The sequence below is a fragment of the Cynocephalus volans genome, chromosome 9, assembly GCF_027409185.1.
Source record: "Cynocephalus volans isolate mCynVol1 chromosome 9, mCynVol1.pri, whole genome shotgun sequence".
Taxonomy (NCBI): Eukaryota; Metazoa; Chordata; class Mammalia; order Dermoptera; family Cynocephalidae; genus Cynocephalus; species Cynocephalus volans.
The window spans coordinates 146,652,586-146,723,518 of NC_084468.1; the positions used below are offsets into that span (position 1 = coordinate 146,652,586).

Genomic DNA, 70,933 nt, shown 5'->3' on the forward strand with positions numbered 1-70,933 from the left:
ATGAGGTTTATTTTAGCTGTCACTTTGGGTGTCTCCTTTGCCGCCTGATCAGCCCAACACATATGCCACCATTAGCTTGTTTCTGCTTGTCCGCCCAAGTGGAGTGCATCCTCTGCAACGCCTCCCACATAGGGTACGTGGGTGGGGGGCTACTGAGGTCCAAACCGGGCTGGGTGGTGGCGGCCTTGAATGCCCCCACATTGAATTGGGACTTTGTCACGTAAGCGCTGGGGATCCAGGGAAATATCCTGAGCAGGGAAAAGGACAGGGCCAGAGATTTCTCCATGAGGATCAGTCGGCTTGTCCCTGCCTGTCCTGTCACCCCTCTGAGAACGCGCGGAAGGTGCACGGCTTCCAGGGAGAAGCTTGCTCGTCGCTCTGGCAACAGAGTCCGGAAATGCCACAGAAACGCGACCCCAAAGTGCAGAACGGTGGCCCCGGGCCAGCGAAGCACGCAACGCTAGAGAGCCTCACGGGACTGACGTCACGTGGGCGACGGCGCGGAGGCGGGACTTCGGGGGGCGCGGTATTTTTTTCGGGTTCGTTCCTCGCGGTCCCCCGCTGCCGGGCCAGCTGTCACCATGAAGAAATTCTTCCAGATCGTCAAGGCTGACATGGAGTTCAAGAGAGCGGGGCCCAGTCAGAAGCTCACAGACTCCGTGGGGTGCGTGACGAGCGCAGAGGCCCGAAGCCCTGGGGAGCGGGGACGGGGGGAGGGGCGGCCGAGATTCACGGGTTAGGGGAGAGACCTCGGGGTGCGAGGCAAGAAGGGGCGGAGGGTGGGAGTCGGGGGAGGGGGAGGCCTGGTGGGCGGGGCAGGAAGAGGGTTGGAGGGAGCTGGTAGGGGACGAGGGGGGCTGGGGCTGCAGGGAGTGGGGTTCAGCGGGGAGACCTTAGGGGAAATAAGGGGGTGGTGAGTCCTGAGGGAGGTGGTGAAAGAGAGGCCTGGGAGCGAAGAGAGCGTTTGGGGGAATCTGGGTGACCAGAGATGGGGGCTGAACCTAGAGGAGCAAGTACACATGGACCCTGGCGTGTCCTTGTGAATAGGGGTTCTAAGCCACGTGGGAGGGCGGGATGAGAGACTAGGAGAGTCCGGAAGGCCAGGGAGCCTGAGGCGGTTGTTGGGAGCGTTGTCAGTGAGTTGGGGTGCTGGGATGGGCTGAAGGTCTGGGAGAAAGTGGAGGACAGGAAGATGGAGAACGGATCCCTTGTGGGTGTCGAGCAAGTCAGACTGGAGAGCGGGGAGGGTAGCAGCTTCCACCCTGCCCTTGGGGCTGCAGGCACCTGAAAAAGTCTGCCTTGAATGGCAGAGGCAGCTGAAGTTGAGCCTGGCAGTGTCTGTGCTGGGACCTTCTGGACCCAGCACTTAAGGATGCCCAGCTCGGACACTGAGGGTTGGACTTGACTCACATTTGCTCCTTGGTTCCTCCTGTAACCCCTTAGGATGGGTGCTGTTGTGGTTCCCACCTTTCAGAAGAGAAAGCAGGTTCAGAGCAGCAAAGCCAGTTGTCCCCTAGCTTACACCTCACAACCAGCCAGGGTAGGACTGGAAGCACAGCCTGTGTGACTCCAAAGCCCACACCAAAGCCCTCTACTGGCTGCCTCGGGTGTTGGAGGGCTCCATGGAGACTGGTGTAGTCAAGGAGGACTTGCTGTAGGAGACAGGCCTCAAAGGAGAGCTCTGCCAGAAGGGTGTTCCAAGCACCTCGACCCACGAGGACTCACTGAGTTTTAGCATGGAAGAGACCCTAGAGATTGCCTAAAAATCGAGGCCCAGAGAGATACTGGGACTTGTCCAGGGCACCGTGCCTCCTGACCCCAGCAGAAAGCTCCTTCCTCACCAGGTAGGGAGGACAAATCTAGTAGGAGCCCAGGCTGCCATTACTGTGTATCAGAAGCTGCCATGTGCTTTCCATTCCTGCTGTCGTTTAATTCTGAGGTGGCCCCACAGGGACATTTTACAGACCAGAAAACCGGCTCGGGGCAGGGTTCGGTTACTTGACCAGGGTGTCTCCCATGGCTGACAAGCAGAGGGGACAGTATTGGAGCAGGGCTGTCTGGCTCTAAGGGCCATGCTCTCAGTATTGGCACTTGGTGGCTCGGAGGTAGCCTCTCTCCACAGTCCAGGCTGAGACACTGTCGCCCTCCCCTCCCCCTACAGGTAACTGAGGCCAAAGAGGAAGGCTTAACCCACCTGGCTGTACCTACTCTGAGGAAGGACCAATGGGATGCCTGCATCAGAGAGGCCATTCTCTTGGTGAGTGGTGGCCCTTTGTGTCCCCTCCCCACAACCAAAAGCTTCCAGTGCCGAGTCACCTACAGGAATCCCAAGTGGCACAGATGCCTCATGAAGTCTTGCAGCTGCTTTGATTGTATGTTTTTATTCGCTATAAAGGAGTAAATACTTACATGGGGGACAGAATTCAAAAGGTACAAAAGAGTTGATGATGAAAGGTTTGCCTCCCACTGTCTCCAGGCCACAGCTCCTCCTCTGAGGCCACTGTAAGCAGTTTAGATCCCTTTTCTGGGATCTCCCACCTGTGTACAAACTATTGTTATTGTCTCGCCTCACTTGTTGTGTTTATGTTTTACATAAAAGTTCATGTGCTGCTCACTCTGAACATGGAAACTTCAGGGCAACGTATCAGTACACAAAGAAGTTCTATAGCATTGTTTCTCCTTGTAACTCTTTGGAAATAACTTCCAACTTAAAAAAAATTGCAAGAATGACACGAAGAATACCTAAATACCCTGTACCTGGGGTATGAATTTCTGATGGCTTTTATGACAAATTATTATAAACTTGGTGGAATAAGACAGTCCACATTTATATGCTTACAGTTCTGGAGATGAGAAGTCCAACATGGCCTCACTGAGCTAAAGTCAAAGTGTGGACAGGGCTGGTCCCTCCTGGAACCTCCAGGGGAGTACCCATGTCCTCCTTTCACAGCTTCTAGAGGTGCCCACAGCCCTCAGCTCATGGCTTCTTCCTCCGACTTCAAAGTCAGCAATGCCAGGCCAAATCTTTCTCAAGTTGCTGTCTCTCTGGTTCACTCCCTTCCCTTTTTGAGGACCCTTGTGATCACAGTGGGCCCACCTGGATAATCCAAGGTAATCTCTCTATTTTAAGGTCATCTGATTAGCAGCCTTAATTCCATCTGCCACCTTAATTCCCCCTTGCCATGTTACTTAACATATTCACAGGTTTCAGGGATTAGGACATGAGTATCTTTGGAAGAGGGGCATTAGTCTGCCCGCCATACCTAAATTTACCATGTTAACATTTTTTACCGATTGGCTTTATCAGCTCTCTCTTTTTTTCTGAACCATTTGAAGGTTCTGCAGTCTCTTGAACTGCATAATGCTGTAACTTATTTGAGCAGCCCCCGTTGACGAGCATGTAAGATGTTTCCAACTTTTGCTAGTAAGAGTGGTTATGCAACAACTAAAACATGCCTGCACGTCACTTCATGCTGTAGGCTCAGTTCCAGAAGTGGAGTTGTTGGGACAAAGGACACTGTGTAGTGGTGGTTTGGTTGGTTGTAACCAAATGACCTCCATGGGGTCATCCCAATTCACACTTCCCCCAGCAGGGTGTGGGAAAGCACACTTTCCCCATCCCCTCACTGTCACTGTGGGTGCAGTTGGGATACCTGGGCCAGTGGGTGCAGTTAGGTGGGGGCTGGGCTTGTGCATACAGATGGGGTGGGTCTGGGTTCGTGGGTACACTTTCTGAGGGCCTAGACCCATGGTTCCACTTTTGGAGGTATGGGTCGGTGGGTACAGGTTGGTGGAAGCTGGGCCTGTGGGTGGAGTTGGGTGGGGGCTCAGCTTGTCTGTGCAGTTAGGTGGGGGCTGAGCTTATGGGTACAGATGGGGTGGGGCTGGGTTCGTGGGTACACATTGGGGGGCCTGGACCCATGGGTCCACTTTCGGAGGTATGTGTCCGTGGGTACAGTTTGGTGGGCACTGGGCCTGTGGGTGCGGTTGAGTGGGGGCTGGACCCATGGGTCCACTTTTTGGAGTGCTGGGCCTGTGGGTACAGTTGGCGTGGGCTGGGCTCCTGGCTGCACTTCTGGGGGGGCTTGGCCCGTGGGTGCAGCTGGGTGGAGGGCGGGGACCATGCGTGCACTTGGGTGGGGGTTGGGCATGTGCATATGCTTTGGGAGGCACTGCCTCCTTGGATGCTGGTGGGTGGGGCAGGACCCATGGGTGAATTTGGGTACAGTCTGGGCCTGTGTGTATACTTTTGGGGGCCTGGGCTCCTGGGTGTACTTTTGGGGGGCTGGGCCTGTGAAGGTATCTTGGGCAGGACTCGGCCCATGTGGGTCCTTGGGTGGGTTTTAGGCACAATGGTGCTTTGGGAGAAGGCTGTGCCAGAGGGTTCTGTGCCCGTGGGTGTAGTTGGGAATGGCTGGCCTGTTGGTGCAGTTGAGTGGGAAATGGGCCCGTGGGTGCACTTTGGTAGGGGTGGGACCATGGGTGCAATTGGGGGGTTGGGCTCAGGAGTGCAGCTGTGGGGGGCCTGGGCCCGTGTGTGCACTTGGGGTGGCACACAGCATGAGGATGTGGCCCCATGGGTGCCATTGGGTGGTTGCTGGGCCCAGTGGTGCAGTTGGGTGGGGACAGAGCCCATGGGTGTACTCTGGGGAGATTGTGTTCTTGGAAGTACTTTCAGGGAGGCTTGGCCTGCGGCAGTACCTTGGTGGAGACTGGGCCCATGGGTGAAGTTGGAGGTAGGCTGGGCCTGAAGATGCAGTTGGGTAGAGGCTGGTCCTATGGGTGAACTTTGGAGCGGGACTGTTCCCATGGGGGTACTTTGTTGGGGACAGGCTCCATGGGTGCAGTTTGGTGGGGTCTGGGCCCATGTATGCACTTTGGTGGGGCGCTGGGTTAAGACTAGAGATATAAGTTTGGGGGTCGTTGGCATATAGGAGGTATTTAAAGCTATGAGACTAAATGACACCAATGTTGGAGGTAGGATCCAAGCAGGGAACCCGATAGTCATCCTCAACCCACCCAGTCCTCTTGTCAGGTTTTTGACTCCACCACAGTAAAGAATTCAAGGGCAGAGTCATGGAAGAAAGTGAGAACTAGTTTAATAGAACAGAGAAGAAATACAGGTTCCATAGAGAGAGTGCGGCCTAGCTCCAGAGGCTGAGCAGGGCCCACACCAAAAGTCTAACACAAAAGTAAGTTCAGTATAGACATCAAGTCTAACTCAAAAGTGAGAAATCCATAAGTTCAGTAGAGAGCGGAGGCTGGCTCGAGAGAGTGAGCAGCCACCTGCTGAAAGTAACTTCCATACCAAGTAAAGCAGACACCCCTCAGCCAGGGAAGTGCAGGCTGCCTCCAGGAGAGTAAGTAACAACCCTGCCATCAGCCGGGATACGGCTTCTATAGTTTGTTTACCTAATGAATATTCAGTTAAGGGGTGGCTCCCAGTTATGTAACATTAGTCTTACACATGCTGACTCTTTCTCTTCCTGGAGTGTGTTTGTTGGTCAGAGCCTGTCGCTTGCACCAGGCACATTCAATAATGTCCTGTGCTCTCTACTGAGCATACCCAGCCACTGGATTTGCATAAGCCTGCACCTTGTGGTCTCATTTTCCCCATGGTGGTGCTAAAAATAAGTCTAACTGGCAACAGTAACTTTCCTCCAGGGAAGAACCCAGAGGAGGGGGCCTGAGACCTCCAGGAGTGGCTGGAGAGCCAGAGGCATGTCCTGAAACCCAAACCCAGGGAAACGGAGCACCTCCTGTGTGTCATCATCGAATGGGGACTGTCAATGTAAAAGAGAAGTCCCAGGACAGAAGCCAGGTGAAAGAAGGTAAGTAGGGATGCCTACAGTGGGATGACACCTGAGTTGAATCTTCAAGATAGGGTAGAATTTGATCAGTCAGTGATGAAAGACGATGTGTTAGAAAAAAAAAAAAAAAGAACAAAGGTGTGAGTGCAGTTAGGTGGGGTCTGGGCCTGTGGGTGCAGTTGGGTGGGGGCTGGGCACTTGTGTGCATTTGTATTAGGGCTGGGCCCATTGGTGCACTTTTCTTGGGGCAGGGCCCATTTGTACACTTGGTGGGACCTGGGCCCGGGGGTGCAGTTGGGGTGGGGCTGGGCCCATGCATACACTATGGTGGGGGCTGGACCCATGGCTACAGTTGGTGGGGGCTGGATCTGTGCATGAAGTTGGGTGGGGGCTGGTCCCATGGGTGCAGTTGGGTGGTGCTAGACACTCCGGTGCAGTTGGTGGCCCTGGGCCAGTGGGTACAGTTTGGTGGGGCTAGGCCTGTGGGTACAGTTGGGTGGGGGCTGGGCACTTGTATGCATTTGTATTGGGGCTGGGCATGTTGGTGCACCTTTCTGGGGGCAGAGCCCTTGGGTACAGTTGGTGGGCCAGTGGTTACAGTTAGGTGGGGGCTGGGCCTGTGGGTGCAGTTGGGTGGGAGCTGGGCTGGTGATAGTGCTTTGATTGGGGCTGGGCCCATGGTAGAGCTTTGGGTGGGCGGGGCCCGTGTGTGTGCTTTGAGGGAGGCTGAACTTGTGGTACAGTTAGGCGGGAGCTGGATCCATGGGTGCCGTTGGATGGGGGCTGGGCCCTTGGGTGTAATTGGTGGGGCTTGGGCCCATGAGGGCAGTTAGATGTGGGATGGGCCTAAGGGTGTACTATGGTGGAGGTCGGCTGGTGGGTACAGTTGGTGGGCGCTGGGCCTGTGGGTGCAGTTGGGTGGTGGCTGTGCTGGTGGATGCATTTATATTGGGCCTGGGTCAGTTGATGCACCTTTCTGGGGGGAGGGCCCTTGGGTGTAGTTCAGGGGATTTTGCCCCTTTACACACTTGGTGAGGCCTGGGCTGGTGGGTGCACTTTGGTGGTTCTGGGCCCATGGTTTATCTTAGGTGTGGCCTAGGCCCATGGGTACAGTCAGGAGCAAGCAGGGCACTCTTTGGGGTGCTGGGCCAGTGGGTGCAGTTGGCGGGGGCTAGGCCCGTGGCTGCACTTCTGTGGGGGCTTGGCCTGTGGGTGCAGTTGGGTGGGCGCTGGCCCATGGTTGCAGTTGGTGGGGGGCTGGGCCCTTGGGTGTACTTTGGGGGGGTGTAGTGGATTGAATTCTGTCCCCCTAAAATTCACTGAAGCTTAATTGTGTCCCCCAGGCTTTGTCTATTAAAAACTCATCCCCCACTGTGACTGTTTAGAGTGGGAAATCCTATTATGGTAATTGAAAGGTGGAGCTTTAAAGAAATGATTAAATTGCAGGACCATGCCATAGTGAATGGATTAAAAATAGTGGACAGAGGCTTGGTTCTGAGGACAATTAAAAGAAGAGAGTCTGTCTTCTCTCTCTGTTCTCTCTGCTTCCACTGTCTTGCAGTGTGATACCCCTGGGTCACTGTTGCCACCACCAGATGGACTTTGGACTTCCCAGCCTCAGAAACTAAGCAATAAATTTCATTTTCTTTGTGTATCACCCAGTTCGGTGTACTTTGGTATAAGCAACAAAAATGGACTGATTCCGGGAGGTTGCGTCCTTGGGGGTACTTTGAGGGAGGCTGGGCCCGTGTGGGCAGTTAGGTGTGGGATGGGCCCATGGATACACTTTGGTGGGGGTGGGCCTGTGGAGGGCTGTTGGGTCGGGACTGGGCTGATGTGTGCACTCGGGGGCGGGCTGGGCCCATGGGTGTGCTTTGGTGAGAACTGGACCTATTGGTGCATTTGGTGGGGGCTGGACTGGTATGTGCAGGTGGGTGGGGGATGGGCCCATGGGTGCTGTTGGGTGGTGCTGGACCCTTGGTGCAGTTGGTGGCCCTGGGTCCGTGGGTGCAGTTAGGTGGGGGCTGAGCTTCTGAGTGCAGTTAGGGTGGGGCTGGGTTGGTAGATGCACATTTGGGGGGCCTGGACCCATAGGTGCACTTTGGGAGGTATGGGTCCATGGGTGCAGCTTGGTGGGGGCTGGGCCCATGGGTACACTTTTCTGGGGGCTGGGCCCATGGGTGCTCTTGGGGGCAGCTGGGCCAGTGGTAGTGCTTTGGGGGGGCCAGGGCCCATGTGTGTGTTTTGAGGGAGACTGGGCCCACGGGTGCACCTTTGTGGGGGCTGGCCAGGTGGGTGCAGTTGAGTGGGGGCTGGGCCCTTGGGTTCACTTTTATGGGGGCTGGGCCTATTGGTACAGTTGGGGGCACTGGGCCCATGGGTGCAGCTGGGGGGTTGGGCTCAATGCTACAGGTAGGGGGGACAGGCCTGTGGGTGTAGCTGGGTGGCACCTGGGCTCATGGATGCACTTTCAGGGGACCTGGCCCTGTGGGTACAGTTGGGTGGGGGCTGGGCCTGTGCATGCACTTGGGTGAGAGTTGGGCACGTGGTTGTGCTTTGGAGGGGGCTGCGTTGGACTATTGTGAATAATGCTGCTATGACCATTTGTATTCAAGGTTTTTTGTGGATGCATAGTTTTATTTCTCCTGGTATATACCTAGAAGTGGAATTTCTGGATCATTTGATGACTCTGTACTGAATCATTTGAGGAACATTCAGGCTGCTTCCAAAGTGGCTGCACCATTGTAGTTTCCCCAGCCGTGTGTGAGGGTTTAAATTTCTCCGTATTCTTACAACACTGTTTTTATGCATCTTTGTGATTATGTCCATGCATCTGTGTATATAGTAAGTTGAACATGAGTTCACCCTGAGGCCTCTGACTCTAATCCAGTACCACGGGCTTTGGTTGAACACATTTTAAGTGATCCATAAACATTAAGTGAATCTGGTAGTAGCCCTCACTCAGAGATAAATGGGAGCATGAAAACACAAGAATCCCCACTTCTGAGGTATGGGCAGAGGATATAGGATTTTCCACAGGAAGGAATGAGGGTCCGAGCCTATCTTATTTCCATCTTTGGGGGCCACGTGACCCCTGCTGTCGTCTAGGTTACAGAGATGATGTTTGATTTCCCTGTATTTTCACTTTTCGCCTAGTTTTCTGCCATCATGATACCAATGGAGACAGACTCAAATGACACTTCCCCACAGAAAGGGGAAAAAAAGCCCCCTCGCTCCAGGGCCAGTTCTCGTAAGAGTAGGAAGATAATTTTGCCCTGGCGATTAAACCTTTGTCTTCTGGGGCATCCCACTCTCTGGTCTCTGGGCCCACTTTCTACCCCTTACCACGCCCTCCCAACCCTCCAAGTACTGGCACCTTATGCCAAAAGGGGTGTCCTTGCTCGGAAACCTCTGGGTGCCCTGGCTGGCTCGTTAGAGCCACGGAGCTCCCCTTTCCTGAGCGGGGGGTGCCCACAGAGACTGCCTTGGCTGCAGGATCTTGAGAGGCCTGGTCTTTGCTCCTGCAGGGAAAGGCCATTCTGTTCCTCCCACTCACAGCCCAGCCCCCAGGAGATACTGTCTTCCTGGTCTCTGGTCTGAAGGTGGCCCGGACTTTTGTGTCACGGCCTGAGGACTGCCTTCTCCTTTGGGGCAGATGGCAGTGACCAGCCAACAGCCACCATGGCCTGTTCTAGGGGACTTTGTGGTGAGGATGGGAGTGGCTCCCCTCCAGCCTGCCCTCCTCTACACAGGGACAGAGGAGCTGACCGTCTGTGCTTCAGATCTCGCTCACTGTTCAAGTCGAGGACACAGAAGACACATCCGAGGCACACACAGGGCTCGTAGATTCTGGAACTGCTGGACTGAAGGGACAGGCCCCTCGGCTTGAGAGGTGCCCAGAGGATGAGTCACTAGGGCTCAGGGGCAGGCGGTGGTGCGGTGGAGAGAGGGTCATGGCTCTTCTTCCTGCTCAGACTTTCACCAGCGGGTGCTTCAGGCTGGCTTCATCCTGGTACCTGAGGCCGAGGCAGGTATGTCAAGGCAACAGGCTCTTATTGTGCACCCACTGTATACCTGGCACTCTGCTGGCCACTGGGGAAGACAGTAAGGAAAGGGGAGACACAGCTCCTGCCCCAAAGAGCTCCTGGTCTTAGGGGAAGGTAAGATGTGTGGGAAACCATGCCAGCAGCACCCTGCGTCTGATGTTACTGAGCCTTCGTGGTCACTCCCAGGTCTGTGTGACCCTGGGGAGTTCATTCTCCTCCTCCACTTCCTTGTCCATGAAATGAGAAAAGTATTTGCAAGAACACCATGAGGCGTAAGGTGGCTATGTCCTCACCATCCTCAGCTGGGTGTGTGATGCTGGTGGCCATTCGGCGATGGGCAGCAGCCATTGTTATTTGAGAGGAAGGCATGTCCCAGGCCCCCACCCTGTGGCACTCATCCCCACGCTCTTCCACGAGGGGTGTGTGCGTGCCCAGGGGTGTGGTGTTGCCCAGGTCAGACACAAGCACGACCCTGTACCCTTCTGCTCTGGCCCCAAATTCCAGCAGGCCAGGCGAGTTAGGTTACAGCAGTGTGGTAGACAGAAATACTGCCCCAAAATAAGTCCACGCCCTAATCCCCAGCACCTGTGACATGTTATCTTGTGTGGCAAAAGGGTTTTTGCAAAGTGACTAAGGTGAGGAGTTCTGTGGATGGGGGAGTGCGCTGGATCATGCAGGTGGCCCCATGCGAAGTCAGAGGGGCATTGGCGGGAGGGGCCCAGTGCCAAGGAGTGTGGCAGCCTCAGAGGACGTGGATTCTCCCATGACACCCATTTGGGACGGCTGGCCTTCTGAAGGGTTAGATGCTGCAAGTGCATGTTTGAGTTCATGGTGATCTGCTGCAGCAGCAGTGGGAGAGGAGTGCAAGTGTCTTATGGAAAATTACCCTGTCCTGGCCTGATTTCCCTCTTCTTGGCCTGGACTGGACTTTGTACAAGGCAATTGAGAGCCTGCTGGAAACGGATGTGTTTTCCTTTGGGGTCCGAGTTACAGACATGTGACCCTGCGGTGACAGATGCTGAGGCTGCTGTGCACCTCCCTCCTCTGCGCCTGTGGCAGCCTGTTCCGCAGCAGGAGGAGTGGGCATGAGGGTTTGGTATTTGAAAGGTCCTTCCTGCCCTAGATTATTAAATACCAAGCTAACCAGTGCAAAGCACTCTCTTATGGAGCTTTCACAGAAGTTTTGAAGGAATCTACCCCTGTGCCAGGATGTTTGTAGCACAGGCTGGTGCCGAATCCTCTCCAGGGGTGGGAGGCATGGAGAGCCCTCCCCTTGCGTGGTGTGAGGAGCACAGGGTGGCCCCAAGGGGTGCAGGAGGCTGTCCCTGGTTGTCTGTCCCTGGCCCTGGGGTGATCAGGGCAAAGGGTAGTGGGCAAGAGAGTGAGAGCCTGTAGAGGAAGTGGGGATGGGCTCTGACCTGATGGTTTGCTTGTGAAAGGCAAGACCCTGGGCATTTCTAGGAATTGGCCAGCCCTGGGAGGGGCCATCCCTCCAGGGTCATCAAGACCCCAGATGTGAAAGCATCAGAAATACAGAAGGTGAAAGACTTGGCTAATACAGAGGCCTTCCTGAGAGCACCACACATCTTTCCTTCTCTCTTCTCCAGTCTTGTCTGTTTCCTTCACTGGACACAAGCTCTGGGGAAGGGGCTGTGTCCGTCCTCACCAGTGCAAAGTAGATGCCCAATAAATAGTGAATTGATGAAATTCATGGGTGAAATTACGTTTGCTTTGGCAAACTCTTGTGATTTTACAGTCGCTTTTACCAAAGCCCTAGTTGTGTGTATGATTCTTTTTAAAGCTGATGTGCTGGTCCAGTTGCTGACAGTTCTGCAGTGGCCTGGTGGCCTGGTTTCTTTTCCCACTCTCATCCCGCCCTGCATGCTGTCCGACCTCCCACACATCCCAAACATCCTCACCTGCGACTCCAGCAGTACAGTGCTGCCTAGACAGAAAGCAGGCGAGGAGGTGGGCTGGTGCACCTGTAGCCCACACCCTCTTTCTTACCAACTCCTTCTTTTTATTGGCTTTGAAAGTGGAGCAGAGTGGGAAGGCTGCACTGCTACGGAAAGGCTGTATCAATGTGTCCTCTCCAGTCAAACTTTCTCTACAACAGGTCTCTGCTAGAAAATAACACGTGCTGATTCCTGTAGAGTTAACCGCTGACCACAGATTTCTGCAAATCATCCTCAGGTGCGGTTGGCATTTCCCCAAGCATGGATGGATACCTGTGGCTGTGGAGCACTTCCCGCACCAGAAGACAACACAGACTCGGGGTTGGTGGGCTGCCGCCCCCAGCTGCAGAGGAGGAAAAGAGACAAGTGAAAACGTGAAGTAAAGGGTGGGTGCCATGGGGGGCAGGACCTCCCCTGCCCCTCCCAGCACTGGATAGTACTTTCTTTCCCAACCATTAGAAATGTGGTGGGTGGAAAAATTTCCTTCGTGTTTCTTTCTTTGCAAGTGAAGTTGACTTTCTCTTTATGGGGTGTGTGTGGAGTACACTCATTGCCACATTTCTCTCGTGTGACCTGCCTGTTTGCATCCTTCGTCCATCTTTCTCATCGGCTGGCATGGACTCTTTGCACCCTGACTTCTGTGCTGGGCTACGCATCTTGCGTGCCCTTTCCATGCTGTGTCTTGCAAGGTGGTGTATCTCTGAAAGTTTTGTGGGTATTTGCACACTGTTGGGTGCAGGTGCATGTTTCTGTAGTTGGAGTCTATTCTTGAATTAACGCTGGCAAGAAAAGATCTTGTCACCCAGGGGTGACGAGTCTTTGTCTCCCTTGGCATCTTCACTGGATGGGCTGGGAGTACCTGGGCTTTACCATCTCTCCCTTGCGGGTGGGTGAGCAGAGAGGAGCATTGGGCAGTTGAAAGCCCTGGATGACAGGGACGTGGTGATGAGGGCTTAGACTGGCTTGTACTGAGATCTCGGCAAGTGGTGGAGGGTCTCTGGGCCTCCCCTAAAAAGCGAGGGGATAATGTCCAGGGGGTGACACTGGCAATATCCAGAAGGCACCTGGGGGGACAAGCAGGCTGGAGCAGAGGTGAAGGGACTTGTTGTCTTCCCGTGCTGTACTTCTCTGCCCACTTCAGCTTTTACCCTGCATGCATTTGTGGATTCCCCTTTATGTTATTATGAAAAATTTCAAGCACACAGAAATGCTGCATGGCTCGGACATGAGCATCCTACACACACTCCTGCAGTCGACCTCTAACTCCTGGCCACGCGCTACCTGTCCACCTGCCTCCCCTCCCCCCACCCCTGAAGTTGAGAGGTACTTCAAGTTGCAGGTGCTTTCATAAAATGTGTCTGTAACTAGTGTTTCCCTCTGTTCTTAAAGAGAAGTGTTTACCTGAAGTGAGCCTCAAGGTCATGCCGAACTTCAGAGATGACAAATGGACATGCTTTTAGAAAAAAAATATCAGGCCCCCACTGAGGAATGTATTTTCCTTAATTTCTTTGATATAAGCAATTATTTTTGTCAAATGAGAAAATAGAGGTAAGAAGAAATATGGTGAAAATCACTCAGAGATCCAATTTCACTGTGTTTAGGTCTAGATCTTTTTCCCAGTGCAAATAGATACAGGTAATTAAACAGTATCGTGCATCTGTAACTGTATCAAAGAGAGGTGATGATATTGTGACTATTTCCACATTACTAGAGACCTACCACTCTATACCGCAACCTGTTGAGGTGAGGGCTGTTAACGTCCCCACGTTGTACATGAGGAGACCAAGGCTGAGAAGGTTAAGAAGCTTCTCCAATGTCACACAGCAAGGATGTGGCAGCTCTGGGACTTGAATTCGTGTCTGGCTTAATACAGAGCATGTACACTTAACTATTACATTTATTTCCAACAAAAAAGAAATCAGCATTCCTATGCTTGCATTAAGAAATAGATAAATGGTTCTGGATTATGAAAATAGCTTTCAGCCATAAAATTAGTATTTGGAGGTGTTTGGCCACATGAAGAGATGGAGGTAGGTTAGAGATTTGGTTGCTGGTTCAGAGAGCAGCCCAGCCAGTGCAAGGAAAGCCAGGAGGACATCGTCATGGGACGCAGAGACGCAGTGGCCTCGGGAGGGACCAGCCAAGGGCCTGGCCACCTCCCCGTGCATGCTGCCCTTCTCTTGGGACACCTGCTTTGCTCCTCCCTCAGGCAGATGGTTTTCACTGTCTCTCTGGCCCACCTTGGAAAACTGATACCCTTCTGCTCCAGATTTACACTTTCAGGCCCAGCCGTAGGTAAAGGTTCAGTTTGCACTCTGTTCTAATGGGTAATTCTAGGACTGAGAAAATCTGGCTGGAGTCAGTTTCTGTCCCTGGTCCAGTAAGCAATGTCTGGGAATGGGACCACTAGTATTAACATGGTCAATGAGACTTTACTCTCATAGATAGGAGGGCAAGAGGAAAGAAACTGTCCAAAGAAGAGGGTCACTGGCTTATGGGTGCGCAGGCACCCTAACAGATAACCCTCAGAAGAATCGGTGGGACAGAAAGACCAGCTCTCCCAAAGCCAAAGACTCCACATCCCACCCAACCCACCCCCTGCTGAAGACCTCCCACCCGCAGTAGGATGGTGGGATCCATGAAGTCTCTCGCAGAGGCACAGACACTAAAACAAGATGGGCTTCCGAATGCTCAGGAAACACCAGTGTATGTCATGAGATGAGAGCTTTAAAGTGCTGGAGTTGGGGCCTGTATTGGTTTGCTGGGGCTGTTGTAACAAAGCACCACAGCCTGGGGGCTTAGACTACAGAAGCTTCCTATCTCAGAGCTCTGGAGGCTGGACGTCTGAGATCCAGGCATGGCAGGGCTGGTTCTTCCTGAAGCCTCCTTGGCTTGCAGACGGTGTCTCTGTGTTTCCCTTGGTGATCTCCCTGTGTGCATGTCTGCCTCCAAGTTTCCCCTTTTTATGAGGATACAGGATATATTGGAAGAGGACCCCCATGCAACCTCATTTTAACTCAGTTACCTCTTCAAAGGCCCTGTCTCCAAATATGGTACCATTCTGAGGTCCTGGGTGTTGGGGCTCCGGCAGGTGAGCTTTGAGGGGATGCAGTTCAGCCCAAGGCAGTACCCTCCAAGTCTCCCTCTTAACTAAGTGGCAGCATGAGGGCCAGCCAGCATGACAGGAGAGTAGCGTGCCCCTTAGCATCACCTGAGCGAGCCGAGGATCTGTTCTTTCATGTGCGTGTCAAGGACCCAAGGCCCACATGGTCTCTGTTCTGGAAGGCACGGAATAGATGTTCCGCAACTATTTGTTCAATCAATGAATAAAAATGGCAGGGGCATCTCAGAGGCTCCAGGTGATCAGGACAGGAGCCAGGTCAGAGTCAGGGCTTCTCGAAAGAACAGGCCCCAGCCCCACTTGGAAGGTCCCTGTCTCCTCTCGGAAGAGTGAGAAGACAGGCTAAGTACATGCTCTCCCAAGGCTCTGTGGGTATTCTCATGTGTGTGCATGTTCATGTGTGGGGGTGTGCATGTGTATGTGGGTGTGCCCATGCACGCAGCTGTGTGTGTGTGTGCTTGTGTGTCCATGTGCATGTGTTTATGCACATGCATGTGCTTGTGTGTATGCCTGTGTATGCACGTGTGCACATGCGTGTGGGTGTACAAGTGTGTGCGTGTGCATGCCTGTGTGTGTGTGATCCTTTTGCTCTGAGTCTGTTGTGAGATTTCAGTACACTTGTTGCTCTGCTCAGAATGGCAGGTGCTTGTGAATGAGAGCCTCCAGTTTGGAAACTGTCTCAGGCATGGATTTTAAGACCCTGGCTTAGAAGTCAAAGCCAAGGCTGCCCTCTGCTCACCCCAAACTCAGCCTCTTTAATGTGGAGAGAGTCACTGGGAGGGGAGGAAGCACCAAGAGTAACAATGTTTCAGGACATTCTTTTACTCATTAAGATCAGCAGGTGTAATGACTCTTGTCTCATAGGGCCTTCAGGGATAAAAAAGCCAACAGAGCCAGAATTCAGCAACCTTGGTGCGATTTAGTCTCTTATCATCTTTAATGAGAAATGACAGGTGTCACCTTTATTGAAGCCACTTTTCCTTTCCGCTCCATGTATTTCCTGACCTGAGTACCCCTAGGAGTGATACTAATTTTGATCATGTCTCTGGAGGGCCCAAAATGATATTATAATGAGAGAAATGGGTGGAAATGTAAACACGTGATTCACCATGTGAGAACGGCTGCTCTGCTCAGCTCCTGTCCTCAGTGATGTGCGCGCAGATGGCTTTCTACAGTTGGGGAGATAGAAATACTTTGTGCCTTCACATAACACAAAAATAGTACAGCCACTCTGTCTAGTCTGGCCCCCCAATAACAAAATTTTGAGCATTTCCCATAAACCTGGACTCCCTAGCTGAAACAACCTCGCCTGTGATGTCTGAGGAAGTCACACAGCATTGTGGGTGATAATTAAGCAAGGAGTTGGTGTTTTTCTACCATGAAGAGGAAGGTGCAAATATGGTAATCTTGTGGGGGGTTTAAAAATATTATATACTGGGTTTTTGTGGGTATTTTGGGGGGGTTATTGGATAAGCTAGTCTTACTTAAATCTACTCCCTTGCCCCATTTTGCAAATCAATTTCTTTTCCTTTCGAAATACTTTTCATCTCTGAATGTTCCCTTGACAGATCCAACAAATGTTAAGTGCTGAATATTTGTGTCCCCCCAAATTTATATGCTGAAGCCTAAATCCCCAAGGTGATATTGTTAGGAGGTATGGCCTTTGGAAGGTGATTAGGTCATGAGGGTGGAGTCCTCGTGAACAGGATTAGTGTCCTTACAGGAAACAAGAGCTTGCCTAGGAGTGAGGACACAGGAAGAGGGGCCTCACCAGACACTGCATCTTCCATGGCTTGATCTTGACTTCCTGCCTCCAGAACTGTCAGAATTAAATACCTGTTTATAAGCCTCCCAGGCTAAGGTGCTTTGTTACAGTAGCCCGAACAGACTAAGACACCTGCCATTCCCATTCCTCCAGAGAGCTCTTTAAGTAAATCCTCCTCAGCCCCAAGACTAAATTCCAAGACAGAGTTATTTTAAATGAAGTGTGTAATATGTGCCTACTCTGGGCAGTACAACAGGAGGTCGCATTTGTGTCTAGCTACAGTGCCTCTCGTGCAAGCTGCAATGTGGTTCTGCAGGGTCCATGACAGCTTCTTATAGAACTGCTGTGTGCTTTCACTCACAGTGTGCAAGTCCTGCAGGCGGCTGCGATGCTTTCTTTCTCTGTTTACTTATTTATACACTGTCTCATTCCAGAAAAGACCTAGGATAGTTCAAGCAAGATGATAAATGATAAAATAAAAACAAGTGAAGAAATTGGGATGCAGAGGTTTAGGAGGCTACGTCTAGGAGTGAGATTAGTACAGAGGCAAGTGCAAAGGGAGCCTTGAGTCTGGTTCTGGGATTACTAACGGTTTATGCTAAGAGGAGATGCAAGCAGGTGTAGTATTATGCTAATCATGTCTTTTTATTCTGATCCTTGGTACACTGAGCCTGAAGAACTGCCTGTCCTAGGGCTAGCCAATCCCTACAGATAGGTAAGGACTAGGCTTTGAGCACAACCTGCCTGTGCAAACCAACCAGTCCAGAGCCGACCTGCCCCCACCATGGGCTCTCACACTCTGGGCCACCGCCCCCTGCGCCAATCACCCAGGTCCAGTATGGGCAACCAGGGGCAGCCCCGTAAACTATTCCAAGTAGACGACCCTAAGCCTGCTTGCCCTGCCTCCCTCTTCCTTCTGGAGGAAACCACGCTAAAGGCTCTGCTCACCTTCTTCCCACATCTGCCTCCTGTGTGACCCTGGGGCTGTCCTGTGTGCCCTGCACAGTGACTCGGCCTCCTGTATTTAGGGATCTGTGAGTACAGACTTCCTTCATGATGGTCATTTCTGTGTCTGCATGTCTCACCCTACCTGATTAAAAACAAATGCCAAGTACAATGATTCATGGTGTCCAGTGAGAAAACCAGGCACAATTATTTGTAAAAGAGAGGCCAGACATCATGATCTCCCATGAATCCTCTTAGAGGGGACACTATCACAGAGAAAGTCCTCAAAGCCAAATCCATAATGCAGCCCCTGAGAGTAAGTCAGGATGCTTTCAGCAGCAAGGAACGGGACACCGAGTAGAAGAGGTTTCAACACCAAAGTTCCAGGGTGGTGCTTCCATGGAACGTGCAGCTCCGGGGAGCCTGGCTTCTTCTGGAGTCTGCTGGTTTTCTCTTTTCTTCTGCTTCACCCCTGAGCATTTTCTGAGACTTAGTAGATCTGTTTAATCTTACTGTTGTAGGAAAATATTTTGAAATATTTATTATTTTTATTGTTCTTGGCTTTCCTTTCTACCATTAGAGGCCAAATTCAGAGACAGAAAACAAAGTCAAATCCTCTGTCTTGATCCTAAAATAGTCTCAGGAACACCACAGGAGAGATGATGTCTTGAAAACCAAGGACTTCAGTGGCCAGGGTTTGGTTTGGGGGAAGGAGGAATAAGGTATTTGACCATCAAAAAGCTAAGAAACGAGGACTAGGTGTGTGAAGTTTACCTGCAGGCAGCGGGTTGGAAGAACACTTAGCCCATTTGTTTTCATCATAGGCCGAGGGGAGGGAAGCCCTTTGTGGGCTGTGGGAAGAAGTGTTTCCCAAATTTGGGAAGGTGTAGCAGGGAAATTGATGCTGTGTCTCTCACAGAAGGGGAACCCTGTGTCCTGGTATGTGTGGGCTGATAGTGCTGGTGATGACCCTGCAGAAGTTGCCCTGTGTGAGTCCTCAGAAACCCAGGATTCTTCTGCCTTGCTGTGTGTGGTCTCGAGTCACACACTTGCCTCCTGGCCCAGTGTGGTTGCTCAGGCCCAGCCATCACATTTGAATCCCAGCCAGCAGGAGGGAGGACGTGCCCAGCTGTCTTTTATGGAATGCTCCTGGAAGCTGCCCGTGACACCACCATTTCCATCTTGCTGGTCAGAATTTGGTCAGATAGTGATATGTTACTTCAAGGGTGACTCATTGTAGTGGATTGAATTATGTCCCCCTAAAACTCACTGAAGCTTGAATTGTATCCCTCATGTTTTATGTATTAGAAACTAAGCTCCCACTGTGACTGTAACAGGGTGGGAAATCCTATTATGGTAATTGAAACGTGGAGCCTTGAAGAGGTGGTTGGATCGTAGGACCATGCAGTGGTGAATGGATTAAAAATGGTGAAGGGCATGGTTCTGGGGGCTTTAAAAGAAGAGGAGCATCTGTCTGCCTTTCTCTGCTCTCTCTGCTTTCACCATCTTGCAATGTGAGACCTCTGGGTTGCTGTCACCATCACCAGATGGACTTTGACTTTGCAGCCTCAGAAACTGTAAGCAATAAATTTCATTTTTTAAAAATAAATCACCCAGTTTCAGGTATTTTGTTATAAGCAACATAAATGGGCTAATACACTCAGAAAAATAATTTTTACTCAGGTAGCCAGGTGCTCAGTGAAGAGTGGGGTTCTATAAAGACTGAACTAAGGGAGACTGGTTTTGCGATAACTAGCATCTCTAGTGAGCACAGTCCTTTACATATGATTTGTGTTTGTTGATTTAACTTCAAAGGTGCTCCCCGAGCATCTACTATGACCCAGGCACTGGCCAGCTGGGCACTGGAGCGGCCCCCTGGAGTTCTCCACTGCCGTGCCACCATCCCTCTGCTGAGGCAGCTGCTTCTGCGTCTCCTCTGATCTGGTTTGGGTTTGCAGAGACATTTCTTTAAAAAAAAGTTCTGCACTGGCCCTATTGCCTGACACAGAACATGGACAGCGAATGACTACATTCCACCAGCCTGCTACTTGGATCCTCAACGGGCAGTCGCTCCAGCCTGCAGTCACCCCAGGCCTGGGCATCGGTGGTCGACGCTGATGCTCTCAGACCCAGAATCGCAGAGTCTTGAAGCTGTGATGGTCTAAGGGGCACCTAGCCTGGCCCCTCATTTCACATTCCCTGGGAGGTACCAGGCAACCCCGCCAGCCCCTCTGCCTCCCGCCACCAGCCTCAGGGCCAGCATTAGAGCAGAGGCCAGCAGCTCCAGCCACATGGCACCGGGTAGTGCCTGGGGAGGCATTACCTGATGCCTGATCCTGTCCCCTAGTCCCCGGTGACCAGTCCCAATTCTGCAGACACAGCCCTGGGGGAGTGGTGCCTCAAGTGAGCCTGAAATGAGCAGGAGGCTTATAGGGAAGGAAGCTGAGCCAAGATAGAATGTCTTTCCCACTCAGGGATCTGTGAGCAGCTTAGTGTGGCTGGAGCCCAGGAGAAGTCTAGGCTAGAGGCAGCAAAGGGTAGAAAGGCCATGGAAGCCAGAGCAGAAGAGGCTCTCTCCACCCTGCCAAGCCATTTGGCTTTTCCTCCATAGGAGCCCCTATGGTCTAGAAGGAGCATCAGTACAATGACTGCCTAGAAAGAAAGACCAGCCATGAATTGGGCCTGTGCCAGAACTAATGGAGAGAGATTTGGAAACACAGTGCCATCGTGGATCGGCTCTCCCTCTTCCTTCCCCTCACCCCATCTGAAGAGAGGTACTGGTGTCCTGGAGAGGTTTACTCAGGGAAAACCAGGGTCTGTCCGACCACGCTAGGCTCAAGTTGGAGGCGTTGGGACTGAGGGGCCCAGCCACCACATTCATTTTAAAACAATTGACAGGGAAAATATTTGCCACAACTTGACATATAGTCAATACATTACTATCTAAAGAAAGCAGGAAATTGACCTTAAAAAAAAGACCCAAATAGAAAAGAGGGCAAAGGACATGTACAAACAAATAATAAATAGTATATAGAAGCACAAGAAACACAAAATAAGAAATACACAAATCAGTGCACATGAAAAATGTTTAACACTATCAGTGATCAAGGTAAGAGTCACTTAAGCAATGAGAGGTGGCCCTTTCCACATATCGAATTGGCAGATACTTTAGAACCAAACACACAGCTCTGAGAAGCACTGAGAAAACTGTGGTGAGGCGGGCCCTGCCCCACACTGCTGGCACATGGAAATTGGAAACTTCTAGAAAGCCACTTGGGAAATTAAAACAAAAAACCATAAAATGTTCTTGTTCTGTGATTCTATTTTCAGGGATCTCTCTTACAGGATTAATAAGTGAGGCAGTGAAGATGTGTGTGCAATGCACAGTGTTATCTGTGCTTTTCCTAAACAGGAGGCAGTGAGTTCCCTCTTACCTGCCCCATCTGTGAGGTCACCAGCACATGGCATAAGGTGATCTCCTATGTGTTGTTCAGAGGATGCACTCAGAGGATTTGAAATGAGATGGGAAAACAACCACAATACTATAGGTTCAGTACAGACATCGAGTCTAACACAAAAGCAAGAAAAACATACTTAAAATTCAGTACAAAGTGCAGGCTGGCTCAAGAGATTGAGCAGCCGCTTGCTGAAAGTAAGTTTGATACAAAGTACAGTACACACCCCTCAGTCAGCAGAGTGCAGGTTGCCTCCAGGAGAGTGAGCAACCACCCCCTTCAGCTGGGATTCGGCTTTTATAGTTTCTCTATCTAATGAATATTCAGTTAAAGGGATGGCTCCCAGTTATGTAACATTTAATCTTACACTTGCTCATTCAGTCTCTTCCTGGAGCATGTTCATTGGTCAGATCCTATCATATGCACCAGGCACATTAGAGAATGTTCTGTGCTCTCTACTGAGCATGCCCAGCCACTGGATTTGCTGAAGCCAGTCCCCTTGTGGTCTCATTTTCCCCTTGTTGGTGCTGAAAATAGGTCTGACTGGCAACAGTAACTTTCTTCCAGGGGATAGCCCAGAGGAGGGTGACTGAGACCTCAGGGAGTGGCTGGAAACCCAGAGGCATGTCCTGAAATCCAGGTGGCCTCTCTGCTCTGCTGGGTGCCTCAAATTCTGTGACAACCACCATGAAGGGTCACACAGGAGCTGCATGGGCACCAAGCAAGAGCCCTGCCCTCTTCCCCAAAGGGGGACCCCTCCCTGGGGTGGGCGTGGCCAGCAATCACAGCTTTCATTGTGACTTCACCCTTCCCTGTGTCCTGGCCATGCCCCCATTAGTTTCATCTTTCCCATCCACCAATGGGCTATGAGCATTGCGGCCATGCCCACTGCAGTGTTGCCTAGCACCACCCACTCCCACCAGCTCTAGCTCAGTTGCACATCTGCACTGTTAGCTGAAGGAAGCAATTCCCCAGTGCTTGGATGGTGATGAAGCGGTCCGCCTTTCCTTTTCCCTGAGCCAAGATGTCAGAGGAGACCTGACAGAGGAAATTGACTGTGGCCAAGAGAAAGGTATAGCATGTTGGGTCGCAGGCCCCAGACCCAGCCCAAGGCCCCTCTGATGGTGGGACAGGGGCAGGACTCGGTGTCACTTCTGAGGCACATGGGGCTTGCCCCTCTGTGCCTATTGACTCCCCTCACCAGTCTTTTCAGCCATCCCTGCCCCCTCAGCAGCCCAGCCCCTGCCCTTGCCTGCTGTCCTCTGTCATTACTACTTGTAGCCCAGCCTTTGAACAGATGACCCCTAAGTATTTTCACCCTCTTTCCAGGTTCTCTAGTCATGGCACAAATTTCTATTTGGAAGGGCACTCAGAACTAGGGGAACCAGGGCTGAGAGGTTTCTGGCTTCTTACTCCCTTCACTTAGACCTTTACCTGCTGAAAAGCCTACATTTCACCAGTAAGCTCAATATGTTGACAATATCTCTGGGTGACAATTGGGAGAATGAGTTTGGTTTGGTTTTCTCCCAGATTTCTACTCTCTAGAGACACTTTACATTTTATTTCTGAGTCTGTATCTCACATTAGAATTCCCTAGGATTCTGGGACCAGAGCGCCTTTCAGTCAGTGCTCTCTGGAGGGAGATGTGCTTATCTTCTGTGGAACAAATCCTGGGCAACTGAACTTCACAGCTTGAATCTTGCCCAGATCACCTCAATCTGGGGGTGCCACAGGACTCATGGGGGCATCTTTCTGAAGCATCAGATTTGCTTGATTCTTTTGAGAGAGAAAAAAATCTATTAATGAACTTAAGGGTGACATTCACCTAGATTTGTAAGATCATAATACACTTCTCTCTGAAATGATGCTTCGGTTGTCCTCTTTTTGTTAGGTCCCCAGATCCCTAGGGGTGTGGCCTCATGACTTCTGCCATTAGTATACATTGACATAAACATTAAAGAAGTACTGGTGTGCAGCTCTCATAACTCTTTAAGAGAGGACCCCAATGTCTGATTTGTATTTTGCCCCCTGGCAGCTGCTGATTCATGACAAAGCCCCAGAAGACTGAAGTTAAAATTCCATTATTGCCTTTTTTTAGTCATGTTATCATTCCATTTCTTCAACCATTTAGTGATCACTACAACACCTTGTAGGGTTGTTGGTGGGATTAAATCAGATGGTATAAGTAAAAGTATTTTGTAAAATGGTAAAGTAGGATGCAAGTATAAGGGCTTATAGGTCTCCTGAACATTACTGCTTTTCTTTTTCACAGTTAAGAGATTACCAATGTAGAAACAGCCCTGGTGGTCCTCCAGGAGCAAAGAACAAAATGAAAACTGGCAGTGATCCTCATTCAACCACATCTGGGGGGGGGCAGTTGCCTAAGGAGGTGAGTCTCAGCTGGTCAGACTCCTGGGAACGGGGCTCAAGAGACAGTAGAGGGTAATGGTAAGCATCATGGAAGAAGTGTCAGGGACTGGGTAAGAAGACTGGGTTTGAATCCTGCCTCTCTGCTAGGAATATGATTTAGGACTCTTTTCTGAGTCTTCTCCCTTGAAGCTACACACAAAAGACGGACCATGAGCTTGGCTATCTCACTGGATCCAGCTTCAGGAAGCACAGGATGATGTTGATAACACCAAGTTCCAGGGCTCAATCCCTGTACTAGCCACCACCAAAAAAAAGTACAGGACAAGTGCTGCTCAGGAGTGGAGGGACAATAGGGGAGAGAGACGTTGAGAAGTGGGCACAAAGGGGCGACAGGAGGAGGGCCTGGTCCAGGTGAGGCAAGAAAGACACTTTTGCCAGCTGATGGGGAAGAAAGGACACCAGAGGGCTTAGCCATTGGGGGGACAGAGCGTCCCCACATGCGCTCTAATCTCTTCTAGCCCACATCATACATCAGGGGGGAGGCCTTTGTGGCATTAGTGGGGAAGCCTTTGTGACATCAGTGGGGAGGCCTTTGTGACATTAGTTTACATGAAGGAGCTGGAGGTACGTGCTCCTGCAGGCCAGTCTCTTGACCACCTCCCATGGTGGAGGCTGGGTGCCCTGCTGCCAGCTAAGACAGCCCCCACCCCTAATGATTGCTCTCTCTACCTCTCCCCCTAGACCTCCTCCAACTCCTCCTGTCTGCACACTCCTCAGAGCCCGTACCTAGATCTGGCAGTAGCCCGGTACTCCAGTTAGGTTGAAAACAAACATCAAAGGAACATGATCCAGGAATTAGTAAGAGTTCAGTGGGGCCCCCTGATTCCATGCTGCCAATCCTGGGCTCCAATTTCCCCTTGGGACTCTGAAGAAAAGGGCTGGGGGCCCCTGATGACAAAGGAGAATGGGGTGCTGGGGGGCCTAGGTCTCAGTGGGAGGGACCCCAGACCACACAGCATGGCTTTCTGTTGCTGCCCTGTCTGCCTATTCTCTCTTCTCCCAACACCCCTGCTTGAGTCCTCACCACACATGCCCTGGGCTCTCAACCTGCTGGAAACACTAGGCTGACTGTTGTCAGAAGCCCTGTGTTCCCACCCTGACTTAGTTCCTGCTTTGCTTTGTCTTTGGTTTTGGACAGGCCACCTCTCCTGCCTGGGCTTGAGTGTCCTGAGATAGAATTAGAGGGTGTTGAAGGTCCCTTTCAGCTCTAAGAATGAAAGATTTCTAGGCACACTTGAAACATCAGGGAGACAGGGATCTTGCCTTTCCTTTCCATTCCTGGATCCCTGCTATTAAGAACAGTCCCAGTCCCATAGTGTGTGGTTCATGGTGAATACATGCACCTTTGTGAATCATAAGCTGGGAGAAGAGTAGTCTTTCCTTTCTCAGCCTCCATTTCTAGAGGTTTCTGTGGCTGTCTTTTAAAGAGAATCCAGATTCAGATGTTCAGCTCTGTAGCTGTGAGTGAAAACCAACAAAGACCCAAATTCTCTTTCCTTGGGAGTTTGAGGAGAGTTTGTCAATTTCCGTCCCCATAGGGTATGTGAGCTTTTCCTTGAAAATCCATTCCTGTCCGCTGCCCACCACTCTGGTCTGGGGAATGGAGCTGAGGGGGACAACCTCGGTCACTTTCCTGTGATTCTCCACACAGAATAAACAGCACCAGGAAACTCTGGATGAACTGGAAAGAGGAACATGATTTCTTTGTTCACTCATTCTGTGTCTGGAGGGTTTGGGGAAAGACTCAGGTGGAGAGGCCACAGGCTTGTCTTGCCCACTCCCAACCTGGAGAAGGCTAACCCCTGCACCCCCCCCCCCGCAGCCCCACAAGATCCCTGAGAATCTGGTCTCACTGGTGGGCCTGTCCTTGACCATTGGTGGCATTCCTGGGGCCTGTCCCTTGCTGTTGCATCTCTGCCTCCCCAGTAAGAGATGTTTCTTTCCTCTTCCTATAGCAGGAGAGTAGGTGTCAGCAGGTGAACTCCCCACAGGATCAAGTGCAGGTGAGTGGACTGTATGGCTTCCCTCATGTCCCCTAGAGAACCTTCCTTTCCCTCTCTCAGCACCAATTTGGCTTTTCTCCCAAAGGCTCAGATTCAGATCACTGATGTCTTAAGAGCCCAGGCCGATGCTCACCATGTGGTCTGGCAGAAAGCAGGTGTGAATCTGGGCACTCTTCCTCCCTCAACCTGGTGCCTTGGCGGGCCTTCGAGGGAGTCCTTTGGGCTCCATCTTGACCTCTGTCATTCCAGGGAAGTGTGAACATCTGGCGAGCTGCCTGTGTTCACGTTAGTGCAGATGAAAGAGCTGCAGTGGAGTCTGACCACTATCTCTGCACAACAGAAGGAGGCGGAGAGGGTGAGCCCAGCCATCTGCCCTCATGCTTGAGAATGGCCTGAGAGAATTAGATAGACCTGGATGTTCACATCCGATCTGTAAGTGTTGTTAGCACTTAACCTCTAATACTTTGTATTTCATCTACAAAATGCAGATAATAATAGTAACTCCCTCCTATGGTGGTTGTGAGGATTCAATGGATTGTTAGCATGGTGCCTGGTGACGTGCTCAGTACAGAGTCAAACAATGGTGGTGACAGTCATAACAATGGCAACATGACCTGATATCCCTGGGCCCCTGTCACCAGCTGTAAATCAGATCTCTTTCCCTGCCTCTTCCACCTTTACTGAGTTCTTAGTAAAACTAACTGAGAACATGGGATTGGAAATGCCTTGAAAAAGATGTCAAGTGTGAATCAGGGGGAGGAAATGTTACTGCTGAATAGTTGCTGTAGGTGTCAGTGTTAGCGTGCCCTGACTCCATCTTCTCCTTGCTGAATCCTGACTTCACCTTTCTGTATTTGCAGTCCTACTGTGACTTGAAGAAAGAGTGAGATGCTCTCCACCTGCACTTGGAAGACAACAGGTAGGAGGGGGACAGTGGAGGACAGGTCTGGGGGGCTTCCACACAGGTGATGTGGTGGGAGATGGGAGGATACAGATGAGCATGATGAGGTGAACGCACAGGTTTCAACATGTGTAGAGCCAAGCTCTGGCCCCAGCTGTGCCAGTATCTCACTGTGTAGCCTCAGGCAATTCATGTCCACTCTCTGGACTGTCACTTGTGACTCTTGGTTCCTGGGATCCCCTTCCCATGCCATGGTCCTCTGGTTGTGTGGCAAAATCAGTGCATTGGTCACCAAAGTGGTCTTTTCTGTTCTTCATTCTTTCTATTCTCCACCACCTCTGGCCACAGGAACAATGATGAGGACCACAAGTGTCGCCAGTCCCAACTGAAGAGGAAGTGTCAGGTCCTTGTGATAGAGAAAGCAGCCTTGAAGCTCCAGATGAAGAAGCTTGAGACATCCAGGTTCCTGCCACAACAAGTAAGCGGCTGCAGCACAGGGTTTTGGTTTTATGGGGGCAGGGGTAGAGAGGGAGGTGGCAGCCTGTCCTGTGGCCGCTTCCTCCATGGCTCATGCCCCTGTGCTCTGGGCAGGTGCACGCTTTGAGGGAGAAGCAGGACCTGCATCAGGTCCAGGAGCCAGACACCTGCTTGGCTGATGTAAGCAGGCAGAAAGGTAAGCTGGGGCTGGTGTGGCCTAGGAGGAGGTGGGGAGAAGAGAAAGAGGTGTGCACCAGCAGATGGCAAGTCTGCTCATCTGAGCCTCAGTGTCCCCATCTGCAGAGAGGGGTGGGGTGCCCATTGTCAGCCACCCACAGTTGCCTTGAGCACAAGAATGAGAAGAACTCTATTTGAAAATGGTTTGAATGATTGACCATCATCTGGGCATGAGGAATGACTAGACATTAAGCCATTATCTGGGGTGAGGCTGAATTAGGAGCTGTGCATCAAGAAAAGGGTTTTGTGCAACTCCAGAAACCAGAATCCCTTATCATCTGATTCCTTTCTCAGCTGAGCCTCCACCCACAGAGCCTCCAGCAGGGCCCAGTGAGGAAGAACAGCAGCTGCAGGTGGAGGCTGAGCAGTGGCAGAAGCAGCTGGAGAGCCTGGTGGGTCAGCTCTGGGCTCAGGTAGAGGACAATAAGGGTCTGAGCGACCTGAACTGGGAGCAGGAGGAGTGGCTGCTGGAGCTATGGTGGGCTGCTGGGCTCTGAGGCAAGCAGCACAGGCAGCTGCCAGAGGGCACACAGCACCACCATGCCACCACCAGCTGCATGCTGTCCTAGGCCCGTGAGGTCCAGGAGCAGCTAGCTAAGCTCTTGGCTGGCTTCATCAGACTGGTGCACCACCTGACCTGCCAGCCTGCCCTCCACACTCGACCCCTGGGCCTTTGTTTCCCCACCTGTAAACTGGGGTGGTGGAGACCTCATATAAAATGGTACCTGGGAAGGCACCCTGTGAGCCAGTGCCCTGTGCTCCCTTCCCTGTGCCATGGGTGTCCAGCTGCATCAGGTGGCCACTGATTGCTTCTCTCCATCCAGACCAGTTGGAACATGGAGGTCACCAGTGTGCTGCAGTCAGGGCAGCATGTGAAGACAGAGCTGGCTGAGAAGTTGTGCCAGGAAAGAAAAGAACCAAAAGAAAAAAGGGAAAAAAAGAAGAAGAGTTAAACACCGAGAAGGAGAAAACACGCAAAAGGAGAAAATACCCCAAAGAACAAAACACCCATAAAAGGAAGAAAACACCCAGAAGAAGAAGACACCCAAAGGAAGAAGAAAACAGCCTAAAAAAGAAAATCCCAAGCAGAAGAAAACACACCAAATAAGAAAACACCCCAAAAAGGAAATCACCCAAAAGAGGAAAACACCTCAAAAATGAGGAAAACACCCCAAAGTAGAAAACACCCACAAGAAGAAGAAAACACCCAAAACAGAAAAACCCCCAACAAAAAGAAGAGAACCACAACATAAAGAAGAAATCCCCACAAAAGAACCCCCAAAAGAAGACAACCCCTACAGAAAGAATGCCAAGAGAAGAAAGATCCCCCCAATACAAGAAAACACCAACAAAAAGAACACCCCCCCAAAGAAAACCCTAACAAAAAGAAAACCCCCATAAAAAAAGAAAAAAAGAAAAAAAAAAAAACAAATAGAACAAAAGCCCAATGAAAAGAAAACTCCAGGGCTGGCCCATGACTCACTTGGGAGAGTGTGGTGCTGATAACACCAAGGCCATGGGTTTAGATCCCTATATAGGAATGACTGGTTACCTCACTCGGGAGAGCATGGTGCTGACAACACCAAGTCAAGGGTTAAGATCCCCTTACTGGTCATCTTTTAAAAAAAGAAAAAACTCCAACAGAAAGAACAAAACCCCCCATGAAAAGAAGAAAAGCCCCCCCAAAAGAAAATTATACCCACATGAAAACAATAAAAATCCTCAAAAAGCCCCAAAAGAAGAAAACCTCCACAAAACAAAACCCCAACAAAAAGACGAAAACCAAAAGAAGAGTGCCAAAAAAAGGAGAAAACAAAAAAAAAGAGGACAGAAAAATACAAATCAAAAAATGCAAAAAAAAAAAACCCTGAAAAACTACAACAAAGAAAAAAAGTAAGAAAAAACAAAACAAAACAAAAAACAAGCAAACAAACAAAAACCAGAGAGAAAAGCAAACAAGAAAAAGAAAAAAAATCATAAAAGAGAAACCTAAATAAATAAATAAATAAAACAAGAATAAACAAACAAAAAAAGGGCTGGCCTGTGGCTCACTTGGGAGATCATGGTGCTGACAACACCAGGTCAAGGGTTAAGATCCCCTTACTGGTCATCTTTAAAGAAAAAGCAACAAGAAAAAAAGAAAGTAGCAGGGTGCTGTTACCAGTAGTCCAGTCTCAGGGGCCCATAGAGGAAGACCAGTACAATTGGTCCCTTGGGCAGGGTAGGCCAGGGGGCCCTAGGGTCATTTCAGGCCAGGGGTGCCCTTAGTGCCAGGGCCTTAGAGGCAGTCAGTCCAGACCAGGGGGGCCCTTAGCATGAATGCAGGACAAGAGGGCCATGGACAGACCAGTCAAGGGCACTTAGGGGTCCCCTTAGTGGAAGGGTGGTCCCTATGGCAGTGGTCCGCTAGGGTCAGGCCAGTAAAAGGGGGCCATGTGGCAGGCCAGGCCAGTGAGTCCTTAGGCATGACCGGCCAGGCTGGCTCTTAGCAGTAGGAGGCCCTTGGCAGCCTAGGAGCCAGGGCTGCCCTTACTGGGAGGCAAGGGCACAGGGGCCCTAGGGGCAGGACAGCCATGGGAGCACTTAGTGAAAGGCAAGCCCAGGCAGGACAGAGGTGGCCCATAGTGTTAGGACAGGCAAGCAGGGCCCTGGCGACCGGCCAGGACAGGCCAGGGGGGGTCCTTGGCTGTGAACCAGGCTGGGCCAGGTGGGCCCATAGTGCCAGGCCAGGCCAGGCCTGCAGGATCCTAAGGATAGGTCAGGTCAGGCCAGGGTGGCTCTGAGGCAGTGGGTCTCTGGTGCACGCCTGGTCAGGCCCACCCTTAGTGGCAGTGGGGCCATTAAAAGAAGGCCTGGCCAGGGAAGCCCTTATTGGCAGGCCAGGAAATGCCAGAGGTGCCCTTAGTGGCAGGACAGGTGAGGCCAGGGGCTCTCTTAGAGGAAGGCCAGGCCAAGGGGGCCCTATGGGACTCTTTCTTTCTTTCTCTCTCCCTCTTTTTCTTTCTTTCTTCCTCCTTCCCTCCCTCCTCCCTTCACTAACCTTCCCTAACTTTCACTAACCTTCCCTTAACTTTCCCTAAGTTTCTCTTAACCTTCCCTTAACCTCCTTTAACCCTTCCCTAACCTTCCCTTAACCTTCCCTAACCTTCCCTCCCCTCCTCTTTCCTTCCTTCTTTCCATCTTTATTTAGGGGCTCTTTCTTTCTTTCTTTCTTTGCTTCCTTCCTTTCTTTGCTTCCGTCCTTTCCTTCCTTCCTTGTTTCTTTTTCTTTCCTTCCTTTTTCTTTCTTTCCTTGCTTCGTTCTTTTTCTTTCCTTCTTTCCTTGCTTTCTTCTTTTTCTTTCCTTCCTTCCTCCTTTCTATCTTTCTCTCTTTCTTGAGAGCCCAGGGGGACATCAGGCCAGGGGACCCCTTACAGGAAGTCCAGGCCAGGCCAGAACAGGGGGCTACTTAGAGGCAGGTCAGTCCAGGCCAGAGGGGGCCTAGGGGGGCTCTTTTCTTTCTTCCTTCCTTCCCTCCTTCCTTCCTTTGTTCCCTGCCTTCCTTCCTTCCCTTCCTGCCATCCCTTCCTCCCTTCCTTCCTGTCTTTCCTCCCTTCCATTTCTGCCTTTTCTTCTCTTCCCATCTTACCTTCCTGCCTCTCCTTCCCTTCCTCCTGCCTTTCCTCCCTTCCTTCCTTTCCTCCCTTCCTTCCATTCCTGCCTTTTCTTCCTTTTCTTTCCTTCTTTCTTTTTTTCTTTGGGGGCTCTTTCTTTTCTTCTTTCCTTCCTTCTTTCTTTGGGGTCTCTCTTTTTCTCTCTCTCTCTCTCCTTCCTTTCCTTCTTTCTATGTTTCCTTCTTTCTTCTAGCCTACCTATGTCCCTCCTGGCCTGCCCTGCCACTAACAGGCAGGAGGCCCTCGTCTGACCTCCCCTTGGGCCCCCAAGAAAGAAAGAAAGAGCCCCCAGGGCACCCCCAGCCTGGCCTGCCTCTAAAAGACCCCTGGGTTTACCTGGTCTGTCCTGCCACTAACAGTGCCCCTTGAATTTCCTGGCCTGCCACTAATGGTCCCTGGCCAGGCCTGCTAAGGGGCCCACTGCCACTATGGATGAGCCTGACCAGGAGTACAGAAGAGACCCACTGGTTGGGCCTGCCTCAGGTCTGCCATGGCCTGCCTCTAAGAGACCCCCAGGGCAGGGCAGGCCAGTCCAGGGGGTCTCTTACAGGCAGGCAAGGCCAGGGTGGCCATAGCACTAAGCAGGCCAAGGGGGCCATGAGCCAGGCCATTCAAAAGGGTCCTTAGTGGCATGGAAATCCAGGCCAGATGATCTCTTAGAGGCAGGCCAAGGAGGCTCTTAGCACCAATACAGGCCAAGGGGGCCCAGGGACAGGCCGGTCAAGGGGGGCACTTAGTGGCAGGTGGCCTTATGGCTGTGGTCTGCTAGGTGCAGGCTAATAAAGGGGGGCCCTTTGGCAGAACAGCCAGTGGATTCCATGGGCAGGATAGGCCAGGCTGGCCCTTAGCAGTAGGAGGCCCTTCACAGCATGTCTGGCCAGGGCAGCCCTTAGTGGCAGGCGAGGGCACAGGGGCCCTAGGGGCAGGCCAAGCCAAGGGTGCCCTTAGTGGCAGACCAGGCCAGGACAGAGGTGGTCCAAAGTGCTAGGCCAGGACAGGTCAGCAGGTCCATCGGGACAGCCCAGGAGAAGTCAGGGGGACCCTTGGCTCTGAGCCAGGCTTGGCCCAGCCATCAGTGTCTGAGGGACAGTCCAGGCCAGACTAGAGAAACCCTAGGGGCAGGCCAGGTAGGGCCAGGGCTTCCTTAGGAGCAGGCCATGCCAAGTTAGGGGGCACTTGGGGTAGGCCTGCCTGGCCAGGGGCGCCCTAGTGGCAGGCCAAGCCATTCTAGGGGGTCCACAGAGGCAGGCCATGGCAGAGGTCCCTAGGAACAGGCAAGGCCACTGGGGCTCTTAGTGCCAGGCAAGACTCTAGGGGCAGGTCAGCCAGGTGACCCTGTATAGTAGGCCTGGCCATGGAGGCCCTTAGTGCCAAGTATTCTGTTATAGCCACACAAAATGGACTAAAACAGAAAATTAGTTCCAGGAGTGGGGTGTTGCTCATAATAAACACTTGAAAATGTGGAAATGGCTTCGGAACAGAGTGTTAAGAGTTTGGAGGAGTTTGGAGGACTCAGAAGAAGACAAAAAGATGAGGGAAAGTTCGGAATGTCTAAGAGACCTATTAAATGGTGGTGAGCAGAGTGCTTATGAAATATGGACACTAAATACCATTCAAAGGAGGTCTCGGATAGAAATAAGGAGTTTATTGGAAACTGGGGCAAAGATCACCATTGCTGTGAACTGGCAAAGAACTTGGCTACATTGTGTCCATGCCCTAGGACTTTGTGGAAATTGGAACTTAAGAGTTGTGAACCAGAGTATTGGGTGGAAGAAATTTCTAAGCAGCAAAGCATTAAGGAAGCTGCATGACTACTTGTAAGAGCCTACTCTGAGTTCTGGTGGCAAAGGCAGGACATAAAGCCAGAATTTAAAAGGGAAGCAGAGTGTAAAGATTTGGAAAATTTGGAGCCTGGCCATGTGGTAGAAAATCAGAGTGCATTTTCAGAAGGAAAATTCAATGGTGCTAAGATTAACACAAAAGAAAGGATCATCAAAAGAAGGAGAAAAAGGTCCTTAAGGCATTGCAGAAGCCTCTGGAGCCACCTCTTCCATTTCAGGCCCAAAGATCTAGGGAGACAAAATGATCTTGGGGAACTGGACTGAGGAGCCCTCCATGGGCTCACTGTTCAGGGCCACATTGGGAACCTGTTTCCATCACCAGCATCCTGGCTGCTTTGGCTGCTCCAGCTGTGGCTAAATTGGCCCGAGGTGTGGCTGGACCTGCAGCTTTGGAAAATACAAGCCAGAAGCCTTGGTGGAGTCCACGTGGTGTTAGGTCTTCAGGCTCACAGAATGTCTACGCTCAGAAGACTTGGGAGCTTCCACCCAGATTTCAAAGGATGTATGGAAAAGTCTGGGGGCCCAGGAAGAGATCTGTCACAGGAGCAGAGTCACTTCAGACAGCCTTCACTAGATCAATCCCAAGTGGAAACATGGGGTCGAAGTTGCAGCAGAGAAACCCCATCAGCATCATGTCTAGTGGAGCCATGGGAGCAGGATCACCATGGAGACCCCGGACCTGTAGAGCTACAGAACTGAACAACAGCTTGGGACTGCTGAAGTGTGGCCTGCAGCCAGTAAAACAATAGGAGCAGAGCTGCCCAAAGACTTGGGGACCTAACCCCCACACCAGCATGCAGAAGATGTGGAACATGGACTCAAGGAACATGATTCACCATCTTTGAGATTTAATGCCTGCCCTGCTGGATTTCAGACTTGCTTAGAACCCGATACCCCTTTCTTTTGGCCTATTCCTCCCTTTTGGAATGGGGTATGTACCCTATGTTTGTCCCACCACTGTATCTTGGAAGTAGATAAATTGTATTGATTTCACAGATGGGACTTTGAACTTTGGACTCTCGAGTTGAAACAAGTTAAGATTGTGGGGATGAAATGAATGTACTTGCATGTGAAAAGGACATGAGTTTTGGGGGACCAGGGGCAGACCATGCCAAATTGTATTGATTAAAATTGGTGGTCAGGTGTGTGATTCTGGGGGCTTTAAAAGAAGAGCACATGAGAGTCTCTCTGTCTCTGCTCTCCCTGATTCCAGCATCTTGCAATGTGCGACCCCTGGGTCACTGTTGCCACCACCAGATGGACTTTGTACTTCCTAGCCTCAGAAACTATAAGCAATAAATTTCATCTTTCTTTGTAAATTACCCAGTTCCAAGTATTTTGGCATAGCAACACAAAATGGACTAAAACAGGGGCCCTGAGGCAAGCCAGGCCAGTGGGCCTACTGTGTGGGTCTGGACAGGCCAGCCCTTAGTGTCAGTGGGGCCCTTAGCAGCAGACCTGGCCAGGGCAGCCCATAGTGGTAGGCCAGGAAAGGCCAGGGGTGCTCTTAATGGGGGGGGGGGGCAGGCCAAGGGGCCCTGAGGCAAGCCATTTGAGGGAGGTCTTTAGTAGCTGGGCAGGCTAGGCCAGGCCAGGGTGTCTTTAGAGGTAGGCCAGGACAGGCCACAGGTCCCTTAGCACCATGCACACCAAGGGGGCCTTAGGGCAGGCCATTCAAGGGGGCCCCTTAGTGGCAGGTCAGGCCAATGCGGGGCACTTAGAAATGTTTTATCATTTATACTTGGCCAGAAATTTTTCTTTTTCATTAAAGTATCAAACTTATTTATGAAATGTCTATTTTAATAATTATCCTTATTGTTGTAGTTTCTTCAGAATCTACATTTATATTTTTTCCACTCCCCCATTTGTGTATTTTTATTTGAGTCAAATTTAGTTCATTAAAATAAACACTGAAAGTTAATACATGGTTTTTGTTTCATTTTTATTATTCAAATAAACCAGCTTTCAGACTTATTAGTATATCAATTCTGTCATTTTCCCCTCTCCTGATAATTTGGTTACATTTTTGTGTGTTTAGTATATCTATTCTCCTATGAATCTGAGGGTTTTTTTATTATTTGCTTACCTTCTTATGATGAACAAATAGTTTTAGAATATTTTGATATTTATTGTTTAATAATGACATGTAAGGGTGTGAATTTGCTTTAGAAAAGAAATTGGGGGCCGGCCCCATGGTTCACTCAGGAGAATGTGGTGCTGGGAGTGCTGAGGCCATGGGTTCAGATCCTATATAGGGATGGCTGGTGCGCTCACTGGTTGAGCATGGTGTGAACAACACCATGCGGAGGGTTGCGATCCCCTTATCAATTAAAAAAAAAGAAAAGAAAAGAAAAGAAATTTGACTTTATCTGCTTCGTTTTAGCAATTTAACTATGATGGAATTTAATATGATTTTCTCCTCTTTTCTTTTTTATTCCCAGTTGGGGGTTGGTTCTTTAATCTGTGGACTGAAGTATTATACCCATTTTAGAAAATCCTCAGCCATTACACCTTCAGTGACAGCTTTTGCCCCTTCTCTCTCCGCTCTCAGTCCCCCTCTGAGTCCAGTGACACATACGCAGTTGTAATGAGGCTCATCCATTTCTGTTTCTTCTGTCTTCCTCAGGGAAGGCCCTTCAGGGACTTGGATGGAAATTCTAGTAGGTCACTGGTCAACCATGAAAGACTGTGGCAAATCCACTTGTGACCTTTGGAGGTTTCAGCTTGCTGCTTTAGCACTCATGCCCTGCAGCTTTCAAATGTGGCAAAAATCTTGAGGGACCAATCAGTAGGCCCTGTTCTTCTGGGGAAACATTATCTCCGAAGCACTTTGATTTAGGTAGATTTTACTCTGACTTTTAGGAACACATGGCCTGGGTTCTCAATCCTCCATGTTCATCCCCAGAGCACAGAGAATGTCCTGTGGGAAACACTGACTGTATCGGTGCTTCTTGAGTTGTGTGATCTCTCATGCCAGCACCAGCCCTAAGCGACCAATTAATACTTCCCCAGTTTCTCTGTCCCCCACCTGGGCCAAGTGTGATCATCAGTCCCTGCTGAGAATTAGCACAAGCCCTGCCCTAGAAGTCTCCTGCTCTGAAATTCCAATTCATATAATTCTTGTTTCCTCAACTCTATTATGCCCTCTGGTTTACACAAAGATACACGCTTTGCTTTTTTGTTCAATTTGACATCAGTGTTGAAACTCTTTTCATTACCAATAGGTGACCTCCTTAATTTTTATAAAAGTTAATGGTATATGTTTAAGTAACTGGCCATAGCCTGAGAAGCTCATAAACAGGTTACTGGTTGATATGTAAACATACTAGGAAATTTCTGTAAGAAGAGAATGTTTGCTAAAATCAAACTTTTGTTGCAAATTGCATTATAGAATGTCACCTTGCTTTTCTTACAGAATGTAACCAGCTTCTATTGTTAAACTTGTTAAACTGTACTTAGCAAAAACCCCACCTATGTGCTCTTCCTGTAACTTCCTGGTCTGGAGAATAAATGCATGAAGAGAACCTCAGTTCGGGGTTAATTTCCCAAATGGAAGGAATGACTCACTCTTGAGGGTTCTGGGAGATTAACCCCTTTTTCAGGGCTTCTCACTGCTCAGAAGAGATGGGCTTTGAGTAATCTTTGGTGGCCCCATCACACAGGGGAAAATGGGTGACAAATCCATGTGAGGCAAAGCAACAGGGGAAAGCTTAGTGTCTTCAAAAATGATGCTGGGGGCTGGCCCCATGGCTCACTCAGGAGAGTGCGGTGCTGGTAGCGCCGAGGCGGTGGATTTGGATCCTACATAGGGATGGCCAGTGCACTCACTGGCTGAGCGTGGTGCTGACCACACCATGCTGAGGGTTGCGATCCCCTTACCAGTCAAAAAAAAAAAAAAATGACGCTGGGAAAAGTACATACCCACATGCAAAACAATATAATTGGACTTTTATTTTACACTGTATTTAAAATTTACTCAAAATAGATTAAACACTTAAACATAAGAATTTAATCTATAGGGCCAGCCCGTGGCTCACTCGGGAGAGTGTGGTGCTGATAACACCAAGGCCACGGGTTCAGATCCCATATAGGATGGCCGGTTAGCTCACTGGGTGAGCATAGTGCTGATACCACCAAGTCGAGTGTTAAGATCCCCTTACTGGCCATATTAATAAAAAAAAAAATTTATAAAACTCATAGAAGAAATTATAAGTGGAAAGCTTCACAAATTTGAACAAATGACCAAAACAAACATTTTTCACAAAAAGATATACAAATGACCAACAGCTATACAAAAAAATGCCTAACATCATTAATCACCAGAAAAATGCAAAGCATGCAAACCGTGCAACCAACAGGGAATTAGTATCAAGAATACACAAGGAACTCAGACACCTTAACAGTAAAAAAAAAGTAACCCAATCAAAACATGGGCAAAGGATTTGAATAGGCATTTCTCAAGGAAAGATATGCAAATGGCTAACAGACACGTGAAAAAAGACTCAGTATCACTAAGCATCAGGAAAATGCAAATCAAAACCACATTGAGACATCATCTCACCCCAGTTAGACTGGCTTGTATCAAAAAGACAGAGGATGACAAATGCTGGCAAGGATGTGGAGAAAGGGAAACCCTCCTACACTGCTGGTGGGACTGTAAATTAGTGCAGCCATTGTGGAAAACAGTATGGAGCTTCTTCACACAGCTACAGATAGAACTGCTATATGATCCAGCAATCCCACTGCTGGATATATACCCAAAGGGATGAAAATCACTCCCATGTTTATCACAGCTCTATTTACAATAGCCAAGAGTGGGAACCAACCTAAATGTCCATTGTCAGATGACTGGATGAGGAAAATGTAAATGTATACAAGGGAATACTACTGTGCCATAAAAAAGAATGAAGTTCTGCCATTCACAGCAACATGGATGAACTTAGAGAAAATTATCTTAACCCAGGCAGAAAGAGAAATACTGCATGCCCTCACTCATAAGTGGGAGATAAAATAAATAAATAAAATATAAAAAAGAAAGAGAGAGAGATACAACAATCACAATAACATGTTGAACTTTCAAAAGGAGAGAACATGTAAGGTTACCAGAGGTGGCAAAGAGGAAGGCAGAGAGGGGATTTAGGGAGAAATTGGCAAAGGGCCACCAAAAAAAACCGATTACATTGTGTACTGTTGAGTACACAAGGATGAATTAACATATGAAAATGAATCAATAGAATACGTCACATTTACATAATAATGGGCGATAACTACATACACCTTAATTGATTTTTAAATGTATTTGACAAAACTCAACACTATTTAATGATAAAAACACTGAGCAAACTAGCAATAGCAAGAAACTGCCTAAACATAATAAAGACCGTGTATGAAGAGCCACAGTGAACCTCTTCCTCACGGGTGACAGACTGAAAGGTTTTTCGTGAAAATCAAGGAAAAGGCAAAGCCGTCCTCGGTCACACTTCTACTCAACAGAACACTGGAAGTGCCAGCCGGAGCAACGAGGCAAGGAAACGGGGAAAGGCTTTAACTTGGGAAGAAAAAATTAAAATTACCACCATTCACAGGTAATTCGATCTTCTAGGTAGAAAGACTTAAAATTTTCACAAAATAAATGTCAGAACAAATAAACAAATTCACCAAAGTCGCAGGACATGCAGTCCACACACAAATCAGCTGCAATTCTACACACTCACGGGGAACAATCAGAAAGACAAGTATGAAAACAACCGCATTTACAAGTGCACCAAAAAGAACAAATTGTTTGTCACCTTAGAGCGGGCGCGCGGGGTCTGCGGCCGCCGCCGTCGCTTGGTCGCCGTGGGTCTGCGGGCGGCGGCGGCGGCGGTCGCGGGGCTGTGAGCGAATTCTCCGGGCGGACGAGGGAAGAAGTGCAGCCCCCGGGTGGCGCCCGCTCCGCCCGCGTCGGACCTCGGCGGCGACAGCCGTGTGACGGCTCCACCCGCGGTTCGCCGGCTTCGCGCTGCTGCGCTTGGTCGCCTTCCGCCGCGTGGCTCCGCCGGCGCTTCTGCGCGCCCCACGGCCGCCAGGAGGCGCTCTCAGGCTGCCCCGGCGCCGCTGCCCCGGAGGCCGAGCGCGTCCCAGCCTCCCCCAAACAGGCCCCGAGTCCATCTCCATTGCCCTGCGCGTCGCTGAGGACGAGAAAGCAGGACAGAAGGAGCGAGCTGTGCGTGGAGGGAGAAAGGTTCTGAAGAACTAGAGAAAGGAATAGCTGTCCTCACGACAGGACAAGGCCAGCAGCGTGCAAGAGCGAGACGCCTTCCAGCCAACACGATGATAACCACATTTGGTTCTAGAGAAGCTGCAAACGGTTTTGCAATTTTCCAAGTCACAAATGGACGTCTCTAATGACAGTGCTAACTTGACATGCCGCAGTGGACATCTCCAGTCAGAAAGTGGAGCTGTTCCGGGAAGAAAAGATCCCTTAACACACACTGGTCATTCACTGCCTCATTCAAAACCAGTTATGAAACCTGGATCCAGAGGTCTCCAGGCCACCACAGAGCGCCCAGTTGCAGTCGTTCATGCACGGCTTCTGGAGTGAGACGGGGGCCTGGTCCTGCCACTGCCACTGCCACTGCCACTCACAAGGGCACTCCCAAAACAAATAGAACAAATGAACCTGCTACCCCTACAACTGCCGTTCTTGAGCAGAAAGACTTGCGGGATTTTAGGAATGTGGACAGCAACCTTGCTAACCTGATAATGAACGAAATTGTGCACAATGGAACAGCTCTTAAATTTGATGATATGGCTGGTGAAGAGACGGCAAAACAAGCGTTGCAAGAAATTGTTACTTGTGAAGGAATTGTTATTGTCTTCCTTCTCTGAGGCCTGAGTTGCTCACAGGGCTCAGGGCTCCTGCCAGACGATTGTCACCCTTTGGTCCACCGGGAAATGGGAAGACAATGGTGGCTAAAGCAGTCGCTGCAGAATCTAACGCAACCTTCTTTAACGTACGTGCTGCAAGTCTGACTTCAAAATATGCGGGAGAAAGAGAGAAAGTGGTGAGAGCTCTTTTTGCTGTAGCTCGAGAACTTGAACCTTCTATAATTTTTATAGATGAAGTTGATGGCCTTTTGTGTGGAAGAAGAAAGGGGGGGCACGATGCTAGTTGACAACTAAAAACTGAATTTCTAGTAGAATTTGATGGCGCACGATCTGCTGCAGATGACGGAGTAGCTGTAACGGGTGCAACGAACGCAGAGCTCGATGAGGCTGTTCTTAGGCGTTTCATTCAACAGGAATATGTGTCTTCACCAAATGAGGAGACGAGATTACTTTTACTTAAACATCTGTTGTGTAAACAAGGAAGCCCAATGACCCAAAAGAACTAGCACAACTTGCTAGAATGACTGATGGATACTCAGGAAGTGATCTAACAGCTTTGGCAAAAGATGCGGCGCCGGGTCCTGTCCAAGAACTGAAACCAGAACAGGTGAAGGATGTGTCTGCCAGTGAGATGAGAAATCACCGAATCTCTCACTTCACTGAGTCCTTGAAAATGATGAAACTCGGCTCGGCATGAGCCCTCAGACCTTGGAAGTGCACATCCGTTGGAACGAGGACTTTGGAGATGCCACCGTGTAAGGAAATACCTTTGTAAGCCTGCAGAACATTTTACTTTAACAAGAGCAAAACATGATCTTCAGTGTATAGTTATAGCTACAGAAACTCAGCCTAAGTTTACAGGACATTGCAGAGTCGTATAATTATTTGTACCAAATTTGAAGATGAACTAGAAAACAAATTTAAATAAAAGATACAGTGGGAATGGGGGGGGGGGGAAATAATTACCTTAGCCAAGGAGTTAAGGAACTTGTATAAGGAAAATTACAAAACATTGCTGAAAGAAATCAAAGAAGATTTAAACAAATGGAAAGACATCTTATGTTCATGAATTAAAGCCTTAATAATGTTAAGATGTCAATACAACCCATAGTAATTTACAGATTTAATGCAATCCCTATCAAAATACCAACAGTTGTTTCTATATAAATGATAATAATCATAAATCTATTTTGAAATCCACAGAGAAACTTAAGGGACACTGAACAGCCAAAATCATTTTGAAAAAGAAGAATAAAGTTGGAGAACTCACACTTCCTCATTTCAAAACTTATTGCAAAGCAACAGTAATCACAACAGTGTTGTCGCACTAGCATGAAGACAGACAGATAAACCATTGGAAGGAATAGAGAGTCCAGAAATAAACGTCACATACATGGGCGAATCATTTTCACCAATTGTGCCAAGACCATTCAATAAAGAAAGAACAGTCTTTTCAACAAATGGTGCTAGGAAAATTGAATATCCACAGGCAAGAGTGAAAGTGGACTCTTACCTAACACTGTATACAAAAATTAATTCAAAGTGTATCAATGACCTCCTATGTAAGAATTAAGACAGTAATACTCTTAGAAGAAAACAGAGCAAAACCTTCAGGAGACTGGACTCACAATGATTGTTTGAATTTTTTTTTTTTGTCAACAAACAAAAAATAGGTAAAATTACATAAAATTGAAAACTTTTGGACATGAAAAAACATTATCAATAGAGTATATTGACCGCCTATGGAATGGGGGCAGATGTTTACAAATCATATATCCAACAAGGGATATTATATCCAGAATATATAGAGAATTTTTGGAAATCAATAACAAAAAAGCAAACAACCTGATTCAAAAACGGGCAAAGTTCTTGATCAGACACTTCTCTGAAGAAAATATACAAATCACAAATAAGGACAAGAAAAAATGCTCAACAAAATTAGTTACTGAGAAAATAACAATTAAAATCACAATAAGATACCACCACATACCCATCAGAATGGCTACCATCGAAAAACACAAACAAAAAAAAAACAAAGAAAGAACATAGAAAATATCGGTGAGGATATAGAGAAATTAGAACACTTGTGCACTATTGGCGGGATGTAAAATGGTGCAGCCACTGTGGAAAACAGTATGGCAGTTCATTAAAAAATCAAGTATAGAGTTTCCATAGCAGCAAATTTTCTTCTGGATATATTCTGAAAATGTTTCAATGCAGGTTATCAAAGAGATCGATAGTTGTGTGCCCATATTCAAAGCAGCATTATTCTCAGTGGCTAAAATGTAGGAAGCAACACATGTCTATTGAAGGACGGATGGATAAACAAAATGTGGCATAAATACGTGCAGTGGAATATTATTTAGCCATTAAAAGAAAGAAATTCTGACATATGCTACAATTTGAATGATCCTTGAGGACATTATGCTAAGTGAAATAGCCATTCACACACTCATAAAGAAAACTCTGTTGTGTGACATTATTCTATGAGGATTGTGGAGTAGACAAAATCATAGAGAAAGACAGTAGAATGGTGGTTGCCAGAGGCTGCAGAAAGGTGGGGCTGAGAATTGTTTAATGGGTAGAGGGTTCCAATTCTTCAAGATGAAAGAGTTCTAGAGATGAATGTTGGTAACGATTGCACAAGAACATGAACGTACTTTATACCACAGAAATACATACTTTAAAATGATTAGGACAATAAATTCTATGTTGTTTGTATTTCACCACAATAGAAACAAATAAGCAACAGGAAAAAATCACAGCACTGCTTCCAGGAAAGAAAAGATACAGAGCTTCCAGGTGTCCTCTCAGTGGACTTGTGAGGACAGTGCTCTCTTCTCCCAGCAGTGATGTGCGACAATACACGCTGAGTGCTGTGAACCAGGGAAAGTCACCAGAGCCTGAGGTCTAGAGAGTTTATTGGACTTTGGTCACACGGACCTGGCTGACTGCTTCCATGGCTCCCCTTAGTTTCCAGATGCTCCAGAGGTCAAACTGATAACCTGTGGTCTAATGTCTTCAACATCAAGTGGCATTGTCACCCTAGGTTGTATAGATGGACCCAAGGCCCACAGGCCAACAAAGACACTATTATCAGGCAGGACATTCCAAGGGCTTTTTGGGGTTACCTCCCAGTAGTCAGAGGCAAAGGATAAAGTGAATCCTTTACTGCACATCCACGACCCTAATTATCCCTTTTTTATCTCTAGTCTCCTATAATATCACTGAACTAGCCTATAAAAGTCGATCCAGGCCTGCCCCTAAACTGGTTCCCATTCTAGAGCAAGAAACCAAATCTCTTTATATCATGCACCTGTGTCCTTAAATGGTTGCTCCTCCCCTGTGTTACGTCAAATAAGCAGGAGGCCATTGATCTGAGGGTGTCTCTGTAACTAGGAGACAAAGTGCAACCTAACTTAGTACATAAACAAACTGAAAACTTAACCCAGGAGTATAACAAAAAGCTGACTCCTGGCCAATCACAGGCAGCCAACCAGAAAAAACCTAGCCGCAACCAGTCCCGCTATCTCTGTACTTTACTTACATTTTCTCACTCTAAATACTCACTGCCCAAAGTTGCTGAGCCAGTCTCTCTGAACCTCTTCTGGTTCTGAGTGCTGCCCGATTCGTAATTGTTTTTTGCTCAGATAAATGCTGCTAAAAGTACATTGTCTTAAATTTTTCTTTCACCACCTCAGAAGTCCTCTCTGACATCCCAGCATCGTCACTTTCCCCTCTGTGCTCTCTCAGGGAGCTGAGCACTTGGTGGTGTTGACCCGGGGGGTGGGGGGCATCTTACATTCCGTGTGCATTGTGACTGTGGACCTCATAAGAGACCCTCACTAAACAGTCATTGTGTCTGCAATTTAAAGAGCTGGGCTCCTGGGTATGTGTTTAGGGTGTTACCTTGGTATAAGTACGTGACTTCTCTGAGCCTCTGTCTGCTCATCTGCAGGTGCTGGTGTTGTTCTGACTCTCAACCCTAATGCCAGATGATGAAGAAGGCCCTTGATAGCAATTGTGTTGTTCCATGGTCCCCGCCTGCCACTCCATGGAAAGAACAATGAGATCTGTGCTTCTCACACGGGTCTTCAGAAAATCTTTGGGGAATCTTTGTCAAAAACAGCTTCCTCCTGCATATGGGAATGTAAGCTGGTACAACCACCTTAGAAATCTTCGGCACTACCTGCTAAGTTGAATAGACACACACCTTAGGACTCGGCAATTCCATTTCTAAATGTTGAGTACGTAGAAATATGTACAAATGTGCAGCAAAACACATGTGCAAGAATCACTGTAGCAGCATCACTCCAAATAGAAAAGTATGAAAACAACTCAAATGTCGTCACTACTCAGACAGCAAAGTGCCATTCAGCAACAAAAGTGCTCTCGAATACAAAACAGTGGACGAGTCTCCCATTCATTACATTGAGCTAAGGAAGCCAGGACATAACGTGTGATCTCCTTTGAATAAAGGGCAAAAGCAGTTGGAACTAATCTGTAGTGTCAGAAGTCAGGGCAGTGGTTTTCCTTGGGGAGGAGTGTAGGGTCATGATGAACAGTGGCAGGAGGGGGTTTCTGGTGCTCGGCAAGGTCCTGTTTTTTTATTGGAGTCGTGGTTCGAGAGCTGTGTTCTTGTTGTGATGTCACTGAAGGGTGCACTAATGAACCCTACGAAGTTCTCTATGTGTATCAGACTTTCATGAAAATGGCATTTAAAAAAAACACAAAAACACATCAGCAAAAGGCTTCTGTCATCTTTCCATATCTACTTGATAGTTGGTCCAGGTGAGATGTGTTCTAGAAGCTCCTAGGTGATCATCATGGAGCCACTTCTCCGTTCATTACCTGGAAAAAAATCGAGTCAGCAGGAAGCAGACTGGAGATCATAACCGCACTCGACCAACTGAGCCACCTGCGGCCTGGGGCCTTGCACAGAGTAAGAGTTCAATAAGACATCCCCTTCCTAAGGCTTCAGGCTGCAGAAGCCCTATGGCCATTCACCACACACTCTCCCAGTTTACCAGAACAGGAGGTTACAGAGTGTGCTTTGGATCCAGGCAGCCTGGATTTGACACCTGGCTTTACCAGTGACTAGCTCTGACCTTAAATGAGTGAATCCTTTAACCTTTCTGTGCTGTGGTAATAAGCGAGTTAAAATGAGCTCTTGGAGCAAAGAAACTGCTACATATGTACCTTCTAGTATTATATAATCACATAATCATTATCATTTTTCTTATTTGCAGAGAAAGCCAGTAGAACGCAGACTATGCTCCAAGTCACTAATTGATGTCAGTCAGGTCAAAGTATATAAAAACACTCATACCACACGTGCATCCAAACATACAGAGTCAGAAAGGACACATACACACACACACAGAGGCGTGATCAGAAGTAGAACTGCCCCTCCCTGTGACTATTGCTTTCTCCCTGAAGATGCTACTGGGGAAATGGCAGGAGTGGGTACAATTGCTGGGTGAAAATGCAGAGTAGGGAAAGTGTGCTTCTGCAGGTGTAACACCGGGGGACAGTTGCCCAGGTATTGTAGGACACGATTTGCAGAAATGATGCCATTTAATCTCTATTGCATTCTCACCGCTTTCTTGGCATTAGGTACAGAGTAGAGAAGTGAGGAAGAACCATGTTGAAAACCCAGATCTTTAACTGCAGACCTGGAATGCTCTTTCCAGCACATTCACTGCCTCCCAAACAGTGATGCTTCAAAGGATGGATAGCAATGGCAGCTACTGGCCAGGTGCTAGACTTAGTAGACACACACACAATGTTTAAGTCTCTGATTGCCCTTTTTTCCCTTTTCTCCACGTGGGAGATGTTTCCCCAGAAATAGAATCAAGATTAAATATCGAACATGCAGTGGGTCACCCTCCCCCCGTGTTTTTACATCTACAGATATATTTCCTGCTCACATCAAGATAGCCATCCTTACCCAGGGTGGCTTTATTCCCTACAGAAAGTTCATTTTGCATGGGGGAGACAGATTTTCCACCCTCAGAGATGAAAACTGACCCAAAGAATACATTCAATTGTTCCACTTTAAGTATATCTTCTAGACTGCACCCCTTTAAGGGTTATAATCATCATCCCTCCTTCACATGGCCAGCAGAAACTCTCTCTTTCCATCTTTCATTCCCACCATCCCCGCTCATACTGCTCTCCATGGTGTTTCCCCAAGTCCCAAAGACACTCCAACTAAGTGCTCAGCAATATGACTTCATCCACCAGCCCCAGTTTGCTCATTCCGTCTGTTTTCTGTTTTCCTTCCTCTTCCACACACTCTCCCACGCCTGCAGTCCCTCAGATTCTGTCCTTGATATCTTCTCACTTGACACAAGCCTGCATGGGGATCTTTTGCAGCAGAGCACAAAACTGTAATATTCCTCACTCCTCTGCTCCGATTCAGAGTGAAAGGGTCTGGGGTGGTAAGAAGGAAAAGTGCAGAGGCCGCTATAGAGCACGGGAAAGCAAGTTGAGGAAGATGGACACGTTGCTTAAAAAAGAAAGAAGGCTCAGAATCACTGCTCTGACTTGGTCCCTTTATAACTTTGTTCTCAGTCCATGGCCGCAGCCACGTAAGGATTCCGTGCAGACAACTGCCCTTCTGATCTGTCTCCTGCACGTCTCATCCTTCCTTCCTTCCTTCATTCATTCAAGGAAGATGTTCTGAGTCTTTCTGCTGTGAGGACAATGATAGCTTCCTCTTCTTTTTATGTCTGGTCTAAAAGCAGAAGTTATAATTACAGTTTTAATATATCAGTGAAATTTATTAATAAAAACCTCTTTTAGATGGAGATAAATACACGAATGTATGACATCAATAAGAAGTCACCTGTAATTCCCACTTCACTGTCCAGACCTCTCCCATGGATTTGTGCATAAAGTTTCACTATTAAGAATTTATAGTTTATTCTTATACATTTGTAAGCCTATACCAGCATATATTACTTTAATTTAGTAATGTCTGGTGATGTATTTAAGAAAAACAAAAAGTTACAAAGTATAATATAACCATAACCCACATCTACATGTTCACCACCCAATTTAAGAGACAAGAAACTACCAGTGTAGTTGGAGGAACGACCATCCTGACGTTGGTGTTCATTCCTACGTACTCAGTGCGATGCTCATACCGAGGTATTAATACTGTAACGTTTTTAATACAGAATGTACTTTTCTGCAAAAAAAAAAAAAATTTATTGGAACACTATTGATTATACATATTTGTGGCGTACACAGTTGATTATGTTTTTATCCAACATTATATGGGCAAGATTTATCTGTAAATAGATCGCAGTTGATCCAGTAGGGACGATTTATCCATTGTAGACATTTTCTAGCTGTGATTCTTTCTTCCTTTTTCTTTTTTTCCCGTTACAAGTGATGCCTCTGTGACATCCTTCGGCAGCTATCTTTATGCAGGCAAGTAAGATTTCTCTTTGGTATATCTGTAGAGGCCGAGTCAGAGAGTAGGGAAATCTACTGTTTTGTTTTTTTGGTTTTTTCTTCTTTTTGATGATTGGTACAACGGTCAAACCTTTGATCTTGGAGTTATTAACACCACGCTCTAACCAACTGACCTAACTAGTGAACTCAAACCATATTTTCGTATTTGTTAACCAACCTCTTCCTACTTCCCCCTCTTCCGAACATGTTTAACCACAATGCATACTCTCCACACTCCTTGTCATGGCTGTGACGCAAACCTCTCCACTGACTCCCCATGCAATCTTCAACAGAGTCTACTGTCCTCAGGAATGGGATGTGTACAAGTGGATTTACCTTGAAGAATTCAAAGAGGTGATGAGTTTCATTTTTGGCAACACACAGAGAAAGTACATGTGGAATCAGAATCTTAGTAGGGAAGTAAAGGAGGCCTGAGAACAGGCTTTTATAACTCCTTACAAATTTGTAGAAAACTTGATTAGGGACAATATAACTGGCAGAGGTTCAAGAGAATTTTCTCAGCTCTTCATTTTCAAGGAAACTCCTGACTAATGTCAAAAGACAAACTCATAACAAATTTAGTTTCAAGATCTCATTTGGCAACACTCCATTCCATAAAACAAAATAGCCGTTCCCAAGAGTAGGAAAATCTTCAACTTAGGTAGATATGGCCATACTGTTCTCCAATATAGATGTACCAATGTGCACTGTAAAGAGCAGCATGGAAGTAGCCTCACTGTTTTCTGTGAATGAGCAACAATATGTGTATTCCACCTTTTAAAAATTTTTGCCAGGTTCCGGTCAAGATGGCAGAATGGATGGTCCCCAGCATCTCTCTCACGAATCAAGCAATTTACAACTATGAAAATGTAACAATAGCCAAGCTGGGGCCGCTGGAGCTCAGGGGAAGAGGAGGAGAGACCTATGGAGTTCATGAAAGCAGAGAAGCCACGACGAGAGAAAGAAAAAACTGCTTAGAGCATTTTGGGCCATGGCTGCTTTAAGGCTGGAACTGCAGAGTGCATGGAGCAGGAGCCAGCAGAAGCTGCAGCGAGCCCCTCCAGAAGGAGTTGCTTGGAGGCGGCAGGGGAGAAGAGGGCCTTGGTGGCCCCCAGGACAGCAAGACCACTAATAAGGTTCCCATGGACCCACACAGGATCAAGGAGCCAGAACAGCTGAAAATGGGGAGCCATTCAGAGGCCAGTGATTTGTCACAAGGGACCAGCACAGGGCCCGTCCCATGGGAAGAGTTTGGAGTATATAGGTGGTGGGAGAGACGGGCCCAACCAGAAAACACTGGGGCACAGCAAGGACAGCCAATCCACTCCCCAATCAGCACAGGACCACTCAGAGGAGACTGGTCAGGAATACAGAATTGCATGGAGTGCAGTTTGATGAAAACATTCAGGCCCAGATCAGAGTTTCTACACAATTCAGGTGCACCTGGCCTTCCAGAGCCAGAAGTACCTACAATATCAACCATTAAACCCTGAGCTGCACAAAAAGTCTTCCCTAGAAGCAGCAAAACAGCAATTTAGCTCAACAACACAGCTCAAGTACTGGTTCTCAGAAGACGTTCCCCCATTTTAGAAGTAAGCAAAGGACAAGAAATTACTTCCAGCCCAGGTACACCACCAGCACCTCAGGGCCCATCAGAGGACCCAAGGTATGGAGCTGAGGACCGAACACCACTCCCACATGCAGGCAAACCACCAGCACTTCAGGAGTCTGCCCGGGAACCTGGGGCTTGGAGCCGAGGACCGGACCCCCACCCACATCCAGGCACACAGCCAGCACCATGGGGCCCAGGGCATCGAGCTGGGGACTGGACACCCCCACCCACAATCAAGCACACCACCAGTGCCAAGGAGGATGCCAAAAACATCACCTCCATGTGGGTGACCCAGCACAGCCACCACAGTAACCTCAGCTGCCGTAAAAGTGGCAAGACATCACAACCACCACGCAGATGGTCCGCCAGGCACTTTAGTGCATTGACGCAAGGAGAGTCACTAGCAGAGTCTAAAGAAAAGAAAAGGATGTCTCTCTCCACAAAGCCCATGCCAGAGTGACAGAACAAACATCTACTCTATGATAATACCAGGGGACATTAACATACTTTTAAGCATTGGACAGATCATCTAGGCAACAAATCAAAGGAGTAACCATTACTCTTTCAGAGGGAGGGAGGAAATCTAGAGATATCAGTGCTGGGAGCGGGGAGGGAGAAAGGGATAGGGAGAGACTGAACAAGGGGCAAAAAGAATAAGCATAATTTGTAACAATATGCATACTAGTAATATTGATTTGATCAACATATGCCAACATTGAATCCCCAAAATATGTATAATCAACTATGATTCTATAAATAAATACATAATAAATAATAAAAATTTTCCCAGGCTATGGACTGTGAAATATTATCTTCTAATCTCATTGGTACTTTAATTAGCAGATAATTTTATTGGCATTTGTCTTCCCTCTGCTGCGAAGTTTCTTTTCAATGCTGTTTGTCCATTTTTTTTGATTATTTGCTTTTTCTCATTAATGTGTAAAATTTATTATATATGCTAGATGTAAATACTGTATATTAGTATGTTCTATTTGTAACAAATATTTTTTGCACTGTATTTCCTGTCTTCTCTAGGACACATTGCTACTGCTGGGCACAGCTGAACTGCTTTGGATTGAATATCCCCCAAAAGCTTGACCCCCACGGTGACAGTGTTAAGAGGGTGGGAAATGCTACTGTGGGAGTTGAAAGGTGGAGCCCTGAGGAGGTGATTGCATGATGAGGACCACCGTGCCCTTGTGAATAGATTGATCCATTCTTGGAATAGTGGGCGTGGCTGCGAGGGCTGTAGAAGGAGAGAGTGTGGAGACTTAGTTACCACTCTGATCCTGCCTTTCCTGAAATGCGATACCTTGAGTCAGAAGGAAAGCAGCAGCGCACCAGATGTGTTCCCTGGACTTGGAAATTCCCAGCCTCCAAAACTGTAGGCAATAAATTTAATTTCCTTTACAAAGTACCCACTTGCAAGTAATTCGTTATGAGCAACAGAAATGGACGAACCCATGAACCCATCTGTAGATCTATTTGCCACTGTTCCCCATCTCACTTCATTACCTCTTTCTTTTTGGTTTCTGTTTACACTTTTTTTACCCACTAAAATAGTGCTGACATGAATATTATTCATTTCTTCATTTTTAATGCAACACAAGGATATGTATATTTTCAAACACAGAATTACCAAAAAAAAAAAGAAAAAAAATACCATCAACGTCTAGATATACAGGTGTTTTGACAGAGTACAGGGAAAGACATAGGTGCTCTGAGAACACAGAGAAGATGCCATATAAGTTGGTGAAGAGAGGGTCAGTGGATTCACGACGTGAAACATTCTGTCAATGTCGAGTACAGTTGAAGATTTGTGTACTTAGCACCACAGTGTTAAGGAGAAAAGTGAAATGATATGATTTGCTGTCTAAAAGGTTATCCTCATTGTGGAGTGGAGCACAGGTAGTAAGAGGGTGGGATGAGGTGTGGAGACCCGTGACAGCTACTGCTGTATTTTATGTAGGAAATTAGGTGGCTTGGATGGACGATGCACAGTGGCAGTGGTGCGATCGGTTCCCACATAAAGAAGCATATGTACTCTGGTGTCTACAACTCGTTTCGGAGACACGTCTATTTCTGGGCCAATAAGCAAGATTTCATAATAAGTCTTGACATCTTCTACAGAAAATCTGCCATCTGTACCTGTTCTTTCATCAGAATTACCTGAAGTCTTCCAGGACAGTCCCTTTCCCAGAGAGGCTCAGAAACCAGACCACTTATTCAATTAGAGGAGTTCCACTGGACAAGCAAAAGAATGAGAACAGAATGCCCTGAGTCACATCTTCTAGGGTCTCGTCCCCTCAGCCCCTCCCATCCCGCCGTGGGTGCAGCAGATGCAATCAGAGAGGAAGCTGGGAGTGTGGTCAGGAGCCTGTTATTGGAGACCTGCTGATTGCATCCACAGTCCGTCCAATAGGACAAAAGAAAGGAACATCCCTCTGGCTTATAAGGCTGATGGGGCCAGATTCGGCCATTACAGTGAAAGGAGGAGCTGACCAGGTCAACTCGGATGGCGGAAGTCACGTCTTCACTGCATGGACAGGAGCCCTCAGTCCTGAAAGCACAGTGCCGGCTGCACCACCCAGGCCTGGGGACACACCTGCAGCTCCCCCAAAAGTGCAAAGCCAAGAGCAGAGCAGGGCGTGGGTGAGTCTGGTCATTCAGATACAGCCCGAGCCCCAGGTGGCATCAAACAGCAGAGGCCACATCCCCGAGACTGGGAGTGAACTGGCCAGGTGAGACGCCTCTCCGTGGTGTTGCTGGTGGGTAAAGGGGAACTGAGCTCACAGGGATGTCTGGGAAGCCTCCCTGAGGAGGAGAAGTGCTGACCAGATTCACTGTGGAGAGACTGTCACTAACACATGTAGTTGGGGGGGAGGTGATTGGTGCAGGTCTTGCTGTGCATGTGACCCCTAGATCTTGGTGTGTCCGCTGGTCACCTGGAGTAGACGTGACAGACTTGAAAAATGCAAATATTTTAGGGAATTCTTGAATCTCTGCCATAACATATCCCTATCATCTTAACCAAAAGTTCTCATGAGATTTGTATTCGTATTTATGTTCTCAACAATCTAAAAACAAGTCGGGTGGGGTGGGGTGTCTAGTAGTTATTCTTGTGGATGATCAGCCCAATGAGACAGGGGGTTGAGCAGGCTGGACTCTTCATGGCTGCTCTATATTTAATAGGTCATAGGACTCTGTTTCTTGGTCAGATTTTAGGTCAAAAATTATTTTCAGTAAATTTCCCTGAAAGACACTATATTAGCCTCCCATCAGATCGTCTATAATGCCTGTTTTTCTCTCTTTTTGTCATTTTAGTGCCATTGGTGGTCATTGCCTAAATTCAATTCAAAATGGTGACAGCGTTAATTTCTAGACCCTTTCAAAAATATTCTCCTGATAAACTACTTGGGAATTCGAGGTGCTCTTCCTATAAGAAAGAAACAATAAACATCTGATTAAGTTTCCTTTTAATGTGACAGTATCTCTTGTTCACAGAAATCACCTAGCGCCCTGGAGCTGTTGGTCTTTCCTTACCCAAGAGACGCCACAGCCAACGTCCCATTCTGGTGGAGAGCTGACGACCGCAGGAGAAGGGGGCAGGCGCAGTGAGCATTGGCTGGGTCCGTGGATCTTCTGCAAAGCCTCTTCAGAGACTGCAGGGAGGAGGCAGAAGACTCTTGAGGAGCCCGTGTCTCCCGAGGTGCTGACGTCCAGGAAAGAGGGTAGGAGCTGAGGACGTATCTGCTTCTCACTTTCCCTGGCCCCAGGACCATCAGACCTCTCTGAAGAGTCTCCTCACACAGAAACCATCCCCACACGATGGCCTTAGCAGCCTTCCTAGCCGAGCTCCAAGCAGAAGCCAGCTGCCCCATGTGCCTGGACTACCTGAGGGACCCAGTGACCACTGACTGCGGGCACAACTTCTGTGGCTCCTGCATCCGCCAGTGCTGGGAAGACCTGCAGGACGTCTTCCCCTGTCCCGTCTGCCTCCACCACTGCCCTGACTACAGCCTCAAGAGGAACCCCCAGCTGTGCCACATGAGTGACATTGTTAAGCAGCTTCCCACCACGAGGAGCAAGAGGAGGTGGCAGGAAGAGAAAGCCCTGTGTGAGCAGCACAGTCAGGTGCTGGACCTGTTCTGTGAGAAGGACCTGGAGCTCTTGTGTCCCCAGTGCAGGGTCACATCTGAGCACCGGGATCACCTCCTGATGCCCATTGAGCAAGCTGCAGCTTCTCTCAGAAAGAGGCTGAAAAGCTACATTGAGCCCCTGAGGAAGCAAACAGAAGATGCTGAGATGGGGAGAGATGCCCAACTCTCAACCTCCATTGCGTTGAGGACAAAGGTGGAAAACTGGAGGGGGGAGTTGCACTCTCAATGGGAACAGCTCAGGCAGCTACTGGCAAAGAAGCAAGAGGCCGATTTTTTGGATTTACTGATGGAAGAGAAGGATGTTACAGAAAAACTAAGTAAAAACAGCACTGTACTTTCTCAACATATTTCTACACTAAGAAGTCTTCTAAGTGAAATGAACGAAAGGTGTGCACAGTCTGACATGGAGTTACTGACAGGTATTGAGACCATTTACAGCAGATATGAAAACCTGAAAAGCCCAGCCGTGATTCCATGTGAATTAAAGACCCCGAGCAGCTGTCTCCCTCCACAGTACATCGGCCTGCAGAAAGTGATCGACGCGTTTAAGGCGGAGTTGACACTAGATCCTGAGACTGCCCATCCCAATCTGATCATCTCAGAAGACAGAAAAGGTGTCGCCTATGGAAAGAGAACACAGAACGTTCCTTCCAATCCCAGGAGATTTACGTCCTACCCCGCTGTCCTGAGTGCTGAAGGATTTGCCGCAGGCAGGCATTACTGGCAGGTAGAAGTCAGGAGCACAGGTGACTGGGCCCTAGGTGTGTGCAAGGAATCATTCCTCGGTAATGCTGTCACTTCAGCACGGCCCAAGGATGGCTGCTGGCAAATTGAGCACTGGACTAGTCCAGGTGGCACCCGGGACACAGGAAGACTCCTACGGATTGGCATTTTTCTGGATTATGACTTGGGAGAGCTTTCCTTTTACAATATGAGTAGCAGATCTCATATTTATACCTTCACTGATGCTTTTACAGAAAAACTTTGGCCTTATTTCTCTACCAGGCCTACTTCAAGCTCTCTTACCATCTGTGACATCACAGCTGAATGCTGAGTGACCTGCGAGACTCTTTGCACTGTTTTATTTTTATTCTGAGTTCATGGAAGTGTTTTAGAATATTGTTTTATTCTAGTTTAATTGTTGCCATCAATGCCTTTGCAAGAATTTGAGTGATATATATATATATTTATATATATATATATATATATATATATATATATATATATATATATATATATATATATATATTTTTTTTGGAATAAGCAGAAGAAGCTCATTTCTTTGTTCTTCTGTTTCAAAAAATAATTATCACTTGAGTAATTTCTGTTTTACAGGGATGATGAGGAAATCGATTACAAAATACTTTAGCACTTCCAAAGGGGTGGGCTTCAGAATTATCATTCTTTTTTGTGAATATTGTTTCCTCTGGAGAAGAAATGTGTTCCATCATATTTCCCAATTTTACATTGTCATGTGTCCTCTAAGTTTACATTTCTGGAGCTTCTTCTGAAGTGAATGCTTACGAGTAGTTGGAAGACATGTATTTAGCAAGAGTTCTTGTACCTCGTGTGCTCCTGGACAAAAGTTAATTAATTGAAAAGTGTTGAGGGGGCATGTTCCTAAGACTAACCTCCGACTCAGTGATGTGCTGGCAGGACTCCCAGCACCTAGAGAAGCTGATGCACTTCCAGTGATGAAAGGACAGTGATTAACATCAGCAATGGAGAGAAGGACACAGGGCAGAGCCCAGGAGAGAGCACCACAAGCTTCCAGTTGTCTTCCTCCATAACATGCAGCGAGAGGAGATAACAGCTAAGGCGGTGTGTGTACAGAGCAATCCTGTGTGACAGACACACGCGTACAGGACACACCTGTGAGGATGGAACAAAGAATGTAAAACTAAGTGTGGGACGATGGGTGTAGTGGGTTGAATCATGTCCCCCAAACTCCCTGAAGCTTGAATTATGTTCCCAAGTTTTCTGTGCTGGAAACCTGGTCCCCACTCTGACTGTGAAATGGGTGGGAAATCCTGTCATGGTCATTGAAAAGGGGGACCTTGAAAAGGTTATTAGATTGGGGGAGTGTGCCCAGACAAATGGATTAAAAATGGTGGTCATGGGTGTGGCTCTGAGGACTTAGAAGGACAGTGCCTGAGGAACTGTCCCTCTCTGCTCCACCACGTTCACAATGTGATACCCTGCCATCACTGTCCCCACCCCCAAGAACTTCACCACCTGTGTTCCCTGGAATTTGGACTTCCCAGCCTCTGGAACTGTAAGCAATAAATTTTGTTTTCCTTCTAAATTACCCAGTTCTAGGTATTTTGTTATAAGCAACAGAAACCGACTGATTCAATGGGTAAATTTGTTTTCTTTTTGTCCTTTCATTTTAATAGTTTTCTGCAATGATCTCTTAATGATAATATTGTTGAAACTCCTAGAATGAGTATTTTCTACGTGGTGAACTAAGTCTTTCTGTCCATTCTGGTGGAATTCTCATAGGACCGAGGCCCGCGTTCTCAGCAGGAGGCTGTCTCTGTAGTACACGGGAGAGAGTCAGGACGGGTAAGGGATGTCCTCAAGAGGCACAGCTGGTGAATGTGAAGAGTTAAATTTTGTAACTGTATTATGTGTGTGTATATATACATGTTACTTGAATACAAAACTACTGCTGGGTGTTATGGGTAAAATCTGTGTGTCCCCAAAATTCATACACTGAAGCCCTCACTCCCAGTGTGATGGTATCAGGAGATGGGGACTTCGGGAAGTAATTGGGTGGAGTCCCCAGCACAGAACTAGTGCCCTTCTAAGATGACAAAGAGACAACAGAGCTTCTCTGCAACCTTGGAGGATACAGCAGGAAGTCAGCCTGCGAGGCGGGAAGGGGACCTTCACCAGAACCCAAACATGCTGCCACCCAGATTGTGGAATTCCCACCCTCCAGAACTGTCAGAAATAAATGTCTGTTGTTTAAACCACCCAGAGTATGGTACATATTTGTTATTGCAACACAAGCTAAGCAAAACACTGGGGAAAATGTATGAGCATCAGGCTGGGTGTCTAGTAGGTGCCACCTAAAAGATCATTGGTATTAAGTTATCTTCCCACTCTTTCTACCCATGATTTCCACTGGTCCAGCTAATATCACTGTTACCTTCACCTCTGGTACACAGCATTCAGAATTTTGCATTTTAGAAAATATGAATGGTAAGTAGACCAAGTGTTACATAAACACCCTGTGTTGGGGTTCCTGAGACCACCCTCTGGTGGGATGATTCATTAGATGAACTCAAAGAACAGGCATATTGGGTGAAAGCCAGTAGAAACCAGCCCAACCTGCTCCTCTCACCGGCATCCCACCTATAGCTCTTCATACCCCCAGCAAGGATGTGTGAACCAGGCCAATTGCAACCACCTGGGAAGCTCACCTGAGACTTGGTGTCCAGGGAATTATCAGGGGGTCAGTTATAGGCATGGAGCCCAGCATGACTGACCTTAGCCACTCACTCTCTAGCCCCTCGAGGTCACGTTGATACAGCATGGTCCCAGGCCTCAGGAATACACACACATTTTAATCAGGCAAGATATTCCAAGGCTCCAGAAGGCATCTCCCAGGATCCAGTCAAGGCCGGGACTCTGAAGATACACCTTTCTGGGTAAGCAGGCCGGCTGCCTACGTTATGGAAGGTGAAGTTCCCATAGGGCTGGATTACCAGAGATATGGAGTCCACCACCTCCAATCTCTCCACTCCCCACTTACACACAATCTGTCCCTCACAGGGACATCGTGGAAGACGTTCCACACTTGCCATCAGAGCAGCACCTCTGGGCACTTAGTCACACACACATAATAATTAACCCACTTTCTTGACCCTTTAGGACAGCGTGGAATCTGGATATCTGTGTTTTTTGCAAATATATCAGCCGATTCTGGACAAGGCTCTTTGAGGGACTGGAAACCATAATAAAGGACATGTGTTTTGAAATGAGCCAAACCCTAGTTTGGATTTCCTAGCGATGTGTGATGCCCACTGACCACACAGCAGGCGGGTCTCAGGGGCCAGTCCTCCACCCACCGAAGCCTGCAGGTGTCTCCTGCAAGTGGGATGGGCAGGGGAAGAACATGTGGGGCTGGGGGAGGTGTTCTAACGTCACTACAGTAAGCACCACGGTATCTTTGCCTTGATCTCAGAACTGTGGAGTTGTCCTCAGAATAACCAAGTAGGGCAGGTTCTGTAGTTATTCGCTCTTTTTAGATGAACCAACTAAGCAACACAGGTGGAGAAAGACAAAAGATTTCCACCTGGAGCCTGCAGCTGGGCTACCTGCTGAAAGATTTTTCTTCCAGAGATGAATGCTGAGGGTGCCCAAACTAGCTCTTGCCCATAGATGCATCGTGAGTTCGTTTTATTCCATTTGTATAGGTGACTGGCAGGTAAGGGGATCCGAACCCTTGACCTTGGTGTTATAACACTTTGCTGTAAACAACTTAGCAAACCAGCCAGCCCTGCTTCCTCGTTTCATATGAAATGTTTGGAAAAATAATATCAGTGCTTTGTTTCTATACAGTATACACATAAAGTAATTTTAAATTGGTTTTTAAGTTGGAATATTGATAATGATCATGGATGATGGTTTCATGGCACTTTATTATTCTGTTCTTTCCACTTTTCATAAGTTTTCAATTTTCCATCATAAAATGTAAAAAAAGAATTAATTGAGAAAAAAATTTGAAAACATTTCTGTGTTCATGTGAATCCCAAATAGTGTATACTGGATTCTTCTAGGGAATAATAACTTGTAGATATGTTGTATTCTTCTGCAAATCTGATAAAATGAATCACTAAAATGACATATATTGTTATTGGTGAATACTGGTAGGTCGTAGGCAACAAGATACACACAGCGACAATTAAGGTAGTGATACCACTCATGCGACAGTGTAAAAGCAAAGATCAATACCATATTGAATACTACGAAGTAAAAAGCAAGAACTGTTTGGCCCAGTTGGTTAGAGAGTGTTACAATACCAAGGTCAAGGGTTCGGATCCACCGCACTGGTCAGCAGCTGAAGGAAAAAGACTGAAAAGAAAACGAAAAAACAAGATCCGATAGGATACTACTGTTGAGAATTCCTAAGAAGTATATACAGACAAAACTAACCTATCACTAAATTAAACAGACTTACATCCAAGTTCTTAGTTTACAAAACTGCATCCTTATCTAAAGACAAATGAAATGGGTTTATGTGGGTGCGATCTGGGGGCAAAGAGCATGGGAGTGAGACCAAGGATGAGGGGGAAATGTTTAAACACCAAGAGCACGGTCTTGCGTGAAATAATGGCAACGTGGTCTGCACTGAGCAGTAGATCAAGTCAAGCATCTCACTGAAGGCTGCCAATCACCTCGCAGTTGCAACTTTAAGTACATGTCATTCTGTCTCATTTCTAAACCCGTGGGAAGATCTTATGCATTATTGTTTAGCCAGTTTCTTTCTAATAGATCCGTAAGCAGGTCTTTCTGGAGTGTCTCTGTAGGGCCTAGAAACAGAATTCCTGGGTCAAATATGCGACAGTTTTACTGAGAAATATTGACAAATATCTGTATTAAATGTCGGTGTCATGTTGCATGTGGGAATAGTCACTTTTTTCCTCTTTCACAATTAATCTAATGTTTGTATAGTGGTAAATTATACGTAACATGATATTTGCCATTTTACCATTTTAAAACATAGAATTCCATGAAGCTAATTACATTCCCAGTGCTATGTGCCTGTTACCTCTATGTCCAAGTCTTTTTTGTCATCTTAAACATAAGCTGTTCACCCATGAAGCAGCAAATTCCCATGATTCCTTTCCCTAGTTTCTGGTAACCACTAATCTACTTCTGTCTCTGAATTTTTTTCTTTCTAATTTATTTTCTCTTAATTGACCCATGATAATTGTATCCATTTATGGAGTACAATGTGATATTTGGGTACATTTATACATTAAAAAAAAAAAGAATGCAATTCTGCCTTTGCTGGAATGTAAATGAAGTTGCAGAAAATTGTGTTGAGTGAAATAAGCCAGGTACAGAAAGGGAAATACCACATGTCCTCACTCACACGTGCAATAGTTGATGTCATAGAAGGAGAGAGTAGGACAGTGGTCACTAGAGACTGGGAAGGGAGGGGGAGGGGCAAGCAGAGAGGGTGGTCAGTGGATCCAAAATCGTAGCAAGTTAGAGAGAATAAGGCCTCGTGTTCCACAGCGAGGTAGAAAGACTAGAAACAGCAAAGTACTGTTCCTGAGACTCCAACGTCGGTTTGCTGGCTGCTCAATAGCCAGTAATTGAGAGACGACAGCCAGTGCCAGGACAGGTATCCTGTAATCAGGAAGCCGGCAGCCTGGGGAAATGGTGGGCTTACGTCTCAAGGACCATCTCTATCTCTCCCAGGTTTGCCAAAGGGTCTTATAGGGGAATGTGGAGGAGAGCTGATTCATGGTGACCAAGCAGGGACAAGCAGACACGCATGAGTGTTTCAGATAATCATCAAGGAACTTCCCTGGTGGGAGCTGACCAGCGTCGTACTGCATTCTCCATGGGTTCGGTTCCTCTTATTCTCAAGTAAGGGTAGGTTGCTAAGCTAGTAAAGAACAGCCATCTGGATTAATAGTTTTTCTCTGGTTATTTGGTGGACAGTGTGAGAGCGAGTGTCACTGCGTTCTGACAGTTAGCCGCAGACTATGTGGTTTGGGTTCCAGGAGAGAGCAAGCTTTTAAATTCAAAGGTTTAACAAAATGGAGTCACTTCTGTTCAGCCTGACATTACTACCTAACTTCAGTAGCTGGTACAGAGGATTTTGGGTTTTCCCAAGACAAAGATGTCACAAGTGTTTGAGGTGATGGATATGCCAATTACCCTAATACGATCAACAGTGACTTTTTAATTGCTTGCATATTGCACTTTAATTTTTCAAAACTTAAAAAAAAAAGTCTGAACCCACTAACATTTCCACTGACAGTGAATCCATCTTCTTCCCATCCTCGCAGAGTGGATCATATGGGTCTTTAATTTTCTCTGATCTGATGGGGGAAATGGTCATTTGATTGGCTGGTTTTTCTCTATCACTACTGAGTGTCAGTATGTGACTATTTGTTGATTAGTATACTCTCACAAACTGTCTGTGGGCCTCTTTTCTCCTCTTTAACTTTCTTCCCTAGGTGCTTTTATTCCCTCTAAGCATTATTTAAGAAACCCTTAGAATGACGGTTCAGGATGGCTCTCCAGCCTGGCTTTCCTGGCCATCAGTCTTCTGTTTGCAACTGTCTACTGGAGGCTTCCACGTGGATTTCTAGCTGGCATCTGCAGATTCATGAACCGGAAAGAGGAACCTTGATTTGTCCCCAACTCTCCCTGCCGAGAACCTGCCCCTCCCCACTCTTCTCCATCTGAATCTGTGGAACCTCCATGCTCCTAATTCCTCAAGCAAGAAACCTAGAAGGCACCTTTGTTTTCTCTCACTCCTTTACTCCCCACTCAACCCAGCAGCAAGTCCTGTTGTCCTCCCTCCACATGGTGACTCTAGGTTCTGATGCACCCTCCTGGGGACACCTGGAATCCCGGCTCTTGAATGCTGGCCCATCCGCACTCATCCCCCTGTCACGGGATCACAGTGCTATCATGTGACACGCTACTTTGGGGAGTGTGTTTGGCTTCATGTGGGTCCAGTGCATGCAGAAAACACATGGAGAACCCCAGCCAAGGGGAGATCCTTGGGAAGCAGCAGTGAAGGAAGAGCCATCTGCCAAAGAGGCTGAGAGACACTGGCACAGGCCAGTCAGCCTCGTCACCTTCCTGACACATAAAGACAACAGGAAAAGCAGTGATGAATTAGTGGGAGCAAGTTCAGTGGAGTGGTAGGGGTCAAAGTCAGGGTGCCTCTGCTGGGAGATATGAAAGAGAAATACCATAGCATATGATGATTCCCTACGAGTCAGTAAGAAAAAGAAACCAATTATGAAAACGGGTAGAGCGCAGAAGGAACCTCAGAAGAGGAGGAATAAATGGCTTATAGATATATAAAATGAATTTCAACACCATCAGTAACTAGTGAACTGAAAAAATTGTGAGATTCACTTCACACCGTTCAGACAGCTGCCATTAAAAGACTGACCATACCAAACATGGTCAAGGATGTGGAGCTGTGGGGTCCCCTATAACTCCTGAAGGGAGTGTGAAGGGGTTCAGCTACTTGCAGAACATCCTGTCCAGGTCCAGTGAAGTTGAAGACTGTGTAATGAGCACCCACCACGGCTTTAAGCAGAAAAGTGACAGGATCTGATTTGCTTTCATAACATTATATCGTGTATTCCTAAAGAGCTGGAAAACAGAATATTGACCATAATCACCACGAAGAAAAGCAAATGTTTAGGTCATGGGTACACTATGTACCCTAAGTGAATCATCAACCAACATAGGCATGCACTGAAACAACACACTGTGCTCCATGTATGTACAGAGTTAGATGAAATTAGACATGTTCAGGGTTGGATGGCCATAGACAATATACGTACAATTAAAATTTTTTTTAAAGTTTTTTTTAAAAAGGTGGCTCTGGTTGCTGCGTGAACAACATGCAGTGAGAGGGCAGGACGGAAGTGGGAGCACTGTGCAGTTCAGCAGTGTCTGAGTGAGGTCGTGTGCGGCTTGGATGGGGGACATGGCGCGGAACATGGTGACACAGGGTCCCAAATAAGCACGGATGTGAACTCTCGGCTCTACCTTTTTCAATCATTTATTTTTGTATTGTTGGGCCCAGATAAGATCTTATAATAAGTCTTGATATCAGCTAGGGAAACTACATCTCTCTATGTTATTCATTATTTAGAAAGGCTGAGGTGCCTCCTGGACAGTGACTTTTGCACAGGCATTTCAGCAGCAGAGTATCAGGGTCCTTGAAAACCTTTGTGGGGGTTAGGGGAGCTGGCTGCTTAGCTCAGCTGGTTAGTGTGGTGCTGATAACACCAACGTCACCAAAAAATAAGTCAACAAACAAGTGAAACAAACAACATTGCAGATAAAATTTCTTTGAAAATACATATTTATCTATTAATTTGGAGTTGGCTGATCCCTCAATCTCAGAATCCCCACTGTTGATAAGTAATCAAGGCTGTGGGTCAACTTCACTGCTCGATCCTGGGCCGAGAGGAGCTGAGGGAGGAAGCCCTTGGCGGTGGCAGAGCTTTGCTGGACTCCGGGTCAGCAGGATGCAGACGCCCTGGGGCCGAGGAAGACTCACTGCTGTGCTCCACAGATGTGACTATGTTTCATTAGGAACTGTCTCCCCAGACCCTCCTGGAGAGCTTCACATGATAGACCATCTATGTACCACATTCATTTTCTAAACTGCAAAATTCTTTTTTTTTTTTTTTTAAAAGATGACCGGTAAGGGGATCTTAACCCTTGACTTGGTGCTGTCAGCACCACGCTCGGCCAGTGAGCGAACCGGCCATCCGTATATGGGATCCGAACCCGGGGCCTTGGTGTTATCAGCACCGCACTCTCCCAAGTGAGCCACGGGCCGGCCCAAAACTGCAAAATTCTGAGTGCTGTGACCTTGGTGTCCAGGGGGAAGAGATAGTAGCTGGGCCTGGAGTGAAGAATGGGTGCTAAGCCTGCTGTCTTCATCCTACCGTATATCGTGTGCGTCTTTCTCTATCACTACATTTGGTGCGACCATCTTTCTTTAAAATCTGTCTGGTAGTCCCTTGCATAGAATGTATGTAGTTTATTCAGCCAGTACTGACGATAATAGACATTTCCAATGTTGCCACCCTTTTGAAGGTCAAATCAGTGCTGTAACCAGCCAGTTGGTGAAAGCCTGATGATGACAACACCAAGGTGCAGGGTTTGATCCCAGTCCCTGACAAAAAAACAAAAACAAAAAAATCAGTGCTGATAAGAACATCTTTGTACACATATTTGTTTTTGATTTTTGGTGGTTGGTGGGTATTGAGGTCCGAACCCTTGATGATGGTGTTCAACCAACTGAGCTAAGCCACCAGCCCAGACTTATCTTTGAGTATTTAAGTTATATGTGTTTTTATAGGATTAGTATTGTGGAATTACACAAGCAAAGACTTCAATTTTTTTTTTTTTAAATAAAGATGACCGGTAAGGGGATCTTAACCCTTAACTTGGTGTTGTCAGCACCACGCTCTCCGAATGAGCTAACCGGTCATCCCTATATAGGGACCTGAACCCGTGGCCCTAGTATCAGCACTGCACTCTCCCAAGTGAGCCACGGGCTGGCCCTAAAGACTTCAATTTTTGATGGATATTTCTTTTAAAAAGTTTTCTACTTTGCCTGTCTACAGCGTTGAAATATCTACCTCCTTAACCCCATAACAGGGAATTACCAATTTTTTTCAATCTTACTAATACAATATTTTCAGTATTTACTATTAATATGGCATTATCTATTGTCAACAAAGAATACCTACGAGATGAGAAAGGCTGGCCACTTTGCTTTGTTGGCTAGAGGGCCAACTTGTAACACCGAGGCCAAGGGTTCAGATCCCCCAGTCAGCTACCAAAAACAAAAAAGACAAAACAAGTTATGGAAAGATGTAGAACTTTACTAATGATCTAAGAATTACAAATTAAAAAAATAAATTGTTTTTAGAGATAATGACATTTTAATAATAAATACTGAAAATATTTTTCTGAGTTTTTGGTTTTTTCTGAGTTTTATTTATATTCAATTTGTATGTTTTAAATGTTTTCTTTTTTTTGGTTTTATGTTTTTTTGTTTTTGTTTTTGTTTTTTTTTAAAAAGATGACCGGTAAGGGGATCTTAACCCTTGACTTGGTCTTGTCAGCACCACGCTCACCCAGTGAGCTAACTGGCCATCCCTATATGGGATCCGAACCCGTGGCCTTAGTGTTATCAGCACCGCACTAACCCGAGTGAGCCACGGCCCGGCCCCATGTTTTATATGTTTTTAATATTATCTCCTGGCCTTCATTTCACAAAGTAGGCTTTCTGCAATCGATTCAGCTGTAGAGAAACAAAGACCTAAAAAAAAAAGGAAACCAAATTTGGTAAATGTGAATTTTCAGAGATTAAAAATACCTTATTATAACTGGAAAAAAAAAAAAAGAAAGAAAGAAAAGAAAGAAACATATTTTAAGCCCTAAAAGTGATGCGGGCTCTCCTTAAGCTCTCTTCTATATATATATATATTTTTTTTTAGATGACCGGTAAGGGGATCTTAACCCTTGACTTGGTGTTGTCAGCACCACACTCAGCCAGTGAGCGAACCAGCCATCCGTATATGGGAACCGAACCCGGGGCCTTGGTGTTATCAGCACCGCACTCTACCGAGTGAGCCACGGGCCGGCCCATCTCTTCTATATTTTACAAGACAAAAGTTTATGGTGAGATCATTATATTTTACCTAATTCCAAAAGTTTGGGATGTAAAGTAAATTTTTCGAAGTTACAAGGATAACTAAGAAAGATTGTATTTTTTTTTTTTTTTTGAAAGCCTACAGCACCAGTATTGCCAGGGGGTCTCCCCTGGAGAGTACTAACCAGGCCTGACCCTGCTTCCCTTTCAAAGTCAGACATTCAGATGCGTTCAGGGTGATATGCTGGTAGACCGAGGCTGTACTCCAATTTGGGTGTGGTCTGTCTGCTTCAGAGCCCCAGTTAGGGTGACTGGTAAGTGGAGGAAATGTGGGGATTGTGGTGCCGAGTCGGTGGAGTCGCTAGGGCACAATAGTAAAGGCACGGGAATGAAAAACTGGGGATGGGGCAGAAAATCTGTGTTTGACTAGTATAAGGCAGTAGGTAGGACCACCTGAAATAAACTCAAGATGGTTTTTTGGTTTGGGTTTTTGGTTTTTTTAAGAATGTGATATCTTCTCACCCACAGCAATTAATGATCTGAGGCAATGGCTGTTTTCCTGAGAACTACTTAGCTTGGCTTCTTTTTCTCTGAGCTGCCAAAGGCTGGAAGAGTAGTTGACTGGCTAAGCTGTGACTGGCTGCAGGCCATGAGTGGGACTCCTTTTAGCAGCTGGAAATAAAGGGTCTTAAGGCTCAAAGGACTTCAAGTCCTGCCTCAAATGTGAAAAACCAGTGGGACTGTAGTGAGACCATCAGCTGTCTCCAGAAAGGACTGTGAGACCTGAGGGTGCTCCTGCTCCTCACCAGAGAGTACCTGCAGAGCCAACCTCCTGAAGAAAGCCCACTTCAGTCCAGACCTTCATTCACAGCCTGATGGCGGTGGCAGCAGCCCTGTCAGGACTCCAGGCAGAAGCCAAGTGCCCCATCTGTCTTGATTACCTAAGAGACCCCGTCACCATCGAATGTGGGCACAACTTCTGTTGCTCCTACATCAAACAGTCCTGGAAAATTCTAGAGGACAGATTCCCTTGCCCTGTCTGTCGTCAACAATGTCAAGAGGGGACCTTCAGGAGCAACACCCAGCTGGGAAGGATGATTGACATTGCCAGGCTACTCCACATCACCCGGAGCAAGAGGAAGAGGAAGGAAGAGATGTCCTTGTGTGAGAAGCACAACCAGGTCCTGACCCTTTTCTGTGATGAGGACCTAGAGGTGTTGTGTCCCCTGTGCACTCAGCCCCCTGACCACCAGGGCCACCACGTGAGACCCATTGAGGAGGCCGCCTCTCATCACAGGAAAAGGCTCCGCAGCTACATCGAGCCCCTGAAGAAGCAAGTGGCGGACATTCAAAAATTAATAAGCATTCAAAGCACAAAACCCTTGGACCTGAGAGAGGAGGTGGAAAACCATAGGCGGGAATTGTCCTCTGAATTTGAGCACCTGAACCAGTTTCTAGAATGTGAGCAACAGGCTGTTCTCTCAAGGTTAGCTGAGGAAGAGAAGGACATTCAACAGAAACTCAGTGAAAACATAACAGCATTTTCAAACTGCGTTTCTACACTCAGTAGTCTGCTAAGTAAGGTAATGGAGCTCAGCATGCAGTCTGAAGTGGAATTGCTATCACACATTAAAACTTTCTACAACTCTGACAATGGGATTAGCCCATCAGTCTTTTCAATTCATTTAAGGAGAGAAAGCTGCAGTTTTCCTCCCCAGTATTCTGCTCTGCAGAGAATTATAAAGAAATTTAAAGTAGATATAATTCTAGACCCTGAAATAGCACACCCTAACCTGGTTGTCTCTGAGGATAAAAAATGTGTGAGATTTACAAAGAGAAAGCAAAACGTTCCTGATTTTCCTAAAAGATTTACAGTCAACCCAGGTGTCCTCGGTTTTCCATATTTTCATTCTGGCAGGCATTTCTGGGAAGTAGAGGTGGGAGACAAGTCTGAGTGGGCTATTGGCGTTTGCAAAGATTCTCTTCCTGCAAAGGCCAGGAGACCACCATCAGCCCAGCAGGGATGCTGGAGGCTTCAGCTGCAGGATGATGGCTATGATGCACCAGGAGCTGTTCCAAACCCTCCACTGTTGGAAGTGAAAGCCAGAGGCGTCGGCATTTTCCTGGACTGTGAGTTGGGTGAGATCTCATTCTATGACATGACTGATAAATCTCTCATCTGTACTTTCTCTCTCACCGTTACTGGACCTCTTCGGCCTTATTTCCATATCGGACCTAATTCACAACCTCTCCGAATCTGTACAGGAACCGACTGTGAATGAAATCCCCTTGATAGACGAAACCGTTTTACTTTTTTTTTTTTAAATGGAAAGTGTGTAGGCTATATAGTATTAATACACCTTTGAATCTAATTCCTAACTTTTTCTTTCATAGTTTCACCTCTTCCAAGAAGAAACTTTCATTTTGTTTCAGCAACTATAGAAAACAGTGCTAGTAATGTCTTTTCCGCAGGGATTACGTGGATGGACCTTGGCACATTACTAGATATGAGGGTGATTGTTTCAGTTTGTCAGAAAGTGCAGATAGAGTTTCCAAAACAGAACTGGGCTGGCCGGTTGGTCAGCTGGTTAGAGCATGGTGCTGATAACATCAAGGTCCAGGGTTCTTTCCCTGTACTGGCCAGCCGGCAAAAAAAAAAAAAAAAAAAACCAAAAAATGGAACTGGGTAACTTTGTCTCATCTCTATAGAGGTTGAATTGTGCTGTCCCTAACATGACATGTACAAAATTGTCTACTAGGCATGGAGCAGGTTGTAACCCTTAGTTATATATACCACAGGGCACAATTGAAAGTGGAGGGGGCACTATAATGAAAGGATAAGCATTTTTAGCTTTTAACGTATCAGGCATTGACAATTTTTTTCTGTTATGCCGAGAAGCCACCTACTGGCAGCACAGTTATTTTTTGGCATGGTAAACTTGTTATGACATTGAAGAGAACTGGAAAGTCTTAATAGACATCACAGATACCATGTCAGAGAATAAAAGATAAATCACTAGGCAGTAAAAATTGTATGGGCATGATGGTGTTTTTATTCAGAATTTTCTTTTCTTTCTTTTTTTTGGGGGGGGGGCGTGGTGGCTGGCCTGTATGGGGATCCAAACCCTTGACTTTGGTGTATCAACACCACATTCTACCAAGTGAGCTAACTGGCCAGCCCCAGAATTTTCTTAACAAATATAGCTAACATTTATTGAGCCCTACGTAGATCCCTATGTGGTAGGAGTTGCAGTTTTCATAACAACTATGAGATGTTGATAGTAGGCCATTAAAAAAATTGAATGTAAAATTAAGAAAATAATTTTAGGCAAAGTACCTTTGTTGAGATGACAGCAAGTAGACTAACTAGAGGACAGGGGATGCCTTCAATTACTGATAAACCAGCACTATTAAATGGTTTGTCAATGTAATGCTTTATATGTAGATGAGAAGTAATGAGGTGTTATTTTTCCCTCTGGTTAAAAAAAGGAGACAACCACACAGGTACATGTTTAAACTCTGGGATGCTTCACTAAATTAACCAGAAGGATCTGGGTTTATACCTAGGTTATGCTAATTTCTGGTGGTGATCTTCAACTCACTTGCAAAATGGAGATAATACTTATTTTGCAAGAAAGTTACAAAGATGAAATCATATTTGTATGTGTGTATACACCAAAGTTAACTTTTGCATCTGTTCCTACTTTAAACAAAACTTTGTACCTTTGCCTTTTTTCTGTCTTGTTTATGTTGACATGTTGACAATATTTTCCCTTGTTTTTCTTCCCCAACCTCCAATTTTTCTTTTTTGGCGGCTTGCTAGTGTGGGGATCTGAACCCTTGACCTTGCTGTTAGCACCACAGTCTCCCAAGTGAGCTAACCAACCTGCCAGCCTGTCTTTATATTTTTGAAGAAAAGTCTTTTTTGGGTGCCTGATCTGAACGACTTAGAAAAACATTTCTGACTCAGTAAGGGAAATGTAAATATGGCAGGGTATTAGGTGCTATCAGGGAACTGTTAATTCTGTCACGTGTGATAATTATGACTCAGGAAATGCTTTATTATTTTTTTTTCTTATACTGAGATGGATACAGCAAATTATTCTTAGAGATTCATAGTAAAATACAAAGGGGTAAAATTGTATTTCTATTAACTGTCCATTAGCATTGTGTGCAAATTGGATCTCACTTGAGCATCTATCAAGTGGGCTCTGTATTAGCTTTATATACACACACAGGGTACATCAAAACGTTCATGGAAAGATTAGTATTGTCTTTTACTTCCATTTTCCACCAACTTTTTGAAGTACCCACATTTGTGTATGTGTGTATAGTACAAGGAAAAATGTGCCTCTTGTGTAATGCCTACTTTTTAATATATGAATTATGTTATAAATTTTTCAGAATTACATTTAGCTTTCCTTCTGTTTACAATAGGACAACTGTTCAGTGGTTATACTAGTAATACAACATACTTACTAAAAATCAAATAATAGCTGTATAAAAAAATTATTAGTGTAACCCTCTCCTGTACTCACCCCATCCATACACACATACACACACATTTCTTCATTTTTTTGTTTTTATTTATTCTTTATTTCATAGAGGTTTCTTGGCATGCATAAAGTAGTACACTTACAGTGCTTTTAATATGAACTAATCTGTGATAAGAGCAATTTAGAAATATAGGAAGAAAACATCATAAAAAACATGAAAGCCGGGCCGGCCTGTGGCTCACTCGGGAGAGTGCGGTGCTGATAACACCAAGGCCCCGGGTTCGGATCCCATGTAGGGATGGCCGGTTCGCTCACTGGCTGAGCGTGGTGCTGACAACACCAAGTCAAGGGTTAAGATCCCCTTACCGGTCATCTTTAAAAAAAAAAAAAAAAAAAAAAAACATGAAAGCCCATTAAGGATCTGGGACCTTAAAAAAATAGGAAGCCTGAGGGTCTTGAAGCAGGGAGCTCTGTCTCATCGGCTGCATCCCTCCAATTCAGATTAGTGGTCTGAGCTGGAGATATAAATTTAGAAGTCACCAGTAAATACATAGAAATTGAAGCACTGGGAGAAGATAAAACCTACAGAAAGAATATGAGTGAGAACCGCACTAGTCAGGATTGGCTGAGACGCCTCAGAAAAGACTAAGCAGTGACTGGCCAGGTGGGAGGAAAGCCCATCCGGTGTGGTGGTGAAGCCAGAGTGTTTTTAAACAGACTAGGGTCTGCTCCACCTCAAACTGCTGAGAAGTCCACTGAGGCAAAGTGGAGCTGTGTCCCTTAAATTTAGGGGATGTGCAAGTCTGGGGTGGCTTTTGAAAGAGCAGATCTAGCTAAGGGTCCACAGGGAGTGTAGAAATCTCTTAAGAAGTTTGGCTTTAAAGTGCAGGAGAAAGGGCAGAAGTTGTACAGTCAGGTTTTTATGATTCTTAAACAACTGGTAGATGGTAATAGGAAGGACACAGTAGAGAGAAGAGGGGTTAACCTGTACCCTAAGACAGCAGTTCTCAAAGTGGTCTGAGGACTCAGGAAATCACTGAAGTCAAAACTACTTTCATGATAACAGCGAGACATTACTTGCAAGTTAATACGTAATGGCTTATTATTTTTTAAGTGACATAGAATTTTTATCAGTTTTAATTCCTTTTTAAAAAATATTTTAGCAGCTCGCTAGTACATGGATCTGCACCCTTGACCTTGGTGTTATCAGCACTGTGCTCTAACCAACCGAACTAACCAGCCAGCCCTCAGTTTTAGTTTCTAATAGCAACTATCAATAAAGATTACCCCCATAAACAAAAGCTTTTGGGGTCCTCAGTAATTTTTAACGGTGTGAAGAGGTCCTGACATTAAAAAGTGAGAACCACTGTGGTAAAGTTCCAGAAGGAAAGTGATGGAATACAGACTACAAGAGGAATGTTTGGCTTTCACCTGCAGAGAGGTAATTCTTGGAACAGATCTTATCAATTCATTGTAGGAGGCTGAGGGATTTCCCATCTGATGACCTCTATTTCTTTTTTTTTATCGTAATACATATTCAGCTGAAATGTTTATTTCTTAGCAAAAGTTACTACAAAACATTAAAAATTTTGTAGGTTCTGGTTTCTTTTGGGGGGCAGTGCTGGCCAATATGGTGATCTGAACCTTTGACTCTGGTGTTACAAGGCTGCACTCTGGTTTCAAGTCCCGTTTAGAAAGTCATTTCCTATACGAAGATTGTAAAAATGGTTCCCAATATTATCTTTGCACTTTTTTGAAATAAAACTATATAATGAATACATGCTCCTAAAATAAAAAATCAAAACTCATAGCAATATATAATTTAGAATATGAAAGACTTCCTCCAAAAGAAATCATTCAGTCTGCCTAACAATTTGGTATGTATCATTCACCAACTTTTTTTTTTTTTTTGGCACATGTACCGGCCAGCTGCCAAAAAAAAAAAAAAAAGTAATAATAATACATAGTTACTGTAAAAACTTTAAATAATATAGAAATAGAATAAAGTCAAAAATTCTTTAATTTTATTTTCTTCTTGTCCAGTCCCTCCCCATCTGATTCTCTTACTCCATAGCCACATATCCTTTCCAGTATGAATTACTAAGTTTGTAGTGTATTCTTCTTGACCTACATCTATCCATTTACACACACACACACCCCTTTTAACCTAAGTGAGATGTCATGATATTAAACACATATTCAACAACCTGCTTTTTTCACTTAACAATATATTAGAGGCATTATTTCATGTTGGTATATAAGAGGGGTCTTCAAAAAAGTTCATGGATAGGTTTGT

General features: G+C 47.0%; 2 protein-coding genes, 2 long non-coding RNA genes and 1 pseudogene across 5 annotated transcripts; all 5 read left to right on the forward strand.

The window, feature by feature from the left end:
* The first annotated feature begins 580 nt into the window (after positions 1 to 580).
* LOC134385611 (uncharacterized) lies at positions 581 to 12,246 on the forward strand. 2 transcript variants are annotated; one of them, XR_010024418.1, is made up of 4 exons: positions 581 to 664; positions 2,162 to 2,257; positions 5,665 to 5,831; positions 12,050 to 12,246. It is a non-coding gene; the product is annotated as an uncharacterized LOC134385611 (long non-coding RNA). The 2 variants fall into 2 exon arrangements; XR_010024419.1 differs by lacking the exon at positions 5,665 to 5,831.
* Positions 12,247 to 26,334: 14,088 nt separating this feature from the next.
* On the forward strand, positions 26,335 to 27,086 carry LOC134385633 (uncharacterized). The gene is made up of 3 exons (XR_010024425.1): positions 26,335 to 26,449; positions 26,780 to 26,909; positions 27,023 to 27,086. It is a non-coding gene; the product is annotated as an uncharacterized LOC134385633 (long non-coding RNA).
* An 82-nt stretch (positions 27,087 to 27,168) lies between these two features.
* On the forward strand, positions 27,169 to 40,269 carry LOC134385815 (spastin-like; annotated as a pseudogene).
* Positions 40,270 to 52,414: 12,145 nt separating this feature from the next.
* LOC134385816 (putative tripartite motif-containing protein 61) lies at positions 52,415 to 56,141 on the forward strand. Its single transcript, XM_063107497.1, has 3 exons — positions 52,415 to 52,939; positions 53,261 to 53,456; positions 56,113 to 56,141. The coding sequence occupies exons 1-3, from the start codon at positions 52,415 to 52,417 to the stop codon at positions 56,139 to 56,141; spliced, it is 750 nt and encodes a 249-aa protein (XP_062963567.1).
* An 8,875-nt stretch (positions 56,142 to 65,016) lies between these two features.
* Positions 65,017 to 66,423, forward strand: LOC134385903 (tripartite motif-containing protein 75-like). The gene has a single exon (XM_063107611.1). The coding sequence runs from the start codon at positions 65,017 to 65,019 to the stop codon at positions 66,421 to 66,423; it is 1,407 nt and encodes a 468-aa protein (XP_062963681.1).
* The last annotated feature ends 4,510 nt before the right edge of the window (positions 66,424 to 70,933 follow it).

Bases quoted from the DNA above. Each gene is read 5' to 3' on its own strand.
- LOC134385816 (XM_063107497.1), top strand. From the start codon at position 52,415: ATGGCCTTAGCAGCCTTCCTAGCCGAGCTCCAAGCAGAAGCCAGCTGC. The intron at 52,940-53,260 runs GTGGAAAACTGG...CTCCCTCCACAG, and splicing joins CCATTGCGTTGAGGACAAAG to TACATCGGCCTGCAGAAAGT. The intron at 53,457-56,112 runs GCAGGCATTACT...TCCCACCTATAG, and splicing joins TGCTGAAGGATTTGCCGCAG to CTCTTCATACCCCCAGCAAG.
- LOC134385903 (XM_063107611.1), top strand. From the start codon at position 65,017: ATGGCGGTGGCAGCAGCCCTGTCAGGACTCCAGGCAGAAGCCAAGTGC.